The 72,089-nt window shown below is 45.0% G+C and overlaps 1 protein-coding gene and 1 long non-coding RNA gene across 3 annotated transcripts in view; both read left to right on the forward strand.

Annotated features, from left to right (window-relative positions):
• Nucleotides 1–4,002: 4,002 nt before the first annotated feature.
• Nucleotides 4,003–6,512, forward strand: LOC142880440 (uncharacterized). 2 transcript variants are annotated; one of them, XR_012925439.1, is made up of 3 exons: nt 4,003–5,043; nt 5,139–5,300; nt 5,848–6,512. It is a non-coding gene; the product is annotated as an uncharacterized LOC142880440 (long non-coding RNA). The 2 variants fall into 2 exon arrangements; XR_012925440.1 differs by having other exon boundaries at nt 5,853–6,512.
• Nucleotides 6,513–50,415: 43,903 nt separating this feature from the next.
• suclg2 (succinate-CoA ligase GDP-forming subunit beta) overlaps nt 50,416–72,089 on the forward strand; it is a 74,057-nt gene continuing 52,383 nt past the window's right edge. Inside the window, exons 1-2 of the mRNA XM_076014229.1 lie at nt 50,416–50,553; nt 65,483–65,624. Coding sequence (XP_075870344.1) covers nt 50,470–50,553; nt 65,483–65,624 — 226 coding nt within the window. The 5' untranslated portion in view covers nt 50,416–50,469. The remainder of the gene's footprint in view (nt 50,554–65,482; nt 65,625–72,089) is intronic.

Below are 72,089 nucleotides of genomic sequence, written 5' to 3' on the forward strand. Positions count from 1 at the left end.
AATGAAATTATAAAAACGTGAGTGCCACGTATGAGGCATGCAAATGGCTTCCTTTGCAGAGATGGAGGAGGTTCACTGGGCGGGGCTTATTTGCAACATAAGAGTCTCACTGTGAACAACTGGCTCCATCGGTGGGGAAGAGATCTGATTGGCTGAGAGCGATTGTGACGTTTCTCCAACCACCTTCAAGGTGTAGATGTGGAATAAGTGGCATGGTTGATGATGCGAAATGTTCCTTTCCGATCTTCATTGAGATCGACTCTCCCGAAAGAGCAACAATTCTCCGGCTTGATGCTTTTGTACGATAATTTGATGATACGACTGTAGAGGATCCCAAATCTCTCTCTGCATCTTGTGAAGCAGCGGCCAGGCCACGGTGGGATCGGCCCATTAATCAGTGGAGAAGCCGACACACCTTCCTCTTCGTAATTGTGCCTGCGAATCAATGGCCGACTTACATTAAGGCGCAACTTCGCTATCTGGCTCCGTCCTGCCCCCTTCCTGTTCGGCCGCCTCTCTCCCTCTTCCTGTTAGCGCTGCTGCTATCGCCGCCATAGATAAAAACATCTCTCCGTCTCTTCCTATCTCCCACCCTCTTTTTTCACCCTCCCCTCCCTATCTCCGCTGTGCACGCACGAGCAGGCGCTGACGCCCCGCGCCAAGAAAACAAACGGTTTGTGTAAGCGGCACGCTGCTCTTTCCTCCGCCCCTCCACCTCCACCCCTCCCGCTGCAGGCGGGGTCACGAAGAGGCTGCGGGCAGATAGCGCGCGCCCAATGGATCGCTGCTCGGGAGTCAATTAACGGGGGCCTGTGCAAATGAACAGACCAGGGGCGCAATCAGCTCCAATCTCCCACTAAGTCCTGCCTCCTGACTCATTCATTAAGGCCCGCTGGTAAATTGACTGCCACCGGACCTGACTGGATGAATCCTAAGTGGCCGAGGTCAGGAGGCGTCGTCAAAAACACGGAAGCGGGGAGGGGAGGGGAGGGGAGAGGGGGGGGATTGCACAGGGGAATCATTTCCATGGCTTACATCTTCCTGGAAAAGCATCCCGACCCGAGAGCAGCACCAATGGATTAATTTCCACTGAGGTCACAAATACCTTCCGCCCGCCAATACAAGCTTTCCAGAAAAACCTGTGTCGGTTTTTTTTCTCTCTCTCTTATCAGTGGTCACTTCCTGTGCTCATTTTAAAATGTCTCTTGTGACATTTTGGATTCTAGATAATCCAAGGTGTAATTTTGGCCTCCTCAGCACACCTAAAGCTATGGAATGAGAAGCTAAAACTGTTCTACCGCCACTCAATCGACACCCTCCAGTCTGTATACTTTCACACAGTTAGCAACAATCAAAATGCGTGTATTTACCATGTGTGAGTTCTTCCAGCAACAGCCTGGCAACTTTTCAAAAAACTGTAGTGACGAACCAATCAGCACTGGGATAAAGTCAGTCACTCCACCAGTGCGCCATTGAGAAGCGGCAGACTTCTACCAGCTGACTTGATGGTTTGTGATGAAATCTGATCGGCCAATCACCTTTACATTCTTCCCCTTTCCTGGACCTTTTCCTGCCAGCTTCTTCTCCCGTGAAATAAAAATCTGTCTTACGTAAAGGCCGTGGATGCCTTCCGTCTAAATCAAGGCAACCCCGCTGGGGCCCCCATCGCAGAGCAGCTAATATATCTTAACAGCCGCAGTTAGAGTGAGTCTGAAACAATGAAAGTCTGACCCTTCACCGTGTACCACTTGGCACTTTCAAATAAAATACGTCTGCTGCTCCTGTATTTCATTCCGCCGAAGCCGCCGCTGCCGCTGCTGCTCAGTGAGCAGTGTGATAAAAGCTTGGATCATTTTTATAAGGGCCGTAAATTGAATCTGTGGTTTGGACACGATGTGCAGTGGGGGGTGATGGGGTGGAGGCGGCTGAGGGGAGTTGCAAAGTCGTCTGCGGGCAGCCAAAATGTAGGAGACTTTCCCTTTTCAAGACAGAAAGTCTCAATTCACGTCTGTTCAGCTCGTGATCGCAGTCCGCTGTGCAGTTGTTGTTGTGTGTTTGATGTGCAAATAGAAGAAAATGTATGTGTTATATTTCAGATGCCTGTTCTTCCATTCTCTCTCCCGTAAAGATCCCATGTTGTACAAAATTCACTTTACCTGTATTGTCACAAAGGGCCCTGGTTCGGTTCCTTTGGTTAAAGGACACACCAGGTTAACTGTAGTGGTAAAGTGCAGACACCAGTAGAACATCCAAACAAGCCCCAAGGGCTGAGGATCGAACCCGTGACTTTCTTGCTGTGGGGCGACGCTGCAAGAAGGCCTCCACTAAATTTCTACCTGTTCCTAAAAAACCTGACGCCTCACTTTGGCATTTTGAGACGAGCGCAAAAAAATAAAGCCATGTTTTCCTGCCGTCCTCCCACAGCAGACCGAGCCTGTTTTGTTTGTCTCTCTCCACCAGATCTGAGAGAGAAGGAGAGACGGAAAAGAAATCCCCAAAAAATGTCCAGAGCTCAGCTCCTTCTCCCGGTCATTTCCTTGCTGCAAAGTAAAAGTATCACCTCAGGAGCACGCGGTGCTGCTCAGCGTTTCCGTGTCGGACTCGTGTTCACGGTTCCCGCAGGATCCATCCGTCTGGTTCCCCCGACGTCTCCCTGGCGAGCCGTGCATCTCTGACCCGATGGAAAAAATAATAATAAAATAAGAAGTAGAGCAAAGCTGCGCTGACAGCTCTGCGCCGCTGAGATGGGGGGGGGGGGGGAAAGAAGAGGTACAGCCGCTCTATTGGCCACATTTCATTGCATTATATTTCACAGCGTAAACGCGGCATCAAGCTGTCGAGCCCCGCTGAAATTTAGGACGCGGCGCGGACGGCTTCCCCTCTTCTCAACTCGAGCATTTCCATGGAATCAAGAGCGGAGAGAGAAAAAAAAACGAGTGGAGGTGATAGATTCGCTCAGCTTGCATTGGCGGATGTTACATGTTAGTTCATTATAAACACAATGAAAGGGATATAAAACACATCAGATCGGGCCTGTTGTTTACAATGGCGAGGGCATGTCATCAGTCCGGGGGAGGGGGGGGGGGGGGGGGGGGGGGGGGGAGGTGGTGGTGGGGGGGGTGTTGTCTTTGCGAGCACTTTTCACCAGCTGCTTGTTTTTTTTTTCCTTTTTATTCCCAGGAAAAGGAATTTTGGGCAGCGATTCATCTCTCACTCAGCACACGTCACATCATCCTTTCCTGCAGTCGCTGGTTTAACAGCAGCTCCTCTTTCAGAAACTCTTCTTTCAGTGTTGCCTTTTTCTGCATTGTCAGTTTGCATCCAGTCGCAATAGCAGATATCAAACGCACACGGCGTCATATTCCCACTTGGAGCAACAAATACAAAAGTGTTGAATTGACTCCGTGGGTTTCGCTCAGAAGGAAAACCAGCCAGAGCTCCAGCAGCTGTGCGATGTCAGACTCCATCATTTATGGATGGGGATGTTGGAAACTATGGACCTACTACCTACCCTTCCACCAGATTTTGAGTCGCAAAAAAAAAAAACACAGGAAGGACACTTTTCCAGGCAACGATTAAAGATAAAACATTGTTGTTTCTTTCGGGTAATTTGGGAGGCCAGTTGGAAGGCAAAACAGCTTCCCACGGTAATTGAGAAAGCTTACAGGGAGAATCTAATGGCTTCTAAATTGTTGCTCCTCTTTAATGGAAACTGTTAAAAAAAAAAAAAAAACCTTTCTCGCGGCTGCAGTCGCTCTGTCAGGTGGGCCGCACCTGGAAGTCTGCAAGTGGCTTTAATGCTTTCTTCTTTTTGTCTTTTTTCATTGGCCCACAGATGCAAACAAGGCCGTGACTTACGAGACAGGCGGAGCGATCGGGCGGAAACGCCTCATCGATTTAGCCATCGCTCGGCTAATCACAACGTCTGTGTTGGACTAAAAGGAAACACGCAGAGTGGTGGAGAAAAAAAAAACTCTAAAAATGGAAATTTATTTATTTATTTTATTATTGTTGTTGTCCTCATGGCTGTTCGGTGCGCAGCGAGTTAAGGAGCCAAAGTCATTTCATCTCCCGCCGACTGGATGTGACAGGTGGAGGGAAAATGCCACGATGAGACCTCCTGCGGGGATTCCCAGCCACCGCCGCCGCCACGCTGCCTGCACCATTAATGGAAGGCGGCCTCTTCTGGTTTCCATATCAATGGAGCTGAAATGTCAGGGGAGTAATATGGACATCGACTCTTGACACGGCCGACTTAATTAAAGATCGCCGACAGTAATTTGGGCGGTTTCAGTCGAGGAAAATTCAACCGTGGCATCAGATGTTCCAGTGTACCAGTGTTGACTTGGACTTTGCATCAAACACACGTTCATTTTCAAATATATTTTTTTTAACATCTTTGCAAGAATGTGCAAGGTTTGCATTGATCAAAAAACACGTTATTATAATGAATTTTACCAAAATTTTGTTTTTGTTTTTTGTTTTTAACCAGAATTGGAATTGAAGGAATGCCATTGGACGACACCGGGTTCACACCCTGGACAAGTGAAGCAACATTGAAAAAAAATAGGTCAGATTTCTTTTTTTTTATGCCAGGAAGATTATTTCCAGAGATAAAGAGGCAACATTTAGAGGTGCCGCCTTCAACTTTTAAGTGAATGTGTGCGTTGCAAAGCTTAAGGGCAGAGAAGGTGGAACTGATTTAAGTTAATGTCACATTTATACATTAAAAACAAAACTCCCTGTTGAACTTTGTAAAGCTGAAATAGTTTTTAAAGATTGTAGTCCCCCCCCCACCCCCCCAAAGCCTTCCCACTTGATCTCCAAATCTTGGAATAAGCTCCCAATCATCCGGAACCTTGTAGTTAAATATCAACTTTGAAGAAGTCTGCAGCCGCTGTGCAATGTATGTCTCTCTCTCTCTCTCTCTCTCTCTCTCTCTCTCTCTCTCTCTCTCTCTCTGCTCTCGGTTGGAGGCGGGCCCAGGATTAGCCGGAGCTAACACGAGCTGAACAGTCAGTGCACTGTAGTAAACACCCACAGGTTAGTGGTGTGTTATTTATTTATTGATTTATTTACTTATTTATTTTACATAGTGCCAGCTGATGAATGCAGCTTATTTTATTATGCAGCAGCAGCATTGATATTCCTCCACTACACTGGAGCGGCGTTTAGCATATGGTGAAGGACCAGGAAGAGTTTCTGACCTACATGGAGCTTCTTTGCTTCCCCGGCAAACTTCAGTCTCTTCTCAAGATTCTGGAGCAGGATTGTAGGATGGCACGATTGAACATTTTAACGTATGACTTTGTATCGCTGTCTTCTTTAAAATCTAGTTTTCCCCTCTGCCCAGCCAATGTGTATGAAGAGTGTTTGGAGAATATTGGTTCTTTTACTCAAACAGTATCGACAGCGACAGCAGTTAACATTGTCGCCTCACACAGTTGTTATTGCGTGTTCTCCCTGTGTCTGCAAGGACACCCTCAAATTAACCCTCAGTTTTTCAATTGTATTCATCCCTCTTCCTAATCAGCACAGTGTTTCAGCTCCAGTAGTAGTAGTCTCGGCCCAGCCAGCCAGCCAGCCAGCCAGCCAGCCACCCTGTTGTTCTTCTGGTTCTCACTTCTGCGCCCTCCCTGGACTGAAACCACTCTCACCTTCCCCACTGATTTCCTTTTCAAAGATCTGAGTCTGCACTGTGAGCTCCTCAGTCAGGAGTGGAGCAAAAACGTCTTTACCAACAAGCAAAGCCGTCAGTGCTGCTCTTTGTTCTCCTCTGCAGCTAATCTCTTTAGCAGCAGCAACTCACAATTGCTTCCTGTGTGTCTTCTTCTGGGGCTATTTCAGGACAGCAGTGGCCGCAGCAGTTCGCTGCCTGGTTTTATCTCCTCCTCTGAAGGGAAGACGATTGACAAATTCATCCAGAGGCAAATTTTTTTCAGGTTGCTGAGATGAATGAATGAGATTCCCTGTTTGTATGTGTATTGCAAGGCTAAAGATGAAAGTTATTATTATCATTATTATTTAAAAACTAAAACTATTTTAACTTTATTGCTGTTGAATTATTGACAAACATTGGTTGATTCCAGGGCTAAAAATGTACATTTTTGTCATTTAGATTTATTCACTCTATAAAAACAATAAATTGGAGGAGTTCTGGTATAAATTTACAGAAAAACTGAGCAGTTTTCCTCTTTCACTGCTCACTGTAGCTGAGGGTAATACACCGAATTCTGTTTCTTTCTTTTTTTAACTTTTTTTTTATGACTTTGTGATTCGGATCGAAAGACGTCCAGCAGTTCTGCTTATTGATTGACAAGCCCAGGGTTCTAAGAGCTTTGACAAACAGATATAAGTGGAAATAATCCATGCCAGCTACATTTGGAGCAGGGTCCATTAATATACAGGAAGGTCAGTCGATCAATAGTCAGTATTAAAGCGAGAAACACAAGGTAATGCTTTGTCTGATCAATTGACCAGCAACCTCTGGGTTTCATTTTTGATTTTTGACTTTTTTTTCAGTAAATAATTTAAATAAAGCCATTCCTAATTAAGTTCCAAATCTACTTGTGTCAGTCAGTTATTGCCATCTCTTCTTGAGCACATTATGAAGAGTGTATATGGGATATTTTACTGAAACAGCATCATTCAAAACAACCTCCTCTCATCTGCAAAAAGGTTTGTTAGCTTGTTTCAGATTCTTTTTGTATAATTAGATGGGCCAAATGTGCAAAATGTTTCAATGTTTTCTTTGTGATGGAAAAGGACAAGATAGGATAGGATGGGATAGGATATGATAGGATAGGGTGGGGTGGAATGGGATGAGATAGGATTTGGTAGGATAAAGACTTAACTTATCATTCATACCATGGCTTGCAAGTGAAGTTACTCAGAGTCTCAGTACTAATTAATGGACAACCTGCAGCAAGTTAGCCACACCTCAGTGTCAGTTTCAAATTCAAATCATCTTTATGTATGTGCCATGTGTGGTCGTGTCCGTGCACCGTGGCCATGCTACGGCGGAGCGCTCAGCCCACTCCCGCCTGCTTGGTTTCAGCACCAAGGACAGCTCCACACTTTAACCGTTGGAGCCGCGACGTCGAAATCCGACGACCTTCTCCATCACACCAAACACCGTCTGCAACACTGACCTCGTAGAGGAGGAGCCCCTCGGAGGGTACGTGAAGAACTGCGGCCTTGCAGCTGCAAGTCTTTGAGTTCCAGCTGTTTGACGCTCTGCAGCTGAACCCCGTCTGAGGAACCATGTCGACCGAGCGTCGGCGTTTCATGGGCGAATAAAACAGTTGGCCAACAATAAGAAGGTGGAAACGCTTTCATCTACTGTAGAAAAGGTCATTTTCTTTTCAACCCCCTGGCAAAAGACCTCGGCATCACAATGATGCACTAATTGGTGAACCCACTTGCTATAAATTTCTGTCAAGAACAACGTATCACATTGTGTTTTAAATTTCTCTCTACACAGGAAACCTTTCCCTCCTCTTTGCATTTATATATACATACAAATATTCCATGAGTTTGTGTATGTAGGTGTGTGTTTGTTTCCCTTTGGCTTGTTATTGTTTCAACTAGGCTGTAATCAGTTTCCCCGAAGTGTCATTGATGGAATTTGACAAACCTGATTTTCTACCTGTTGAGTTGCTGCTGGGAGTTGGTGGTAAAAATATCAGAAATTTCACAGTTGGGAGGTTTGTAACTACGGCAACCTAGAGCTGACGGTAAATGCTGCAGTTTTCACAGTCATTCCAATACCTTGTCCTATAATCCAGCACTCTCAGATCCTACATTTATGAAAGATTTTATTTTCTCCAACAGTCCTGAGAAAATATACCTGAGGACATTTTGTAAAAGAAGAAAAAAAAAAAAAGAAAAGAAAATAAACCAGCAAGAACATTATGCTTATCCCTGCGTGGCCCCTTCACTCACCTTCACAGCTCTCTCAGCAGCCTTGTCTGACTCTGATTTACCGTCTTCTCAGACTGAATCTCTTCCCTCTATCAGCCAAAGTGGTAGATCTCACAATAGGCGCATTTCCATCCAGCTGTGAAACTGCACAAATTGAAATCGCGAGAAAGAAAGTAGAAAATAGACCTTCTTGTGTGAAACATGTGAATTTCAAAAAATAAATAAAAATAAATAAGCTTAATGAGGTTGCATGTTCACAGGAAGTGGAAAATCCCAACAGGAACACTCATAGACACATGACATGCCATTAAATGGTTCAATGACTGCATGGAAGCGTGTCTGGATTTTATTTCAATGCCATGAAACGGTTTCCAGACAGACCTTATTCATTGGCCCTTCATTGGCCCTTTATTCCAGGGGGCGCCACTGTATGAATACTGAAATGATTTTGGGTTTCACTTCCTGTGAGACCCCAGAAGTAGCCGCAGTTTGCTTCCTGTTTGGCTGTATGTTGTTTCCTGCAGCATTTACTAAAAATGTCCTCGCAGAACTCAGACCACTTGTCACGTCGGTGTGTTGAACTTGCACCCACAACAAAAAGAGAGCGTTCCTGTGACAAGCAGAACAGTTTTTCACGGCCCACCCACACACGCGGAAACTAGGAGGAAGAAATCAGAAGTTGTCGAGACCACCCACCCAGTCAGAATGCTGGGATTTGGATGACAAAGCAGGAAAAGAAGATCTTCGGGTGTCATGAGAAAAGCAGGTAGGACTGATGAGGGCTGGGCAGCGTTTGTACAATGTCGTTTTATTCTATTATCAGTTTGTCTACTTCCACTGTACCTGCATGTTTATCAGGAGGGTGTTCGGGGGTTTTCTGCAAAGCTGCGGGTCAACTTGTGTGACGTCTGAAGCCACAAGGTCGATAAATGTGCCAGCAGAAATCCATTTTTTATATATATTCATAAATCTGAGGCTGTTCTTTCTGATCGTCTTCCAATCCCTCGATGGTGACAGGCAGAGGTGGAACGATAATGTACTGTTTTATGGCCCCCGGGGCTCAGAGGAAAAAAGGATTAGCACGCATACTCTTCAGAAACAGCCACGCCCGCAGTTCAGACGAGGCCTCGCGTGTGACTTGCAGGAGCAAACGGAGGGGAGAGGCTCTCTGAGTGAGCAGGAGAGGGTTAACTCAGGTCCTGAGGTCGATGTAAACTCCTGCCTGCCGCAGCGATAACACCCTGTTTGTTGCTGCTGTTGTCGTCTGTGTTTTTTTTTCTCCTCCCCTCCGTCTTCCTCTCCTCCCCTCGCTGCCGCTGCAGCAGCGGACTTAAAAATTGACTGGCACTATCTGAGCCTCTGGCGATTATCTGACATGCCAGAGGGTTCATGCCGCAAAGACTAATTAGTTTCATTAACTCGCACTCAAGATAAAAAACAATTGCTTTCATGTAATTGAAATGCTGATTTGCCAATCCCTCAGCACCCCACCCCCCCAACCCCACCTCACCCCTCCCAGCCCGCGGCTCCCTGGCCTCCTTCTCCAGGGCTGTAATGTGTTCCGGGTCCTCCTCACCTCCTCCAGCCTCTGCACTCCAAGGTTCCTCGATCCGTCGCCCCTCTCCTCGCTGTGTTTTTGTTAATTAATTTTGTTGCGTGCCGAAGCCTCTTCAGTGCGGCCGCAGCTGCCGCTCCTTTGTCTGAATGGATGTTCATGGTTGTGCTCAGTAGCTCTAGAGGAAAAAATTGCCTGTTTGGGAAAAGGAAAGCTCCTACAACCCCAAAACATCTAAGGTTGCCACGTTATGTTTTAATTGTCAATACCTTTAACCATGTTAACAATATAGGCAATATAGGTTCATTTTCAACTAAAATTACAAACACAAAATAAACACTAAAATCTCGCTGCAGTTTTTTCAAATTCTCTTTATTTCTATAAATGTTTTATGTCATTAGCTCTGCAAAAAGCTACCGGGATCCGATCCAAGACACAAAATCTTCATGTGGCTTCATGAAATCCTCTAATTATCGACCCTCTTTAATTATGGTGCAAAAATGGGAGAGAGAGAAAAAATCTTTTTCCCAGAATGTCTATGGCGAGTTTGAGGCTCAGGCTCGAGTCTCTTCCACAAGTCATTGTTGTCCAGCGCAGTGTTGAAACTCAAAGACTGCCGCTTATTTAGCATAATAAAGCAGTTATCAGACTTTAGCTGAGGCAGACTCACAATCTAATAAGCTGTGCGGGAGCAGTGTGTAGTAGTGAAAATGACACCCTGTCACCCCTGTTCTCTTTTTCCAGCTGGATACATTTCTCATCAACTTTTCACTTTGTTTTTCTAAAAGTTCCACTTCCCTCTGAAATTTCTACTGTGAATGTTCCCCTCCTGTGGTCTCTAATCTTTTTTTCAAATTAGTCCAGCTATTACCAGACTGCAGCACTGGTTACTGCCTGATTCTTGGTCCATTGCAGCACAACTGGCAGAGCTGTAGCTGTTTAACAGGACTGACTCTTCAAATGAAAAATGTCCTGTTTTGTATGGATGGCGAAGTATCACCTGTCAGACGGGTTGTCAGATCATGTCGAGTCTTTGGGACGAGAGTGAAGTTGAGAATGTTTTTCTCCAGGATTATGTTTAAGAGACATTTTTTTTTTTTTGCAGTTTAGACGGATGAAAACAATCTGATTCTTATTAATGACACTCAAGACAGTGTGGTTAGATTATATATTCATTCATTCATCCATTCATTTTCCATACCCGCTTAGTCCCGAGCTCAGGGTCACGGGGCTCTGCTGGAGCCTATGCCAGCTGTCACAGGGCGAAGGCAGGGTGACACCCTGGACAAGTCGCCAGTTCATCGCAGTAGATTATATATTTGAATCTATATTTTCTTGTATTGCATTTCTGTTGTATTTGATTATATTTGATTTTACTGTATTTATTGTCTTCTGTGTATATCACTTAAAAGCAGTTTTGCAGTGTGGTCTTACATATATTATCGATTAAATGCATTTGTAGTTTTGCTTGCCAAATCGGTCAAATGATCTTTAAAGCAACAAACACTCTGCAGCTTTTCACAAAAATATGTGTTAAAAGGAAAATCATGGTTAGGATCCATTGGCTTGGCACAGCGCCTCCAGCTGGCCTGCCATACAAATACATGATTTTGGTTACAAACTAAACCTGACGGCCAAACTTCCCACATCAACATCTTTGCCTCTAGTTTGAAAGACCAGGCAGGCAACTTGTCCTACCACCAGGGTGCCTGGCAGGCAACCAATGGGATGTAGTCTGATTTCAGGCCAGCAGGAGGAGCAGTGTCGGTGGTTGAGAGGTGCCAGCGGCTCATTATTTGAATTGTTGATTCTGAAATTCTAACTTTAAAGTTGAAAAAATAAACCTCAACTTTTAGACCGGCAGATTGAAGCCCCTCCATCGTACAAAACTCTCGTCCACGGCTCCGAGAATCGTGTTTTGCCTATAAATGAATAAAAAAGGAGGCTCTCAGCGGCAAACTTTCTCTTTTATCCACTGAACTGACGTCAACTTTGGTTCCCTCAGTTGATGTCCTCCTTCCCTCCGCCTCACTTCAGAATAATTCCCGCCCCTCCCCCTCCCCCTCCTCTTTGGTCGCTGCTCCTTTGTACAGTGAGAACACATGAAGGATGACGCGCCCCGACTTTGTTTGCTATTGTTTGCGAAGCGACACTTGGCAGGACTCCACAGCAGGCGGCGCCTCCGACCTGCTCGCCCCATGAGGAGATATCGGCATTTTGGACCAGAGGGGTCCTCCACCATCATTAATGACCTTTTCAGGCTCAGAAGCTCTACAGTCTATCGAGGACCCACCGAGCCGGGCCTCTCACCGCTTTGTTCAGGGACATTCGTAATCAAAGGTTTATGGATTTTCATATCTCGCCTTTTTAGCTCACACCAAGTGACAGAGGTTGCATGGATGGATGGATGGATGGATGGATGGATGGATGGAGTGAAACAAGCGAGTGGGGAGGAGACTCTGGCTTTGCCGGCCACTTCATTCAACTCTGGATATTTACAAGTTTATAGCCTTTCATAAACAACCTAAGTGTGCGTTGTAAACATTTATAGGCCCTCTAAGTGGCCTCCTTGACTTGTTATACTGGCAGCGGCTGGATCAACAGCAACTCTGGCCATTAAAAGGACGCAGACTCGTTTAATTATCGCACAGTCATGATGCCGATTTAAGTGTTTTCTATTTTTTTTTAGGAGGGAAGTTGCAAAGTTCCTCCCAGCAGAACCTTTCTTTTTATTTTAACAAAAGCATCTCTGCAAAATTTTTCTGCATGCGGAATCCTTGCAGCCAAAACATGCCGAAAGTGATTATCTGCCACGAGTGATTACGGCTTAATGCGAGCAGGAAGTGACAGCGGTACGGCGGTAGGCAGCAGGCAGACAGACTGGCAGGGTCGGGGCCAGACGTTTTCCTTTCCCCCTTCTGAAGCGTTGCTTCCTCAAATTTCCATTTCAATCAAGCCGAGGCTCCTCCCGGGAGACACCCGGTCCCGGGGCCTGGGTGGGAGGAGCCGGGGCTCGTCGCTGCCACCGGTGGTTAGCGTCAAGCGGCGCGTCGTGATGCCGCCGCGTTGCCTCCCTTCTGCCGCTCTCGACTCGCCGCACCTGCGAGGAGCCGCCAGGGGATTTTTGCAGGCAGCTCGACAGTTTTTCCAGCCCTGGTTGTCCTGCACGTGCACGTGATGGTGCCACTGTCTCTTCGCCACACCCAAAAATGCAATTGATCTACACGCAAAAAAAACATACAAAGGTCTCGCGCTTCAAGTAGACGCATCTCTGAAGCATCCAAGAAGCCACGCCGCACTTCAGATAGGCTGCAGGTCCATGTTGCCCCGCCCACATTACGCCACTGCACAAATCAGATCACTCCAAACAGGAAATCAAACGCACACGGTGTCCGGTGAATTCCAACACTTTCGGCGGAAAATGAAAGTAGTTTCAAAGTAGGACGATGCTAGCGACGAAGCTATCGCTTTTCTACTTGCCCAAGTATTTGCAATGAAAGAAGGTTATTATCACTAAGCACACTTCTTTCCTTCTTACTGAACAGATATTTTCAGCATCTATTACACAAGTGAAAAAAAAAAAGAAATTGAACCAAACAGCCAAGCCACCCTGAAACTGAGCTGTTCTTTGCTTCACTTCAGTCACTTGATTTGCGCCTGTTGTTGAATAATAAGGTTCCGTTGGGAGCTTGTAGTTCTCCTGTGATCATGTGATCTCTCGCCACTCTGGCTGCCCGCCGCTTCTGAAACTCGGCCAGTGTGAGTTGGCTGTTGCAGCGGAAACGTTCCGCTGGCGTTCGGCTCGCGAGCAGAATTGTTTGGCTCGAGGTTTCCTGAGATTTAATGGGAAAGAGACCTACAGACTCGTGTTTACACTCATAAAAAGGATGCATTTTCCAAGACGGAATTTACTGTTAAGTATGTTTAGAGAGTGAAATTGTAGTCAGCCAGGAGTGGTAGCCATGTAGCTGGTAATTCATTTTCAAATAATCCATCAACTAAACGATCAATCAATCAACAAATCAAACATTTATTTTCTAGTGAGTTGAAGTGTCATTGTAAAAGTACAACAAAATGAAAAGTGCAGCTCCAAAGAAGTGCCAAATAAAATAAAATACCAGAATATATTGTAAATTGTAACAATATCATAACAATACCACATAACAAATCCAACCAGTCACACCTGAAACAAACAACCTCCCATTAGTCTCCCAACTGTTGCTCTCATCACCACAATACAACGACCAAAAGTGCCTTATAATAAAAAGCAGAAAACAACAAAAGGTGGTCAGTACTAGAGTCCAACTGCATAAAGTTTAAACACACAAGGCATCACAGTCAGGGCCGTCGATGTTGTGGTCGTAACTGGCTGACAATGCACTTTCATTCCACTAGACGGCGCTAAACGTCTCACGCCGGGCCTTTAACACCGGACCGACTGCGAGCTAATGCAGCGGGTCCAACTTGAGGGCGGCTCTGCACAAGTGTCCTCTGGCCTTAGGCTGGAAAATTAATTCATAAATAATTATAAATCACGAATCCGCCGGCGCAAGTCAAGTCAAAAGGTTGCCGCCGCCGCAACAATATGGCTGGCTCGGTGCATGTGATGTGCGACTGCGCCTGCAAATGGGCTGCGCTGACGCTCACTGACACAAATACGTCCTGCATGTTTGGTAACATGTCGGCTGGTTATATTTGAATGCAATAAAAACCTGAGGATTTATTTTCTTAATCCTTCCCGTCTCCTTTCTCCTCTCAGTGCTTCTGTTTTATGGCTGCACACCAATGAATGATGCTTTAACAAGCACTTGATACTCCAGCTGTTGAATGCATTTAGATGGCAGCTTAAAGGGACAATTCAACAGAAATAAAACTTCACCTTTGTTTCTGAAATCACCATGTTTTATCTGCATATGTTTCCATGGAAGGTCCACAAAAGCCATCAGTTCAGCAGGGTGGTGGTAAACGTACCAGCTAACATAAGCTAAGCTAAGGTAAGCTAACATACATTAATTTATATTGAGAGGATGTTCCGTTTTAGTTCAGGATGTTCAGGATGTGATATTTATTTTTCTAAGTTGACTCATGAATCATACGTGTATTTTCAGAAATACATAACGTTTTTTTCACTTCTCACCAAATTATATTTATTGCTTGCAAATGACATTTGTTGTGTGGACTGGCAAAGTAACATTTAATTTTATTTTTTTTTCATTGAACATTCTAGACTCTTTCATGAGTCTGTGAGCATCAGAGGCTCGGTTGACCGCTTTCTTTCTGTTCAACTTCTGTTACGGGGATTGAAAACCAGATGGGCTTTGCAAGCTAAGCCAGAGCTGAAGGGGCTGAAGTTTCAAAATATCCCTTTTAGTCTAAGCCTCCAGTTATTCAATTTGAACTACTGTTTCCCTGACATAGTGGCCAAAACCTTGTACATTGTGCGCACAGACATATCTGAGCAGCTGTGGCCCAGTTGGTAGGTTGCAAATTTGTGTATGAGTGTGTGAGTGAATGGGTGAATGAGAGGCCAAAAGCAAAGCGCTGTGGGATACCGTGAAGGTGCTGGAAAGCACTATAAGTGCAGTCCATTTAGCATCTCCTCCGACAAGAAAATATCTACACAGAACGTCTGCACCAGAGCCTCCATCAATATATCGGCAGTGGCGGTGGCAAAGAAAAATTGTCTGCGATTTCCATATTGGCTGAACTGTACCTTCGATAGTGCGGCCAAAGTGATGGAGTCGAAGAGAGAGGGGGAAGAATGTTTCGCAGAGAGCAGCTCCCTGTTCCACTCTTTCTGCGTCTCATTATGTGCTGTCAATTGTGTAAGTAAGATGAAAAGGCTGTTTGGGTGAAAAATACAATCAAGACGTTTGTGTGTGTGTGTGTGTGTGTGTGTGTGTGTGTGTGTGTGTGTGTGTGTGTGTGTGTGTGTGTGTGAAGCCGCAGGCTGGAGATCGACCAACTAGCTCACGTGAATACCATCAGTAGGCGGATCCGGGCCGAGTCGGGGGGAATTTTCTCTGAACGCAGTGACTACAGACGGCCATGCACGATGCCGTCTCCATCCTTGGACCAGGTCTCGCTGCTCTCTTGTCCTCGGCAACGACATGGTTTTCATTTGGGGCGGCGGCGCTCCGTCGATGCCGCCATCGATCGAGCCCTCGCCACTAAATCAGTTAGACGCAGTGCTTCTCTTCTTTCAACTTTTTCTTTCGGCACTGTCGTGTGTTGTTGTTGTTGCGTTTTTTTTTTTTTTTTTGTTATCAATACTTTTCAGCTCTGCTTTTAAATTGGTTTCTGGTTAAAAGAAAAAGAAGAGAAAGGAAAAACACCAAGGTCCAATGTTACAAAACAAGCTTTTCACACTTCCTTTTGCTCCGGACCGCAGCTGAAAAATGCCGTGCCAAAACAATTTTTTTGTTTTTGCCCGAGGAGGGAAATCGATATCAGCGCAGCGAGAGGAGACACATGTCTTAAAGATGAACACAGCGCCGACCTTTTTATTTTTATTTCTTAAATGTGGTTTTTCAAAATACTCTCTGCAAACAGAGGGCTAAATTTACTGCTTTCTTCAACTTCTAAAACAAAGGGTTTGTTCTGCGAGGAGCTGTGTTAATTATTCACATGACATGTGTTCCGCTGGAGACGAGGGCGACAACTTACAGACAAAATCCAAAACATGTAAAAGACTCATTTTGTATTATTATTATTTTTATTTCCAGGCTGCTTATCTTTAAACTTGAGTGACATTTTTCCCCAAGTGTTCGCTGCATCATTTTTATTGTAACCATGACAACAACTCTTTCTATTAATAATATTTTATTTGAACTGAAAACCGCGTGAGTTTTCTGCTTTTTGTTTTTTTGATTTTCCTGTCAAAGTGGATTTTTTTTTTTTACGTTGCTTTAACAAACGCTGTCAAATGAAATGAGTCAAACATTGGAATCTTTTTTTTTTTTTTCCTCCTTTTGTTGCAGAACCGAAACCACAGCGTCGGTCCACTGGCTTTAACGTCGATTCAAATGACTTTTGCTCCACGGCAACCAATGAGCACATTTGCATTTCACATGTTTGTCACGTGTTTTAACTCTTGCGATGAGGCTGTAAACATGCGAGTCGAGACGCCTCTTTAAAATGACCAGCGGCTGTTTTTGATGCGCAAACTTGTTTTTCCAAGACTCAGAAATGAAAGAACAGCCATCATCGTCTCACCGCCCGTCAGTCGGCAGAACTGCCTCGTCACTGCCTTCTTTTTCCCTCGTCCTCTCGTACGTGCGGCTCCTTTCCCGCGCCGCCAAGCGAGTGTAGCCGCAGGCAGAGCGAGTGAGCCTTTGTTGCAAAGGTTACACCATGGCGCTCGTGCTGATCGCGTGCTTTAAAGCGGTCGCTGGAAAACCGTTTCATCGGGAACAAAGTGCCGACCCGGAATTCACAAGAAAAAAAAAAAAAAAAAAAAAAAAGAATCTGACTTTCTCGATGGCGCTCCCTGGTGTTTCACCTTTTTACGTTGCCCGTCGATCGAAGCTGGTTTTTGGTAGCAAAGAATTCTTTGTGCCGACCGTAAAACTTTAGCATCGACTCTTGGGTAGGAATTTGTGCAACTTGCAGCAGTATTAAACGCACATTTCTTTAAAAGAAAATGAAAAAAATAGTCAGATTTCATTATGAAAACCACAAAATCTACATTTATAGAGCAGCAGGAGTTTGGAGGAAGAGTGAGCGCTGTGTTCTGCTGGCGACGGGGACAAATGATTTGTTTTTTGTAGCTGTTTGCTTTTACGCATTAAACAACATCAATAAACCCCACAGAAAGCACAAGCAATCTGCCTCTGTAGCACCACCACCTGACAGCAGCCCAGATCCTCATGCTTTTCCCTCGCACGAAAGTCACTTTTCTTTTCAGAAACAACAACAAATGGATGCAAAAAGCCGCGTCGTTAGCCGCTAAAGCGAGACGCTCGCAGCGAAAAACGCTCTCGGCAGCTCTAAATTTGCTCCGTTGCCTGAAAACTGCCGGCTTCAAAAAAACAAAAAGAAAAGGTTTTCTGAGGCTTTCTTCTTCTTGTTTTCTTGAAGAAGAGAGAGTAGAAGTGCGTCAAACTGGAAAACTCTGAGCGGCGCAGTGGGGGAACTTTATTTATTTTTGTTTTTTAAATGCCACTTTAAATATTTCACAGGTTTTGGATGGGAGACTAAGAGGTTTGTTGAGGTTCACGTCATGTTAAGAAAAAAACATTCAAATGAAGCTGCAACTGGGATTTTTTTTTTTCTAAATGTCACCATTCATTTATGGCGGCGGTAACATCTAGTCAAGAAAATTAGAAAGAAAAATAAGAATTAAATTACCTACAATTTTCCTCAACAGGCCAGTTTTTTATTGTAAAGATGGCCATATGTTACTTCATGTTTTTAGAGAACTTGGATTTATTTGTACACACACACGCACTCTCTCTCTCTCTCTCTCCTTCTCAAACACACACACACACACACACACACACACATACAATCATACACTTATGTTGACATTTAAAAAAAACATGAAGGCAAGAAGATTGTTGTTTTGTCCGATCCAGCAGTTCTCATTATTCACTGGCGCCGCTCGGCACACAAACAAGCCTCCAGCGTGGGGAACTGGCCGCCTCTTTGTGCAGCCACAATGTGCTCCCTCGCCCCTGTCGCTCCTCTGAATGCCTCTTAATAGTTCAAACAGTATTTACGGCAGGAACAGGCGGAATGTCACTTCGATTCTCCTCAGACCGGCTGCGAGTCTGCGGCCAGATTAAAAACACATGCACGCGCTGCGACTCCTGTGCTTTTATTTTTTCTTTTCGTAAACACGTTTCACTCTTCAAAAAAAAAAAATAATAATAATAAAACAAAGCAGCTTTTGGAAATAACAATGCGCTAGCGGGAGCCCTGCTGGGGGGATATGAAAGGCATCTTAAAGGTCACACAGCTGGTAAAAAAAACCCTCCTCCACCTCTTCCTCCTCCTTCTCCTCCTTCCCCTCATCTTCCCTCCGCTCCTCCTCTACGTCTTCCTCCTCCTCACCCTCCCCCTTCCTCCTCCTCTTCCTCGCCCTCTCTCACCTCCTTACTCTCCTCCTCCTCATCATCCTCCACCACTGTTTACTTCATAAACCAAAAACATTTGTTCATTTCATTTGTGGCTTTTAGAGGAACTAAATATCCCAGAGATGTTTGGGCCTTCTCACTGTCTGATCTTACCATGAGCTCATTAAAAATGCATGATGTGGATTCCAGCTCGGGCTGTTGGATCGCTGCTGTTCTCCCTCCTCCGCCTCCCCCTCCTCCTCTTCCTCCCCTCCATCTGATGGAATTGAAAATGGAGAAAGGAAAAATTTGCTAAATCCACCCTGGAGGAGATTTGCATGCAAACATGTTGGTGGCAACTTGTCAGAAGGCAGAATGTACCAACCTAGTGATGTCGTTAAAAATGTGGCAAACATTGCGGGTGCAAAGTGGCTGCAGGTTTTATAAATGCTGAATGTGTGGGTGGGAAAAAGCAGCAAGTTAATAAATGAATGAATCCACTTTGGCTGATGAAGTCAAATGAATGGAAAAAGACCTTCACTGAGTTCATTAATCTACCAAGAGATTATTTACCGCAGCATTGCTTTCAACAGGAAGCCTCAAATAAGAACAGCAAAGAGCAGTGGCTAAAGGTGTCTCTCTGCTCTTGACAGACTGTGGATGGTTTAGTGGAACACAGGGCCAGATTGGAACGCTCCCCACGGGGCGGTGACACGTTCAGCGTCACTCTTTGCACTGAACTGTCACTAACTTGCTCAAGTGACAGTGAAGGAATCCGACTGGCTTGCTGGATGTGATGTAGCAGACTGAAGATCTGGCATTTATTAAGGGCATCCCCCTTTCAATTTTTTTTTGTCCAGTGTGCACAAATCCAATGCATTGTGGGAAGGGCCTGGTTATGATCCAGCCACAGCAGGGTTGTCTCAATACAGCCAGTGTAATATTGTGGTGATGAGTGTGCTGGAAAAAGTAAAATGAAATAAAAATAGACTTGGGCCCCTTCTCTCACTAAACATAACTACACACACACACAAATACACACACACACACACAAATACACACACACACAGATACACACACACACACACACACACACACAAATCAACACACTTAAGTGGAGTACGTGAAGCAGCAGCTGCCTATAGCTCCCCGTCTCTTCAACCAGCCTTTGATCAGCACCACGGACAGCGACCAACGTAAAAAGCCGCTTCACCCACTTCAGACCACATTTCTTGGGGAAAGTATGACGTATCAAGGCCAAGAGAGGCTACTGTAAACAGTATGCAATAAATCAAACACAATGAAGTATATATATACGTTTCAGAAAAACATATTTGCTTTGCTTTGACTCCATGTTCTGATCACGCAGGCTGAACACCGGTAGGTGGACTCTCCCTCATGGTTGCCGCCAGCCAGCCGTCTCTCTGCAGACGTCGGGGACACTTGGAGGATGAGTCCCCCGGGAGGTGCTGGTGCACGCGCCGTGTGTTGGGCTTAACCACCTCCGACAAGTACCGCGGTGCAATCAGGACAGTTTTTTTTTTTTTTTTTTTTTCATACGTTTGAGAACCGGCTCATTAAAGTCTGCGCTCGGCTTCTGCCGTAAACCAGCGGAGCGAGGCCGGCCATGTGGAGTATAATGTGTTCGTGTTTGGCCATGCAGCTCTTGTCAAAGAAAAAAAAAAAAACGCACCAGCTGACACAAAAATGAATCTCTTTGAATGAATAATACAAATGTTAACAGCAGAGCGTGATTGGCTGTTTGGCCAACGACAGCTTCAATTTGTCCTCCGCGCTGTAACTTAATCTGTTAAATAGCACCGACGACCCACCGAAGACGGTCACATCAAAGCCCCCGAAAGACTGAAAGCCCTCTGTGACCTCTGGGAGTCTGAGCCGTTACCTTCAAACAGATGGATGATGGAGCTGTTTGCCAGATAAGCACGCCAATTAAAAGTCGAGGTACCAAACCATCGTCTGTCTGTCTGTCTGTCTGTCTGTGTGCGGGACGGAGACAGACAGGGAGCCATAAAACAGGAGCACGGCAGCAGCGGGAGAGGCAGAGACCTCCAGCTCAGTATTGATGTCACTGATCCCACCCAGCCGGCACCAGGCTGTCTGAGCACTTTAAAAGAGGTCCCGTCGCAGCAATAAAGCGTTTGTCTTCTGCCGGCAGAGACTCATATGTGTCCAATTAATGATCTATCCATCTAATCTAATTGTTTTAGAGGGCTTTCGCTGTTCAGCCGGCCCAGGGCACAGCTGCAACCTTGGCTTCTCTTCTAGAAAGTCCAGACTGGAACAGGAGAAATAGAATTTTTCTCTTTTACTCCTGTTGTACATTTTTTTTTTTTTTTTTTTTTAAGAAAACACTATATTCATAAAGAGACCAACAACTATCTGTTAGAACTGGTGCACATGTGTGCAGCATATACAATTTTCTATGCTGTTTTTGCGAGGAGGTGTGTCATTTCACTACAGTCTCGACGTAACCTAGAGTGACGCAGAGACTTTTGCAGAGGATCTTTTTTAATGTTGTCCGTCACTTTCACATTCCAAATTCATCCTGCTTCCCTTTGATGATGGCAAACAGCAGGACGCCGTCTTTTGCCAGCTGCACCTGTTTTTATCAGAGCCATGTGGCATTTTTCACGCCAAAAGAATAAAACAGTAAAAGAGCAACCTTTCACTGTTGATGAAAAAAAACAAAAACATCAGATTGGGTTCCTTTGAATGACCTTGAATTGACTTGAAATTTTCCTTTCCTCGTTGTTTTCCAGAGGCTCTTTACTAGAGGAAAGTGTGGAACAAATCAGAACTCTAATGAAAAAAACACTTGAGAAAAATGAGGACATCGCTCCAAATGACCTCTTCAGAAAATGGTCATTTCACCCCGAAGCGCTCCAGGACGTCCACAACTTGCATCGGGCGTTGGGGGGGAATGTGCGCCTTTAATCCATCGCATCTCATGAGCTGTTGATTCGGCCCCTCAGAACCAATCTCACAGAGAGGGTCCCGGGTCAGAGGTGCGAGATCACATGTTGAAGGATTAATAAAACAGTACGGGCCACAGAGACCCTTCCACATCCGTGTCTTACAGCCACATCCATAATGCATGACCTGCTAGTGAGGAGCATCGCAGCTGAGAAGGGCGGACTCGCTCCAGCACGCCGGTCATTCCAGGTCACCGGTCCGGCAATCAGCGTTTCAGCCGTCGGGTCGCGGAGCCGCGGCCCTCTCTGTTGTCTGTGAGCAGTTATAAAAGATTCCCATAAAAGCAGCGTGTATTGTTCTTAGTTTTTAATCCAGGTTTTAAGTACCTCATCAATCTTTCATGTAATCAGTCCTTCTACCTTTTCTGTGGATGGCTTTGATGTCTGACCGCACTTCCCCAACCTGGATCCCGTCTGTGATGGAAAGCTATGCATTCGCACCGCACAGCCCTGCGAGTGCACTGTTGCTCTGCCAGCGTCCGTGTTGGTGATGATGAATCGTGAGGAAGGCGGGAAACGTCCCCAGGGATTAACGTGGAATCAACAAAAGGAGAGAAGAGTCAAAAAGCTACCTTGCTTTTTGCATTTTGCAAATAACATTTTTTTGTCTGTTACAATTTTGTCTGTCTGCTACTTGCAGTCATTTAATCAAAAAAGAGTGAATGAAGTTGTTGTTTTTCAGTGAGATGCAGTAATGCTGCCCAGTCAAAGCTCAGTTTCTGCAGGTCTTGGTTCCTGCTGGTTCTTATTTAGAAAGGTGTTCAAGGTAAATGAGTGGAGAGCACGCTGGCGTTTGTTCACCGCTTCACCGCCACTGAGTTTTGATTACATTTTAATTGTATTGATTCACATTGTTCTTTTTAGTTTGTTTTTATCTGTCGCACTTTCAGATTTTATAAAGAAAAATGATTTATAAATAAGATTTATTATTTTTTATTTATTATTATTGGTCTCTGCTCTGGTTGGTGGCTTTTTCTGTGTCTTTGTGTTTGTTTCCCTGTGATGTTGTCAGGATGTGAGAGCCGCTACTCGGCCACTCTGCACGGCCCCGGCTTGTCCCTGGCACACCTGCTGTCCCATGTGATCTCAGCCTGCCACCTGATTGGTCAAATAGCCACCAATGGCCCTTTAGCAGCTGGAGGCGGCCTCTCTTTGAAAGCAGGAAGTAGACTCTGGTGCATTGTGCATTTAGCGGAATGCTGCCTGGATCTTTGTGTTGCCGTCGTTGTGAACAACTCGACAACAGGTACCAGTCCCTTGTTCTACACTTGTTTCTCTATTTATCCCCACTTCTTGCTTCCCCCACTGGTATTCACACAGATGAGCTTTTTTATTCAAATAACAAACTGTGCAGCTCCCTCAAGCGTAAAAGCTCTTGCGATTGCTCGTCTTTACGTTTTCATAGATTTCATCAAGCTGCATAAATCAAATAAGCAGCAAAAACAAACTAGTTTGTGAGGGGAAACCCTGATTTCAGCGCCTCAATCGTGCAAAAATACAAATCCTTCCAAGCATGCGATGGCTAATAAACTCTAATATTGTTATCATAGCTTAAAGTGAGACGGAATGGAATATACGCCGGCCGTAAATTGTGCTTCATTTGTTTAGTGCAGGGACGGATGCGTTGTGTCGACGCTGTTCGCCATCGGCTGGATGCGCGGAGAGAAGGCGGCGCAGGGTCGGTGGTGGCTGCCATTAATTACCGGCATGTGCTGGGCGGAGGAGCCTCTCTGCAAGGCAATAAAACAAGTTTATAGGGCTCCGCTGCCCACTTCCCTTTCCTCCACTTCTCATCTGTGTGACAAAATGCCCTCTGGCTGGTCAGAGCATCACTCTGGGCCGGCTGACAGCTCCGGGATTACGACTCCGGGTGACGGGAGTGAGGTGATGGGGAATGGGAGGGAACTGGGCTCTTCAAAGTCATCATGGCAGCTGTAGATTACAGACTATCCTCTCGCTCTTCTCGGCGGGTGGTGGTGGCGGCGGCGGGCGGGCGGCAGCGCGCATACTGATCAGCCGACGGGGGAGACAAGGCGTGACAAAAAAAAAGAACGGCAGGACAGACTGGGATCCCTGGGAAGGCTGCGGGAAATCGGATCCCGCCGCTGCTGATGCAGCCCGGGCCCCTCCCACTCTGACACTTGATGGGCGGAGACAGGAAGGGCTGAAGATGGGGACGCGTCCAATAGCAAGCCATTGTTTTAAATTCTTCTACGACTTTTTTGTCCCTCCAACAGAAAATGCAGCACATGTTGTCCTGTGCAGTTTGAAGGATGGTGGAACGGGCCAATCAGATGCCAGGGAGCTTAATTTAGGCTTATTGTGGTGTCACTGGAGTCAAGCAGGCATATACTGAGTTTTTAAGCGCTACATCTCTCAAAAGATCCACTTTGAAAAACTCCTATCTGATTTGTTTGTATGTGGTCAGGTTGTGACCCAGGCCAGAGTCTGGCTTAGTGACTCTGTCTGTCTGTGACTCCAGATATAAATCAAAATAAAATATGTGGAGCCTAATATAGCATTACTTCCATTTCTGCCACATTTAGAGGTGGCACAAAAAACAAAAAAAAACACCAATCACGTTAGAGTGTATCTCAAAGTGCCGCCCCTTTTCCAATTGCCATCTATAAGCTCGGTCCCAGTGGTTGTGAAATGTATCTCAGTTTCATCGTATAGCAAAAGGGCATGTGTGTGTGCGCGCGTGTGTGTGTGTGTGTGTGTGTTTCATGCGATTGCCTCATTTACAGAAAACAAGACGTGTGCACTCAGAGAAGAGAGAGAGAGAGAGAGAGAGAGAGAGATAAAGGTGGTGGGCAGATGAACTTCGACGGCCTGAGTGAGTTCCTCTGCACAGCTCAACAGCCCAGTGGTTTCGACACTCAAGAGAATTTTGAATTGCAGCTCTTGTTGACGTCTTAATGTGTTCGCATTCCAGCTCATCGCGGATTCACACATGCTCGTCAGTGCCGCGCACGAAAACGACACCCTTTGGCAAAGCAGCGTTCCGCAGCCCTTTGGGATTTGAAGCGAAAATCTTTCACTCGCTTTCTGAGTTCACATATTTAGATACAGTTTAGGGTGCGAGAAAAACATGAATTTTTTATACGCGCGTGTGTGTGTGTGTGTGTGTGTGTGTGTGTGTGTGTGTGTGTGTGTGTGTGTGTGTGTGTGTGTGTGTGTGTGTGTGTGTGTGTGTGTGTGTGTGTTAACAGTGTCTTCTGATTCATAATTAGTCCTCTGTTTGCAGCCTCCTACAACAAAAAAAAAGCTAGGTTTTAGCGCGGTGCTAAATCTGATTGTCTCTGAGGGCGGAGCCAACAGCTGCCTGGAGGGAGAGGGATCCATGCCCCACGTGACATCACTGAGGGCTGTTTTCAAGACCTGAGTGTTTCAGCATAGGCATCTTGAAAAGCGGAGCAGGAAAAGAAAGTAATTTACAGTTACCTATCATCTCTGGTTGCGGTTCACTTAGTTGTGCTGTGTGAGTTTTACATCTAGATGCAAATGTTTGAATAAGAAAGATATTCTGCTGAATGATGAATGATCTGCAGGCAGCTGCTGCTGCTGCTGCTGCTGCTGCTGCTGCTGCTGCACTAAAACTGCTCCAGTAATTAAAGAGGAAGACTCTAAAGCTCTCCGATCCTGTCTTCATAAAAGGTGCATTCCGTGCATTCAATGGGACCTGGGCTGTGTGTTCTGCTGCCGTCTCGGCTGTCGCCACATGCTTCACTTCTGTCACGTCGTCCTCAGCGCTCAGACAGATGTGGGGCTTCCCGCGGTCGACCTGTCAGAAAAAGATGTCAGGCTGCTCTCTGGATCACACTGACTCGCTGGGAAAATCAAAAAAAAAAGAAAAAGAATGAGGAAAAAAATCAAAAACCGCACAGGGCCATGTGACAAAGAAACGTGGAGGGCTGCTGGGCTGCTGGGCTACAGTGTGTCGCTCCTCCCATCCGTCTCTCCCGCCTGTCGCTTTAAATTCTGTCACCTCGAACCCGGTCTGCTCCCCGGCCTTCCTCCGCTCTCCTCCACCATCTGCTTTCAACCTATTTTCCTTTTCATTCCTCCTCCTCCTCCTCCTCACTCCTTCTCCTTTTTTACCCCTTAGCGCCATCTTTCCGTCCTTTTTCTTTCCCTTCCCCTGGAAGCCTGGTTCTCCGCTCCACAATCCCGGACGGATTAACATACATTACATATTTCACAGTGACTCTATAATAAAAGACTGTATTCAGCCCGCTTCCTCTGGTTGCGCGAAACGCTCTGGCGTGCCTCCTCCCCAAGGTCACCGCGGACCTGAATAGCCCACCTTTAATTCATTTTGGGGGTGTGCCCGTGCTTTGGCACGCCGCCTCCGCATTGCCCGGCAGCCCAGGTGTTGCTTTCAGATTGCGCCGCGCGCTCGCTCAGGCGGGGAGAAGGTCTGTAATCAGGTTAGGTGAATAAAAGGGGACGTGGCTCCTCGCCCTCTTCATAAAATTACAGCCATTGTCAAACCCTTGCTGCCGTTTATCCTTGAGGAGTCTGCTGCGATGGCGCCGCAGGCCTCGGCGAAGGGTGAGCAGGGTTTCGGAAGGTGCCCGTGACACGCAGACCCCCCCTCCTAAACGTCATCCCATCCCAGACCGGGTTCTCGGCGGAGACGGTTGGCAGACAGAGGAGCATCTGTCATCGTGGTGGAATTTAGTTAGTCTTCCCTCGTTTCCCCCTGGTGCTGCTCCGTCTGTGTTGCGGCCCCAAACACACGCGGAAATCACGCTTCGTGTCTGCGTGCGTGCGTGCGTGCGTGCGTGCATGCGTGTGAGAAGTCGCTCAAAAACACCAGAGCGCTGTCACGACATGACCTCACCGCCCGCCATTTAAAACCAATTAAACGGGATGTAGAGGGACAGAGAGAGAGCACGGAGACCTCGTTAACGCTAATTCATCTCAGGTAAACAACAAATGGAATTGAACTCGGTTCTGAGGACAAACAAGATACAATTAGCGAGTTTCCGCGGAGGCTTTATCGTGAAGCGCATCGGACTAGAAAATCTGGAGAGAAAAAGAACTTCCTCGAATTCAAAAGACATTTTTATGCGTGTAAACATCAGCAGTCACCAGCTGAGGAGAGCGATGGGCTGCATCAGATTAATGACAGGTTGTCTCTTGGTGTAAGAGTAGAGTTCCCATTGGCCAATGTTTTAATTTGTAAATAAGAATCTGTTTTTAATTGCTTGTCTAGGTAAATCAAGTATTAAAAAAGTATTAAATTAAAATGACATCTTTGTCTTCACTTCTTCCGGGTGCGTAGCGCCATCGTATGACATAAATACACTTTAAGTATTGGCACCACTGAATAACTTCATTGGAACCTGACATTTGAGCTTTTTTTTTGTTTTTCATTTTCAAGCAAACTTTAAAATGTCCATGTGGATCTTCGGTGCAGCTGCATCTGTCTAATTGCATTCAGAACTAATTTCTTCATTAAATCTACTTCAATTTGTTTTGTTTTTGTAATTTAAATCCCCCCTCACCCCTCCCAAAATCTGCACTGTATCATTATAAAACTATTTCATTAGAAAGTAGCAGAAATGAAAGATCTTTATTATAGTCACCAGAAATTGCTTCAGAATGACAGTTCAGACAGGGTCACTTTGTCAAAAATAACAATTTATTACACATCAACACGTTAGGTTAATCAACACGTTCTGCTTGGCAAGCATGCGAGGAAGCCCGAGGCGGGAAGCCCTTCCCGCCCTTCACGAGCCATCGTGAAAGGCATAAGGCAGGGAGGGCAGCTCAGGTTCAGTTTGGGGACTCCCTCTCCCACGCGCTTGCGTGAGAGGCCTGGGCAGGAAGCTCTTCCTGCCCAGGCCCAGAAAGGCGATGCAGGGAGCCCAGCGGCAGCAACTACGAACCAACCCTGCAGAACCACTATTCTGCAGAATACTAATAAGGCGACGTCATGCGCTGTCAGAACTAACGCTTCGCTCAATTTTGCATGTTTGAGCCACATTCTAGATTCTAGAGCCAGTTTTGGCCAATTTCTAGTAGCTGTCGCCAAAATGAAACTCACCCTAGAAGTTATCCTGCATCTTTTCTTGGGAAAAATAAAAACTCAGACTCATTGTTCTCGCACATTTTTAGTGATTTAAAAGGCAGAAAATCTCAGCTGATTTCGTTTCATTATTCTTCCTATGTGCATGTTTTAAAACACATTCTTTTTCCAACTGCATTTGAGACTTTGCTCCCCCCCGGTTTTACGTGACTTAAAAAAAAGAAAGAAAAGTGGCGGGTCTGCTGAAGCGAAGCCCCTCCCTCCCTCCGTCGCAGACGCACATCTGCATTATGAAGCTTCATTAAACCTCAGGATGTTCACTCACCGCCACAGATGTCTCGCGGCTCTTAACTTCTCCCGCCGCCGCCGCTGCACCTTGTGCTTAGTGGAGCGGACAGCGGGGAGCTCATGCAGATCCGTTTGGCTCCTGGATATGAAGACGTCGGCTGAAATCTGCTTTTCATCCCGGCGTTAATTGTCATCCGCTCGACCGTAATGATAAAATTGTTTAAGTGTGAAGGGGCGCTAAACACATTAGGGTTATTGCTATAAATAAGGGCTCTGTGAGGCCTTTGTGTGTGTGTGTGTGTGTGTGTGTGTGGTGCGTGCGTGAGCGTGCATCGTCATCTGTATGCAAGCAGCGCGCAGCCAAAGAAGCTTAGTAATCCTCTCCACCTCCTCTGTTCCAAGCAAAATATTTCTTCTCCTTGTACGTTTCAGTGACCCAAAGTTATCAAGCGGCAGCCAGGCTGGATCAGGAATTTCACATGAATAGCACAAATCAGCTTACACTCAATAACATAAAGGGGCCTGGCCAGGGAAAAAAAAAAAAAAAGCGCAGACGGCGTCAGCACTCTGCAAGAGGAGGAGGCGTCGTAGAAACAAGTGCAACAGATCAGTCCAGTAACAAAGCGCCACTGGCTGGGTTTACACGGGGGTCAGACCACTGGCGAGAGCCTGCAGGGTCCCCACTTTTCTACCATAAGCTAGTGGAACTATTAACGAAGCAAATTTGCAACCCAAACAACGACGCTGGTGTTTTCACCCTCCATTGACTTTCCCTAAAATGTTCTGAGTTTTATAAAGCAAACTGGTGAGCGCTCGTTCTAATCAGTAAATGAGTGAAGGAATAAGTTTGAGTGATTGAGTTTCCATGAAGTGACTTGGTGCCACATTAAGAGTAGGTACGTCAGAGGACGGCGCTACGTTAGCTCCAGAAAGAGGCGGAGGTGAACAGAAGCAAAAGAAGATGGAGAGAAGATATCAGGAATTACTGACTTCTGGCCAAGGATCTCATTGGCCAATAGGAACGCTGCTTTCAGACTGTGACAAGCTGTCATCTTAATCTGATGCAGCTCATGCTCAGTAAACCTGTTTTGGCTCTATCTTTTTTTACATTTCCAAAAGACTAAAGGAAAATCACCAAATTACATTCCATTTTTTACTCCCAGTTCCAAAAAAAGAAAAGAAAAGAAAACTCTATTCACTGAATAGTCTGATAACACTTAAAAGAAAAAACCTAAATCTGCAGCAGTTTCAAAAATCTGTGAGACTTTGAGAACCCCCCCTGGCCCCCCATTCCCTTTTACCACCACCACCACCCTCACAGCTTCGCCCCGCAGCCAGAAAACCTGAGCACCTGTGTAGTCATCACTTTAGTCCCACATGTATTCACATTCATTCGCTCTTTATTTTTATATTATTTTATTTTATTCTAACTGTTAAATTTGCACTTGGGACTATGCCAATTTTTTCTGTCAGCTACTTGATTTTCTATTGTTTTTATTATTTTTACTTAGTTAATTGCATGCTTCTTTCTATATTTTATGTACATTTCTCAAGTTGACTGGAACCCTGTTATGAAAAGAATTTCCCTCGGGATAAATAAAAGTATTTCTGATTCTGATTCTGATTCTGATCAACAGGTGGCCCATATAAAGTGAGCGGGTGCAACGTGACAGACTGGCAGCCCTTCTTCTCGCCTCCAGCGAGCTGATAAAGGGCACTAATTATCCTACGTAAGTGAACAAAGGAGAGTCATTTCATTGCCACCAATCACAATGCGCAGCTCCAAAAAGAACCATTGGTGAGTGGTTGGCAAAGTGTGCAGGGCCTGCAAGGCAAGTGGGCTTAAGTGGACCCGTGAACTGTCACTTCGGATTTTTCTAATTTTAATTTTTCTATGCCACAGCTTTACAAACCAAAAATATAATAATGATAATTGATTTGGACCCCATGGAATTAAGTGATGAAAATTAGAATAATATTCTGTGCTCATCAATAATTTAGAAGTTTTAATTGTGATTTTTGTTCTTGTTTGTCCGTTGCCAAAATATTGTTGTTTGGCCCCAACTTATTAGTAGTAGAAGAGCTTCCTTTACTAGTTTTTAAGTGTTTTTTCGGGAAAAAGTGAAACGTTTCGGAGAGTTGCAGAGTTTTATAACTGGGCCACGCAATCCCTGCCTTCCCCACTGCATGGACCAGCTGACAGCAGGTATAAAGGACAGTTGCAGCAGAGAGTCAGTCAGTGCCGTACCACCACAACCCAGTTGTACTAATAATTCACTTCCTGTTTCGTCCCACAGCGTGCTGCACCAGGTGAACATCACTAATGGTGTTCACCTGCACATGTGGGTCAAAACTGTATTTTTAGATGGAAAAAATGTAGGTGGTATAAACGTAAAATCTTGATATTTTTTAGATAAATAAATCTTAGAATATTTGGGTCATTCCTGAGCCGCTGCTGCTCCTGCTGCTGCCTTCAAAAACATTATTCGCAGTAAACTTGTGGCGCTCAGAGCTTCACTTTTTTTTTTTAAAACAACTATCTACGATATAATGATGGTGGACAAAAGGACGATCACATGTGTTGGAACTGCGGGGTTCTTCCGTCCAGCCTCTCTGCAGGCACACCATCGTCTCCACCATCCAGTAATGGCCGTCCGGCTGTGCGGGGAGCAGCAGTTAGCTCACGGGCTATTTCCTCTTCCCCCTCCGAGGCGGCGGCAGCGGTGGCAGCAACAACCTGTCTGCCTGCCGCCTGCTGAGAGCAACTCAGTCCACGCAAGGTCGTGGAAAGGTGAGACGCGCAAAGTCTCTCTTTGTCCCCGGCGAGCGCTTTACTGCTGTGCAGGGAGTGAATTCTGTGCTCGGCGGCTTGCACTCCACCAGACCGGAGCAGAGTGAATGTCGCACCCCGGGGGAGGAGCTGTCAGGGGCAGGCAGGGAAACAGGGTTGGAACCAATGTATTATAAGAACTGGATACCGGACTGGCAATATGGTGGCTGGCCGATTTTTTTCCCAGTGGCCACTTGAGGTACTGCAGCAAAAAAAAATCACATGGGCCCCAAAAAGCATTTTCCCGTATAGACAGCAATACAAAAATAAACGCCTTTAAAACGACTGTGACCTGAAATACGATTCATAGCAAATCCTTCTATTGTAGATTTTTCAGTTATGGTCATTTAGTCATATACAAAAATTGATAAAGGCCAGAAAATCATCAGAAAAGAGTTTATTCCCAGCATGATGTCACAATGTCGTACGTGCTGCTGTGTCTCAGCTTGTTCTGATTGGCTGCATCCTGACGTGTCTGTAAGTGACGTTCTGCAGAATCGTACTGACTGGCCAAATACATCATGTGAGTTACAGAGGCATGATGGGAGGTGACACTACTGCGCATGCTCTATGGGCATATTAGTGCAGAAGTCAAAAACATTTTCTGTGTAGGTGCTAGGTGAGCAACTCCATTAAAAAAATGGGCCACCATCTTGGATTCTGGGGGCCTGGTTGGAACCAGTGCCAGAGCCGGGAAAGTTGGGAGGGGGCGACGTTTCTTAATTTGAAAGGGGATTTCAGCCAAGGAGGCTGTTATCAAATCACGAGGCGGGCGGTTATTAAACATGGGAGGGATTGCGTTTGAGCGCTTAGCCTCCTTCAGGACCTGCAGGAGCCACAAAATGACAATTACACAGCCGGTGAATTCTGCATCACAAGTCAGTAAACATAATTTGAAAACATTAAAGATCAGGAGGCCTCCCGTGGATCTTAATTATGGAAACGCTACAGCGGTGGCAACAAAAAAAAAAAAAATCTATTTTGGGGGCTTTTAGTCGCATCTAAAAAATTTTAAATTATGATCATCATTTTTGATTTGATTTGCGTGGCTTCACATATTAGCCTCTGTTCCGCAGTTTAGCCAACTTCTCAACCAGTAAACCCACTGTATTTGCATGCACATAAAGGACCCTCTTAACCTCACATGGCAGCTGGGTTTCTGGAATGTCGCTCATCATTTTGAAATACTCTGCTGCCATTTGCCTTGTTTTATGGATAAAGATGCACCAGGAGCAAGATGATGTTGTGTCCAGTCACCAGTGGGTGGTAACACGGCCAGGTGGCTTTTAGTTGCGATAGGAAAAGGAAGCTACCACTAGCTTGTAAACAGCCACAGCCATGGTAATATCTTTGTACTGATGCATTTTTAGCCTGTGGGTGCACAAACCTCACTTTCCCCCACCAGCAGGAGATTTTGCTGTTTGTAGTAAATCAGTCTGACTGGCATCTGTTTATTGAGTAATGCAAAATATTTGACTCCACTCAATTTCAATGAGCTCTTGCCACTATGTGTGTGTAAAATAAACCTCATGAATATATAAACCTCTGAACCTGGGGTGCAAGGTCATTCCTGCTGCGCGGTTCACTTGTGTAGAAATCTTATTTGCATGTGGCAGGAGCCCCTCCCTCCGCCACTCTTGTGCACCAGTATTTTTTTTTGCCATTTTTTTCTGTCATTAAGTCAGCACCCCCGCTGCCACTACACTGGCTGCTGAGACACGGTTGCCAGCTAACAAGGTGAGACTCTTCGCTCACGCTGGTGCCGGGCAATAACAAAGAGTCACAGGGAAGGTGTTTGGTTGTCTGCCGTGGACTGGAGGCGGCGTGCGCCACCTCTCTGTGTCATCTGTAAGGAAGTTGTGTTCAATTTGGGCCGTCAGGTTGTCCGTGCCAGCACGCAACCCGCTGTTTGGGGAGGGGAGAAAAAAAGAGTTTTGGGTTGTTTGTTTTTTTCTCCACCCCTCCCATCAGGCACACCAGCAGAAAATGCTGCACGACGACAAAGAGACATTTTGTTCTGGCTTCAGTTTTAAGGGAATTCATACACATTTGATTTTGTTTCTTTTCTCTCTCTCACTGTTTTGCTGTGATTGACACTTCTTGCCTTGTCTTGATCCTGCCAATGTTGTGAGTCCCACACAGTTTTCATAGGTAACGCCGCAACATGTTGTCTGATTTGCTGTTTTGAGCTTCTGCCTCCGTGTCACACTTGTATGTTTGCAACGTTGTTTACATAAGCTCATTTCTTTTGACGTGAACTATCCAGTGTCACTGAGGAGATGGAGCTGCAAAGAAAGTTGTCAAACAGGAGAGAGTGGAGTGGAGTTTTCTGAAACTTCTTTTTTATTGACCAAAACTGTGATTTCGACTTTTTTTTTTTTTTTTTGATTTTTCACAAAATCTGTCTAAAAACACAGATTTTTAATCAATGACTAAATGATAGAAAATAAGGTTTTTATTTCCATCTTGCACTGCCAAGAAATCTGTCACGTTTGTAACAAAATCTAACTTTTTAATGCACTTTCAAATCAAACTTTTTTTTGGAGCCAATTTTAGCAATGTAATAACCAACTGTCTGGCCCAAAGGTTGGAAGAGTCAAACCAAATTTTGGGCACGCTTTTAACAGAACATGCACTGACTCGTGTCATGTCATTGATATTACAAAGCACCATGAACTCAATCCATAATTCATCACAAACACCAAACTCTTCTGCCACGGAGCCTAAGACCCATTAAAATGCAACATGTACTGAGTTTCATTAGTAAGTTAGTAAGTTTGAATGTTTCTTAAGGGTGTGTTCAGAACCGTGTGCTTTACAGACGTGTTAATGGGCACGTGCGTTTATTTGCCTCCTCTGCGGAGCAAAAGCAGTATATTCAAAACGCGGCCGAGTATACGCGCAAGCTCTGCCGGAGCCGGGGAAACGTGCACTGGAAGCAGATTGGCGGAGGCGGGGGCAACATGACAGCAGGCTCGGCTTGTTCAACTGGTGACCTCGTTCGTCACCTGCCTCCAGGCGCTCGCCGCTCGAAAAAACAATAGAATCTTTTACTTTGCCTCTACGAGCTGTGGGATGTGGATTGGCAGCTGCCCAAAAGAATCCCGGTGTAGTGTAGTGTGCTGTGTGTGTGTGTGTGTGTGTGTGTGTGTGTGTGTGTGTGTGTGTGTGTGTGTGTGTGTGTGTGTGTGTGTGTGTGTGGAGCCCTGGCATATGTGGCCAAAAGAGAGAGAGCCTCATCAAATGCTTGGAAACAATCAGATTTGTGTAAGCTTTGTGTTGCTGGAGGAGTGCATGCATAATGTGCTACTTACATTGTAGTGTGTCAACACTGGGATTTTTGCCACATCAATATGAATTAATTGACTTGAAAAAATGCAAACCCTCCCTGACGACGTGGAACGAGCGGACGTCTATTTAGTAATTGAAATGTGCCTCAGACTGAACCGCCGCACTCTTTAATGTTAACAAACAGGTTTCCTTTAAGTCAGTGAGTTGGCACTGGGAAACAGGCGGCCCTCAGAACAGCTGTAGCCCATGTGCTGCTTTTAATTTAACATTGCCTTAAAGGCTCCAAAATCCGCCTCCCTAAAACTTATTTGGCCTCTATTTTTATTTTATTTTTTTTGGAGTTTACATCCCAGGCTTATTCATAAGACGGCTGTCTAAGAAAGACCTCATTTGTGCGAAGGCGCTCAGTCGTAGCCTCTTGTTTGTGTGTGTGCGCTTTACCTTTTTCACAAATTAATGGCACCTTCCACCGTTTGCCGTCGGCTAAGACGCCCACGGCAGGGACAAGTCTCTTCATCAGAGTGCAGCGGTTATTGTGGTGAATGATTTTTTTTTTTTTTAAAGCAACAGCGAGGGTCAAGGCTTTTTGTTAAGTGCAGAGACAGGGGTTTTTTTTTATGACTTTTGGCAGGAAAATCCATTTTGTGGCGTCGTAGAGAACTGTCATGTTTCCTTAGTCTCAAATAAATTACAAGAGTTTGGAGTTTAGAGCAGATTGTTGGAGTTTAGTTTTGCGAGAAAAAAAATTTAAAACGTATTTGGCTTAAAGCAAAATAGCTGACTGTCGTATTAGAATTCAGAAGAATGGTAAAATCTGATAAATGAGGACAGCCTTTGTCGATAGAGGCGAATAAAGAAATGTGATAAACAGAGGAATGCAGACCAGAGGCGATTCAATTATTGCTGTAGAGCTTGATAAATTATTAGACAGCAACATGATGCAAACTCAGTTGCCATGATACCATATCTTAGAGAAAGCAGTGTACGGTACTGAAAGAAGGTGTTTCTAGAAGTTAAAAAGTCAACATCACCTAACAAAAGGTACAGAACAATATGTCTTTTGTCGCAGCCACTGAACTGCATATTGCAAAAGCAATAGAGGTCTGCTAAAATGTCAGCCTTGCAGGGGAGAGCTGAGTCGGCACAAATAGGAGAAGCCTGTTAAAACAAGGAGATGGAGCCTGTATGTGAAGGTGAAGGTGCAGCAATAAAAAAGTAAATAAATAAATAAATAAATAAGAGAAACGAAAACACCAAATTCATTAAAAAGCCCTGAAATCCAATTCAAAGGCCCTAATAACGCCTCATGCTAAATGAGGTAGGCGAGCAGAGCAGCAGAGGTGAAGCAGTGAGTTGGATTCGATTTCTGGAAACACACGTGGGCATCTGCTCCCTTCGCCAACATTTTGTAGGAAAGAAATAGAATTGAAGGACTGACCATGAGGAAAAATAGCAGAAAATATGGCACAGTTATGTTTAAAGTGAAGTTATGGATAATGATACAATTCAACATCTTTGACATTCCTTGTGTCCAGGACCTGGCAGTCGCTACTACAGAAGCACAGTCACCTTTCCCTTTAGGCTGAGGCTCGACAGTGTGTACAGTTAAAAAGGTCACATAGACAGTAAAGATCGTGAAGACTGATTTGCAAACAAAACCAGGACCCAGCCCGTGTGACCACGGCCCTAATTAAGCTGAGATGAGGGTGCTGGGATCAGCGGGCCTTTTCACACAGAGCGCCACCCTGGAGGCGTGTCAAAGGTCAGTCAGTCGTCCCCTCTTCTGATACGTCTTCGTTACCCACGCAGAAACCCAACGGATTGCACTTTTTACACAAAGAGCCGTATTCACGGTCTGCACAGCTTCACAGCCTCCGCAGTCCAATGCCATTTCTCAACTTCTGTAAGTCACTAACGGTTCACAAGCGTGAAAAAACAGGGTAGAAATACCCAATAAAATATTTACATCTTGTTGGTTGCATTTGAAGAAGGGGTCACCAAACCAGCCTGCCTGCTTCTTTAAAATCCCCTCCGGACTGTTATGTCTGAGGCCAAAACAAGACCTGGATCGAAGAGGTCGAGATCAAGACCACGAAAAAAAGTGATCTTCAGTACTAAAACAGTACGTCCAGCCAAGTGAGGTGGAGGAACTTCTTCTACTGGCTCTGCAGGCAGCTCAATGCTGTATCAACTCAAACCCTCCAGGACGCCTCAGTCGCATTCACACAGATTGCACAGCGAGGCGGCTCAGTGAGGTTCGACCCGCCTCTCTGTGATGCAAGATTGTGAGTACGGAGGTTTATGACATGGAATCACCGATTGATCATGGCAGGTACTTGCTTTGTTCCTGTTTCCCCTAATCAACGTGCTGTCTACTGGATGATGGCAAATGCACATTGATGAGTTTGTACTGAAATGATGGAGATCTGAGCTTTGAACTATATGAAAGCTTCTTTTTTTGTCCTTAAGAGGGTACATGTCCTGGTCACAGTGTGTTCTTTTATTAGGTTCTTTACTATGGCCTGTTTCAGATTTTGTAAATTCATTTTGATGGTTTACCTCCAACAGTAAACACGGTGTGTTTGGAACTCCCAGTTTAAGCTGCACGGGCCTCATAATGCGAGCATGTCTCCCACTCAGCATGAAGAGGTTGTCCCACCTCAGCCCCTCCCACCCTGCCCCCCCACTCCCTACCTCCACCTGCTCCATCCATGTCTCCACCTTAGAACAGTTCCCTCCATAGCGAGCTAGCGGGAAGGTGGCTCACACCAAAAAAAAAAGTCTGCAGATGTGTTGATGTGATAATCAACTTGACTTGGGATGTAGAGGGGAACCTGAACGACTGGCTTCAGCGCCACAACACTGAAAAAGCCAGTCTAGAACTGCGCACGTTGTCATTTTCTGTACTTGGTGTGGTAGTTTTAAATAGAATATACATGGTGTGAGCAGAGAGGACACTGACCAACGCCAGAAAGTCTGTCCATTGATGGACATCTGCGGCCGGCAAGTGATCACTGGATAAGAATATGACAGCGCAGGCCAGAGGTTGCAAGGCCAGAGGTTGCAAGGCCAGCTATTGATCTGTTTAAAGAACCACTCCTTGTAGGAAAATCAGTGATAGGTTATCTGTTTTGTTTTTGTAATTCTGGATGACCCCAGGTTGCTGTACAATTTTTCATCTGTCAGTAAACCTGCAAGAAATGCCTCTGATCCTGAGCCTACTTTGCCTTATTTCAACTTTTGAACAGATTAATCAACAACTGAACATCAGTTGACCAGGAGGACCCGGAAATATTTTCTTTTGGTGCAACATTGGCATGCCAGCAAGGCAAAAAGACATGTTAAGCACCTGAAAAAGTTTTTCTTCATAAGACCCCTTCAGGCACTTCAGGATGAGCACGTTTGTGTTGCTCCACTGAGCTTCTAGTAAAAAATCCCATCAGTACCCAGTAATTTATTCGTTTCCAAGCACATCCTCGGCCCATCAATCAAACAATCGATATCCTGAACACTCCAGGAGCAAATAATTAAGCTTGTTCTGCGTGCCTCGTGCGTCACTTGTCACACAAGTCGAAAATCACATGGTGAAAATCAACACGTCATTGTTTTTTTTTTGTTTTTTTTCCCCTTCCACAATCCTAAATGCTATTGGATATCCTTCTCTTTCTTTCCACGGGGTCAAACGGGAACGAGTCTGAAATAGCCTCGTCATCCTGCAACCAGCTTTCAACTCTCTCTCTCTTTCTCTCTCTCTCTCCCTCTCCATTGAGCCGGATCGCGTTTCATGTTTTCATTGAAAAGAGCGCATGTTTGCGTTGGTAATCGCCTCGGCGTAACACCGTTCCTCTCCTTGTGCTTCTCCTCTCTTCTCCCCTCTGCTGATTTATGTTTGACAATCCCCAGCTCGTGGTGTTGTGTGGAGTGTAAGAGTGTAAATGTAGCTGTTGGCTGACCTGGATATCAGAGGGCATTGTAAAGCACTACAGGGAGTCCAGGGGCTTTGAGAAATGGGGTGGAAGGCGCCACGCTGTAAGTATACATCCTGCCGTAATGTGTCCTCTGCCATGAGGGTCCTGGCCGGCCAGGTGGGCCGCAGCTATCTGTTATCTCCGACTTGATGTCAGAGAAAGAGCAAAAAAAAAAGAACATTTAATTTTTTGCTGTCTGGAATCGCGGCCTTCAGTTGGAATCGTGTCCGGCCGGCCACAGTGTTGCTTTGGAAAGCAAAGCGTGTAACACACAAGTTGTTGATTTTTGTTTTTCCTTTCTTTGTTTCTCTCAGTTCTCCGGCTTCTTCTCTGCGTCCATCTTTGGGGTGGAGGGTCTAGTTTTTTGCGCGACGCAACCTGCCCGAGTGTTATTACCCGGCGTGTAATTTGCACATCAGGAAGAGCGATCCAGCTGCGATGAAAGGGAAGTGATTCATAATTCATGAGCTTGTAAATGTGGGTGCAATGGGCTAATGGGGCTCTGTGCTACGTTACGTAATGAAACACGGCACGGCTGAATAATCTCGCGTGACCACTGTCGGGGAAATCAAGATTTTCCTCAAATGAATCCGTAGAGCTGTGGCTTTACAAGTCAGCTCCATTTGGTTATTATGCCAGACAGCCGCCTTTATGTCGGTGCCTGCTCGGTGCGTATTCATCCCACAGCCAAAGTCAGTTGTGCTCACAAGCGTCACTATCCAGCATCCACTCCTGAGAAAGAAAAATATTTGACTAGAATCGCTTCTCTTTCCAAGTCACGCTGAAAAATCAGCAAGAGCTCAGGTCAGACAATCATGAAAAAAACAAACATTTATCATTAAAATCACAGAAACATTAAAGTGTGGTAAAAAGGGAGCAAGTGGAGAGAGAGAGGTAAACAGAGTTGGGAAAAAAGAGACTCTTCTTCTTCATCATCTCCTTTTTCTGCTTCTGTTCTGGAGCCACACGCAGGAAAAGGCCACTTCAAGTGTTTCCGGCGAGGGAGTGGGGGATGGAGGGACGGAGGGAGAGGGGAGCGCGGATGAGCCGTTTGAGATTCTGAATGGGGCCTCGGTGCTCCCTGTCACTCGTCCATCTTTCCCCAGGAAACACAAAGAGCATTATGCATGAAGCCCAGAGGGTCTGCGGGCGAGCGAGGGAGCGAGCGAGGGAGTGCAAGTGGCGCTGTCGCTTTGGCTCTGTGGCGGGAAAAAAACAGTCGCTCCGACAGCGTTCCTGCAGGGATCCACGCAATTAATTACATGCAAATCAAGGGGGCGCCTTTGGCCCTGACCACCTCAAGATTGACAGCAGTCAGTCAACATCCAGGTGAGACGTCTCTCTCCCTGGTTGGTGGTTGAAGAAAGAAAATGCTACGATGCAACTATATAATGTATTTATTTAAGGACTGTGCCTTTCTTTCTTTCCCCTCCGAAGCCTAAAAGTGCTGCTTTGGACTTGGTGGTGTGATTTTTTTTTTTTGGTGTTTTTTTTTTTTTTGTGGATATTCTAGTAAGCACAAGTCCAAACCTTTCCCTATTCAGCTGGAAGGTTTTACAAAGGGATCCATGATAATGATTTGCAGGTGTGTGTGTGTGTGTGTGTGTGTTTTTTTTTACCGATAAAGTTAGAGTAAAATCTTATAGGTATGGAAAATGAAGAAGCAAAGAGGGAAGCGTGAAAGAAAAATCATATCACATTGAGGACGAGGAAGTTTTCTTCAATGGCGTCTTCCAGATTGGAGCTTTTCCAGATGAACCTGTGAGATTTTAGACTTGAGATCCTGGCTGATTGACAAGGCCACAAAGCGAGTTCTTTATACACCCTTAGATGTTTAATTACACACTAAACTGTCCCATTAAAGGAGCTGCAGGGGGACATCTTGATGCCTTTGACTTTGCGGGAGGCTGAAACACGCATGTGTCACTTAGAATTCCGCCGTGTTGCAGGCCCGGCCCGAGCTGGCGCAGGCAAATATTGGTTTTGTGTCAAAAAGCTACTTGAAAGTTGGATGTGTTAATCTTGCTGCTAATGGCCTGGCAGAGGCCTCCTTATTATTCCGGACCTGGCCTCCCTCTGCTGAGGCTGTCTCCACAAGGTTAATTAGTGGAGGGTCTCCTGAGGTTCGCCGTGCGATACGGGCTTAGGATAGTGGAGGTGCCTTTACACAAACAAGGTTAATGGAGCCTCAGATAACTCCCTCCATCTCTCCCGCTTATCCACACGCAGCTGCATGAGTCTTACTGTGCCTCGGCTATTCATCAGCCCTTAAGGCGGCTGGGGCTTGGCTGCCAGCGGGAGTTCAAACTGTAGGTACGGGCTCTCCAGATGACATTCACGTCTGCTTACAGTTTTTGCATTATTTAAGTAATGCACCGCACCGGGAAATGGCAGAATGGTAAACAACTGGCTGGCTATTTTCCCGGGATATTATATAATGGAAAGTGAAAGAGGTTTAATCATCAGGTGTCAGCGGGCGGGAAACAGCAATAGCAGAAAACATTTTCTCTATTAAAAAATGCATTTGGATATCATTCCGGCTGGAAAATCATTCCGGGAGCCATCATCCATCAATGATCTTGCAGCGCAGCTGGTTTTTATTTTATTTTTTTTGGTGTGTGTGTGTGTGTGTGTGTGTAAGCAATAATGTCCTATTGAGCTAATCTGGAGGCCAGGGGTGTATCTGTCATCATTCCCCCACGAGAGGGGGAGAAAAGGCAGTAATGCGAGGCTTAAATCAAGGGAATAACCGAGGGGGGAACAGGGGCGCCGCGAAAAGGTCCCGGCTGGAAAATGACTTTGCATCCAGAGTCGCACTCTGAATCACAACCTTGAACAAAGTCTGTCCGCCAGCCGCTGCCCGAGGCGCAAGCTCAAGCAAACCTTCACCTTGCAGCGCACACATCCGGCTGGGCTGGACTCGCCCCCCCGCCCTCCCTCACTCCCCGCCACCTGCAACCACCACCGACGCCGCTATAACCTCTTGTCAGGAGCCGCATGATTTATCACACCGACATCCCCCTTCAGCAGCAACCTGATTGCTTTGATTTCTCTATTGACATTTCCGACCGTCTCCACCTGCATGCATTTTTCATGCTTGACCTGGGATGGCAAGTGTGCGTCCAAAGAATAATAGCCGCGCACTGCAAGGTGAGTGGGGGCGGGGAGACAGTGCCGTGTCTCTCACTCACGCACTGCGCCAGGAGCTTCCTACGCAGCAGTCATGTTTGCTTTACGTTGCCGAGGTCGGCCAGTTCTTATATGTATTCTTACATGCGTAGTGGCTGATGAGTTTGCGAGGTCGGCCGGTAAAGCTCTCTGTGTGTCATCCACGTTGAGGTACTGCACTCAGAGAGAGACGGCCGTGGATGATGACCTGCTGTCCTACAGGCTTGTGATGGGAATGCCACGCAGCCAACTGCCGCAGGTGACCATTTCAGCATTTCAACACCCATTTTACGGATTCTTTTAATAATTAGAAAAACTAGCGCTGACTGTATATGTGAATGTGGAATGTGCTTATCCCAGAATTAACAGTAGGAGACGTTTTCAGCTCAAACTTGTGGCATACACGAGGCAGTTGGAACAAATGTGTACGTCTGGTCATGTGCACATAGTGCACGCACTCCACTGGAGTTCGACTGCAGCCAAAGAAGCCTGAGGTGACTGTTGTGTTCACACCAAGCCAGACACACTGCACTCAGGCCAAAAAGTTGAACTGTGCTGACATACAACTCTAGCCATGTGAAAAAAATGGATTATTCTTATTTCCTCATTCTGTCTTTTGCGTTCATTACTATACTTACCTATTGTGCACAAAGTGTGCGAAGGTTCTAAGTTGTGCAGGTCGACATACTAACCTAAATTTGAAGACTCTTTTGCACAAGCACTGCTATATAGGCGACTAGGTTATGACATGAACTCTTTGGTTTCTCGGATGGGAAAAGAACAAAATGTGTGAACAGTGCCTGCAGAGGCCTGGATGTTGGCTCACACGTCCACCACCCAAGCACAGTCATCCACCTCACTCTATGTCATAGATTTGGCTTCAAAATTTCCAAATACAATGACAACAATGATCCCATAATTCGCTGTGGTGTAAATGTTAGCGTACTTTCATGGAAATCTACTGTATCTCCAGAATAATTTATTCATCGGGACTTAAAAGGAGACAAAACTCCTTTTTAAGTCCTGTGGCCCGGCCCCATCCTCTGTTGAGGGAGGTGCAGACCCAGCTTGTGCTGAGAGGCTTGTAAAGGAATCTTAGGAGGAGGTGCGGTGTTGGCTTTTTGTCTGAGGTGAATGTCCCCTCCTCTCTGCAGTGAGCCGTGCCACCGCTGAAGCCTGAAAACAACAAGAAAAAACAGGGGGGAAAAAAGAAAGAGAGAAATCTCATCTCGGAACCAGATTTTTATATGCCACCTCCCTCTCAAGTGCTGAAGTGGAGAATTTGTCAGTGTTAGCTCTTTCATTTGGGACCATGAGGATGGGTTCATTTCACTCTTCAGTCACTGTAATGCGTCTGAGCTCCTCGCTGATCGCAGCCTGCGCGTCGAGCCCACGAGCCCACCAACGGCGCGTCGTTATCAGATCAATCAACCTCCATCAGCGCTTCTTGTCATGTGACATCGCATTATTATGTTTCTCCTGCCGGTGATCAAGGCCCGCTCATCTCCACCCAGGGAACTGCTGCAAAAACCTGCGGCGCTGGAACATCACAAGCACGGCGAGTCCTCGTCTGATCGTCGCCACTTCGAAAAACACACGCGTGCAGGCTGCGTTATTTCAAAGCAAATGAACGGACGGCCTCCAGCTGGAATGTGACAGACAGACGGATGGATGGACGGACGTCTGGGGCGGAGAGATAGCCGAGATGCGAGGGCTGCACATCGATTGACACTTCAGCCTTGTCTGACGTTCCCGGCGCACGCAAGCGCGGCTTTGACTCACCTTCTCCAAGTAGCTTTTTGATTTCACCGCAAAAAAGAAAAGTTGAGATTGTGAGAAAGTCGTCTTGCTCTTCTCTTTCCAGAAGAGACAAAATATTTACTGGGCCATAATCTGTCCAGAGTCTTTGAAAGCAAACGGGAGGAATAAATGAAGGGCTCGGCCTCATGCATATGCATGGCCGTAACATTGTGAACTCCGAGGGGCTGGCTGGAGAAAAACGATGACTAATTATATTTGCCGTCTGTCACATCAAAAAGATGTGCTGAGCACAGGGTGGCAGTGACCGTCCCCACTTCTGCTCCTCTCTCTGTCCACCCGCTGTCAGGCAGGGCTTTGCTTGCAGGCCTCCTGCTTTTAATTTTCCCGTCAGGCAGTCTGTTCCTTCCCTGCGCGACTAAGCTGCTCAAATCCGTGTTTGTTGATTCAGCAGTTAAGTGCATTAATTTCCCGTCCCTCTCTCTTTCTCATTCGGTATTCAGGGAGACGGAAAAAAAAAAAGAAAGTGTTCTCTGGCTTGCCGCTGCATATGTAAACAGATCAGAAAGCAGAATCTAAACATGGAACCCTCTGCAAAATTCTTCAGCAGCGTCGCCGAGTCCTAGAGCTACATTGGCACTTTCACACAGGCGCTCTGCACCGCCGCTCCCTTACACTCGGTCTGCACTTTTTGGTCTCGGTGCATCACATACATTTATTCGCTGAGGTCAAACCTTGCAAGGCGGCGCTTGGCCTTGTCTGAATCTCGGAGTGGAAGCGCCAGTGGAATGAAATGAAAACAGTCCTATCTGCATTCAACCGGAGGAAAGGGTCATTAAAGTGTCCGGGCTCTGATGTGAGACTCGTGTGAGACTGACAGATGGAAGATCTTACGGATTCTTTGTGGCAATCCTGTATGCTGACCACCCAGTCAGTAATGAGAAACCTTGCTCTCACTGTAGCATGAATTTGGCCTTGCAGTGAATGAAGCGGGTGGGGGAGAATCTCCTTTTGGGGAATTAAGTATAGGTAATATAGAAACATCAGCAATGGAGCTGTTTCCATCACACCATGTTGAGATATTCAGTCACAATTGGACAACCTTGCGGTCTTGTGAAAAACCACCAAAGATTCACTGAGGGCGTATTTGGAAATTGAATAGTTATGACCACATTTAGAGGTGATGTGACTCCCACACGGCCAGCATTTCTTAGATGAGGGCACAGCGAACCCTGACTCCCTGGTGTGCATGTCCATAAAGCCTTTCAATGCCCACTTTGAGGAGTTGAATACTGTATTAGACGATGTGGAAATTGAAAAACCTGAAGAAAAAAAAACGTCACTTCACAAAAATGTTTGCACACTCACTTGAGGCGGTTGGGCAAAATGTTGGACAGAAACTGGTTTGCAGAAAGAACACTGAACATTCAGCTGAATTGAATATGACTGTTTGCCTTCCTATTGTGAATTCCTGAAATCTGCTCTCCTTTCTGCTGCGGCTTTTGGTCAACTCTAACACTTCTTCTATCTCTTTGTCCTTCTTCCACATAGTGTCTTCTGACTATACTTTGCCTCATTTGTTGATACTAAATCCCTTAACATGGCACTCGCATCTTATAAAATCTTATAAAATCTTTGCACACTACAGGGGTCTTTTTTTATGAGACACTCCTCCTCCCCAATACTCATGTTTATATTTAATAAGATCGACTACACTCAAGTGCATTTTTGATCACGGTATTTATTGATCAACAGAACACAAACTCGTGATTGTAATGAAAGGACAGCCAAGGCCAATAATTGCTGGCATTTCATCTCCCGGTTCCGTTTATTATTCTATTGGGAAAATTACAGTGGCAAACTAATAAGCTTGTGCTGGACTGGACTCCGCATCATATAAATGAGGGTGAAAAAAAAAAGCTCTCTTGGGTCTCACGCTTGTTAGTGCAGAAATAGAAGCTGCAGCTCCTCTTGGTCCTCCTTTGTCCCACTGCCAGCTGCTTCTCAAAGCTGTGAGCTGCTTCTGTCCACAGTGTGAGAGTTACTGTAAACAGCAGAATCTCCACCGAGATTGAATTTCCACATCAAGTTCATTTGGTTTTTATCTCTGGCCAACAGGATGAATATTCTGCTTCTTTGGTTTTCTGGTTGTCTCGCTGCAACTTAGTGCATTGTTGCCAATCACATTTTTACAAATGTGCCATATATATTACTGGAACTAAAAATGGGTTTAATTATAACCCATTAATTTCAACAGAGTTGCTCACCTAGCTCATATGATAAATAAAATCTGCCACCTTAAATTGGCCACTATAGGTTAGGCCAACATTGTGCAGCTCATAGAGCATGAGCAGCAGTTTTACTTCCTATTGTGCCCCTATAATTCCCATGATGCATCAGAAAACATAAGCCAATCAGAACGAGGTGAGACACAGCAAGTGACATGATTTCACGCTTGGAATGAAGTCTTTTCCAGGGTTTTTCTGGCCTTTAGAATTTTTTTTGAAAGATCAAAAGTCCATAATTAAAAAATACACAATATAAAGATATATGAACCATGTTTCTGTTCACAGGTGTCCTGTCAACCGGTTCACAGGCATTGATGTCTGCATTGCAATCTCAGGGAAAAATGCTTTTTGGGCCACGCAGGATTTTTAACTGCAGTACCTTGAGTGGCCACTCCCCACCCCCCAAAAAAAAAAAAAAATCCTGCACTGCCATATTGGGAGTCTACTATCCAGTTCTTATAATACATCCATGGTTAGTGATCACAAGTGGCGAGAGGACAGCACATGTTAAACAGCGGGTGGGAAGGGTGTCCGCGGTCGGACGTCGTAGCCAGGTGAGAGTTGGACGCCTCCTGTCGCTGTCATTGTCGGCTCCCAGCTGCGAGCCCCATTGCTTGCTTGATTGCTGTCTAAGTGTGTGGTGACCGCTTGGGCCTTGCGGCTCTCCGCCCCTCACATTCTGATGGTTTGCAAACATGCCGAGCCACGAGAGTAATGATAGATTATTGAGGGGAACCGCACACTCGCCACTCTGCCTTCACTCCCCACCGGCAGGGGCGCTCAGGATGGGAGGACATGAGCCATCAAACAGCGTTATTACCTATGGGGCCACAGTGCACAGCCGGGAAGATATAATGAATACGCTCGCCCTCTGTGGTAAATAATCACGCTTTTCCACGCCTATGGCGAACATAAAGGGAACAGTGGCAACCTGTTAGTCTTACTGAGACCCTGAGATATATTATTGGGCCGATAGAAATGTGCATTCATCTATATATAAATATATGTATATATATATATACATACACACATATATATATATGATCACCTTTGTTGTTCAAATTTGATGCATTGGGTTGTTTTTTGTTATTGTTGCTGTAAATAAAATGCCTCATTTTCCAGTGTTAATGTTTTAGTCCTGCAGCGTTTCTTCCCATCTCTGCATCCTATAAGTGTAACAGTCTCTGATAGGAATGTATTTCAATGGTCTTTTTATGGGTGCGACACAAGAATATTAAATCTTGCATATATGATATGGGTAAGCCTTTGTAAAATGAAACGACCAAACATTTCTATTTAATGAATCTCAAAAGAGATAATCTGGCAAATTGTGACTGATTTTAAGTGCAGCCAGTTTGTTAGCGTCCTCAGCAGAAACCACTTGCTCTTCAAGCCAGACACACTTCAGTCAGGACAACCTAGAAAAATGACAAAGGGAGGACTAAATGCTAAGTGAAAGGCGGCGAAGCTCATTGAAAAAACAAAAAGCATCAGGACATCTTATGGAGAATGCTGCTGCTCTGTATTTTCTCTTTAAGATGTATTTTGTCAAAATGGGACTTTGTAAAGTCAAACAGTCCCTTTCTTTTGGCCGCTCTTTTCAAAAGGTCACAGCTTGCGAACTTTGGTTCATCAAAAAGCAAATCACACTTTTATAAAAGCAATTGTTGAGAGTTTGTATGTGGAATGATTAAGTAACGAAAACGTTGAACTGAGAATCCTCTCCTTTGGCTCAGCTTGTTCAGAAAGGAAAGGCGCCACTTGTTGCTTTGTATTCTGAGAGAATATTACCATGATTGCTTTTGGTGTGGGCCAAAGAAACAAAAAACAAACAAACATTGTTTTGTAAGAGTGGACAACTACCTAAAGGAGAAATGTGAAATTGCATCAGCAAAGGCCACTGATATTTCCTTCTGGATATATATCACCATCTAGAATATTAATTGACCACAGAGCAGAAAAGGCCTCAGGTGAAACAAAGTAAAAAAATATATGTATGTATTTTGATAAACATTTTCAGAGTGGAGAATGTCGAAGTGAATCGTCTCTCGTCACCCTGCTTGGCTTCGGCTCTCAGTGAATTCCACAACTCAAGCTGAGTTTGCTGCTCTTAGCCGACAAAAAGAGAGACTGGGCATGCGTTTAATGCATTCAGCAGGATTTGTTGACACACTGAAATATTATGCGGGTGCAGCACTATTCGCTTCATTTTTTATTTTTTTTTGCTTTTTCTTTGGTTAGGTCTACACATTTTTTTATTTTTAAACTGCAACTTACAGAGAATATTTTACGGTGCAAAATATGGATCACTGACTATCAAAAGCTCTCATCCAGAAGCGGGAGGCCAGGAGCGCAGAGACATCAAATAAACATGAGATAAAGTTTCTCCCAGTTGAGAATGAAGTGGTTTACATTTGCACATTTTAGGAATCTTTTACAATGTAGATGTGGTTATTTGACCAGAGCAGGGCTGAGACAGAGGTCTTTTAGCTGAGGCTGTTCCTTATAATCTCCTGCCTTCTGTCTCATCGTCCCCTGGCTTGCTGGCACTGATGCTTTCCGGGTGAGTATTTCATCCCTCTCTGTCTCCCTCCCTCTGTCATAATCACTGCTCTTTATGATCGGTTTGCCCTCTCTGCCCTTTCAAGATGCGGCATGTAATGAGGGCTCTGGAGGACTGCGTGAGTGGGCTATTTAGCCATTCAGACAAGATCAGCTCACACATCCCACGCTCTTTAGCTCCACTCCTCACCAACACCGCTCAGCTGAGCGTGGTGATTGTTTGTCTCGCTCGCAAGGTCACGCCGTTTCACACAGCCCAAGCAGCCCAGACATTCAAAATTCATGTCCCTTTCTTTCTTTCTTTCTTTCTTTCCTTTTTAAAAGTGTCTGCTCAGTACATGCGAGGCCGCCCGTATGACCCATCCGGCGCCAAAATGCATTAATCTGCAAAACATCTTAATTCTGAAATGCAGATCTACTTGCAACGACAGTGTATCATCACAACAAGGCAGTGGGGAAGAAAGCACATTATCTCGTATTGCCTCAAGCTCTTATCTTGCTTTGCAGCTGTACCGCCGATGTTTCAAGGCCAAAGTCTCACAGACACGTCTGGAAAACCTCGGCGCTGATTACTTTTTTTTCCAGCCAAGCTGAATGTGATCACAACAAGCAGGATCCATGAAAGGGGTTAAGATTTGAGGACAGGGAAAAGCTGCTGCGGGCTTGTAAACAACAATGGCTGTTAGTGCGCATGCTTAAATAGCAGCTTTTAATTTGAACTGGACAACAGTTAATAATGGATGGAAAATCAAAGGCTGGCTCTCAGCAGGGCCGACGTGGGACTCATTTTCAGCTCTGGAGTTTAATGAATCAGACCAGCCCACTGTGGTTCATCATCTGTTATCTTTCTATTATCCCATTTGTAGCTCACTCCAGAATCTTCCAGCAAGCAACTTTGACTTTAGTGAACAACTAGCCGATGGTCAGTTGACACAAAAGTGGAATTACATCATCAAATACCTTGGGGAATTATTTTGATGATATACAAGGTGAGATATTTTGAAGCGATCAATCTATCTGTCTAATTCTCAGTTTTCAAGATTCCAATCGACACAAAGTTTGTGTTTTGTTTTTGTTTTTGTTTTTAAATCATGAATTTACTCATGATTTCTGAAGGGAAATATTTTTGTTAATGTCACTTCATTTATCTTAAAAAGAAAGCAGGCCAGTTGATAATTGGCATGGCACATTATTATTATAATGTTGAAATAATGGTTCAATGGTTCAAACTCTGTCCCTCCGTCAGTGTCCTACTGCAACTTTACAGAACTACAAACTGCCACCAGTGATGAGAAGCTGGTTCATGATCGTGTGCTGTGTGTATCATTGTAAATGAGGCGGCACCTTCGATGGTTTTCCCTACAAACAGTGCATGAATGGATGGTTTAGAAGGAGCTCTGAGGAGTAGGTGAGCTTAAATGGTGCTATTTTAAGTAAGTCCATTCAGCATCATTGCTAAAACAGTCACAGTCAGCCGCTTCAAATAAAATCCTCCAAAAGCTCCTCAGCAATAAATAAACAGCATGGTTGCTGACATGCATCCAAACAAACCTAACCAAACATTATATGCAAAGCCTATATTTCCATTTATTCTCACTAAGCAGATTATGAACATAATTCATGTCACACATAAGTAATTCTCTAATCCACTTAATGTTTTAAGTCCTTTATTTTCTGTAAATCAACAAATCCTCTTGTTGTGGGCATTTTCTTAAAAGGATTTCACCACCTTTTGAAGTGGAACACATTTTCTTGCCCATGAGAAAAGTAATAGTGACATCAAGAGCAAGATTCCCATCAATCAGTCTCCTACACCATACAGTTTTATATTCAAGCTAAACTCTAAGTTATTGCAGTTACCAACAACACAGTTGCCCATACAAAGGTCTATGAAGCTGTCGCAGTCACTGGCTGCCTGAGCCAAAATCGGCAAAGGAACCATTTTTGTGGTTCCTGAATTTTTGTGAGGTGGATTCTACAGTCCTACAACTTCATGAAGAGACAAAGTGTTAGTTTTTGCAGTTTTGGGAATCTTTTCTATTCAAAATGCCAGACATAACGGAAAATTAATCTCCCAGGTGGTGATCACAATGAGATTTTCCACTGCTCCTGTTGAATCAGATCTGAAAAGTATAGACCTAATGATGTATCCTGATGATACAATTCAGCAGCAGTCAACATACGGGACAAAGGGGATCTAAGCCTGTACAGATAAGACACTCCTCGATGTTGGACTACCCAGTCCCAGCAGTACTTAGTGGTAAGTGGTAAGTAGTAAGATTTTTTTTTTACTTTTAACATTTCCTTCGTAACATTTGAAGTGTGATTTCTCTTATCTCCTCTCTCTTGAATTGCATCTGATTTATCCCCCCCCCCCCCAAAAAAAAAGAAAGAAAAAAAAAGTACCTACCCTATTTCTTCACGCACAGTCTTGCGACATTCTATGTTTCCTAGTGAACACGGCATTTCTCTCACAAACACATTTTACTCTGGGTCGGATGAAAGAAACAGAAACACCGCGAACTCCACTAAACCTAGTTATATAATCATGTGACAAGCAGCAGGCACCGAAAACGTTTAGAGGCGTGTGTGTATGACGAGAAGGAAACGAAATTCATGTTGCGGACGTGCGTGGCTCGCTTCCTGGCTAAGCACCGCCCATTGCCGCCGCTCGACCTATGGCGGCTCGTTGTTGGCGGCCACGCGCTCAGGACGTGGCCGCGCCCCCCTACTCGTGGACTTCCGTGTCAACATGGCGGCATCCATGGCATCACAAGCTGCTGCGAGAGGACTGAGGACAGCCACCTCAAAGAACTTGTTTCTGGACAAACTCAAGGTACTTTCGGGCGTCGTGTCACCGCGAAGACCATTCGCTTGACGTGACTGTTTCTGCCCGCCCGTGTGTGTCGTCGCTGCACCGTGGAGCCGTGAAATGGTTGCGACGTATCCAGCAGGTCAGCGTGTGTCCGTCCAGGGACCTTTTGCATAAAGTCGAGTGCGGATTTAACGGTGTCGTAAAAGCCAGTAATCGTGGCGCGTTTGAAGAAAACGGAAGCAAAAACTTGACATTGTACACGACCGTATCGGAATGGCGAACTTCCGTAATGCACGAGTTTAATACTTTAACCTTCACTGCATGTTTCTGTGTGTTTTTGCGTCAATCTTTCACGACGACACGCACAGCAGGGGACATATTCGAGGATACGTTTCTGAACATTGCCTGCAGGGCGACACGTGTCAGCTCAAAGTTCTTGACTCCATCCCCCCATTTCCCCATCCCCCCTTTCAGATAAGATCAGATGGAGAGGGTTCACCTTTGCACTTTGCTCCCCTGGCAGTGTCAGGATTCACGTGAAACACTGAACAAAATGTGCCTCATGGTGAAGTAAGCAAGTAGGGTGGCCGCGGGCGTATGTGCTATCACTCCTTTTGCAAACAGAAATTAGAATTGAGTGAAGTAGCACAGGACACAAGTTAAGAAAGTCAACCAGTCAACCCCATCCCTCATCTACACACCCCCTCCAAACACACACACACACACACACACACACACACACACACCGCTGTATTGATCAGCCCCTGCTTGCATGAAGATGTGAGAGAGAGCAGGATAACTTAGCTTGTGTAACTTAAAGGGACCTTGCTTTGGTTGGTCCCTATAATTAGTTTTACTGGTTGATGTAAAATGTATGTTTGTATACAATGTACAGGCCTTGCAAAACAAGTTTTTTTTTTTTTTTTTTCCCCTCACTCAGCCTGAAGAGGCTGTTTTGGCTCTCTTTCCTCCTACCTACCCTACTGAGCAAATGTTCTTGAATGATGGAGTTATACAGGCAAACACAAATCCACACTGCAGGCTCTGGAAATCCAGATGCATTGTTTTTCACTTATTTATTGGATGTTGTTACAAATATGTGTTTTTAGATTTAAACTTTTTTGTTACTATCAGTGCGTATCACTTTTGGGTTGTTTGAAATGTTAAATCCTGGATTGTTAGGTCCTGTCAGGAAAACGGGAGCCGAAGCCTGTTGATAGAATAAACATTGATACTATAAACAGCTGGACTGTTTTCGTTATGTTGCTTGGATGCATTTTGTCCTGCTGCATTTGAAAGGACATGGTTTAAACTCTGAAGGACAAATCTGTTTTTGTGTATTTGTTACATGAGCTCAGTGGTTTCCATCATAAATTGCTTTTCATAGAGTAGTTGCATGGACTTTTGAACAGAAATGAAGTGGTGGCTTCTCTTACGTGAAGTGGAAACTTTGAAAGCAAGTTGTGTTCTTTGCCAGAGAGTGCATGGCATTTTGCCCTAGAAAGACTTAGCTGCAGACTATCTTAAAATCCATAATGGTTGGAAAAAAATGTTCCATCAGTTGGTCAATTTCCTCTGCTGCACACTGAAACAGACCTCTTTAATGCAGCTTGCACACACCAAGTCTTTTGCACTGTGACGCTTTAATGCAGCATTAAAGTTTATTGCCCCTCTCTAATAGGTTGACAAATCAATCCACATTGTTTGGAGGACGTCCAGAGTCTTGTCACTATTGTCGTCTGCAAAAACTTAAGCACCTCTCGCAGGTGCTGCAGTTCAGCATTCCTGTCCCTCCACGCGGCTTCCCTCTTTTACTCCCTCCTCACCTCCCCAGGCCCAGTTTTAAGAGTAATGATGAGATATTTTCTCTGTTCTGATGCACAGTATCAGAGGCTGAGCTGATTGGCAGCCCAGTATCTCCACAATAGACTCACATCTGCACCGACGACGTGTCAGCTGAGGTGGAGAATTCAATTTGTGATGATTTGTCAGCCACAACGCAGGGGACATCACAATATCCAGGTGGTTAGAGTCCAGGATGCTCTTAAAGACGGAGTCGGATGTCGAGGTTTTTTTTCCCCTCCCCTCCATCTCTTGCCCCTCACTTTCTCTCGCTCTCTCTCATAAATCACATCTACCGAATTCTTGTCTGCGCAGCGAGATAATCCTCAGGCTGTTTTTCACTGTCGCTGCACAGCGGTGAATCTGTAAACGTTTTTTTTTTTTGTGTGTGTGTGCGCGCGCCTGTGTGTGTAAGGTGTGCCTGCTTAGTAATAAGCCGGCAGTGTCGGAGCGCAGCGTGGTTTGAAGGGAAATGCTTGGAGAAGAGGTGGCTCGTTGAGACTGGATTCTGAATATTTTACAGGGGGGGTGAGGGGGGGATTGGGCTGCGGGGGTGGGGGGCTCTGCCTGCACCGGCTTCTTCTGCTGGATCTTCAAACAACGGGCGGCTTCCCCATCTGTCTCAGCGAGAACACATTTACATTTCCTCCCCGCGAGGGACACTGCGGGATGAAGTTAGCTCTAACTGGATTTGAATATCACTTCACCAAGGTTAATAGCCATTTCTGTTGCCGGCGAGCTGCTTAGGCACTTTCAATAATTTAGAAGGGCTGCAGTCATTAGGGGACGTCGGTAGCCTGTGAAAACCGGGGAAGGCAGTGAGTCGGTGTTGCGCGTGTGTCAGCTGGCCGTTGTTTGGGTAATGGGGGGAGAACTGCGGGAGTGAGTCTGGAAATTAGTCGTGAAAATGGCGCGGGCGGAAGGCTGGGAGGCTGTAATTCGTTAGACCGGAGCGACGTGCTCGAAAATTATGATCCGCCGTCATGCAACCTTATTCATCATCTTTGAAACCGGAACTTGAAACACACAAGTTTGATGGGGAGTTCATAATTGAATTTGCCTGGGGCTGCCGCCGTGCACTTACTTTTTGGGGGGGGCAGGGCGGGTGGGGAGGTGGGTGAGGCGTGAACTTTAAGAGGGTCACAGTCACAACCTGATGATGATCAAGTTCTCTGCAAAGTTGTGCAGTCGTGCGCACGCCGTTGCCAGAGCGACACCCGACGCTTCTCACAAAATCTGAAGCTATCACTTAAGATAATAAAACTGTTGTTGTGTGCGCCTTCGCCAGTAAACTGCTGGAAAAAACATATGAAAAAGACGAGCCGCTTACAAGTTTTAAATTAGGAAAACATGCATGTTGCCATGGCGATGATCGTTGAAACACTTAATTTTATACAGCACCGATGCCGTTTGGCTCTAGGTTTGCCGCTAATGTGGACCCTGGAGAGTTCGAGTCGACGATGCAGATACTGAGGGGGAAAAAAGAGATAATCATTATTTCCTTTTTTTTTTTTTTTCCCTTGTCCGGTCCGGCCATAATGACAAGCAGAAGTGTCTCTGAATGTCTATGATGGCTGACAGATTTTATTCTCAGAGGTAGATCTTGAGAGTGTGAGCCACGTGGGTGGTTTCAGGAGCTACCTCTTTAGTGGTTTTATTATAATGTTCTTGGTGACATTCTGGCCATGACCGGACTGAGGGGGATAGATAGGGAGGTGAGTAGAGGGGAAATGAGTGTGTGGGGGGGGAGGGGGAGGGGGGATGATGAGATGATGAGGGGATAGAGAGAGAGGAGTAGAGGAGGCAACTGGCAACAATATACAATTGTGTTAAGAGAGAACAAAACAGATCGTAAATATGCATAGCTAATTGTCAGATAGTACATATATACCCATACAAACATACATGCGAGTTCATTCAGTGATGTTAATAATAATAGCGATGATAATAATAGCAACGTTAATAGTAATAATAATAATAATAATAGTAATAATAATAATAATAATAATAATGTTGATAGTAATAATAACGATGATAATAATCTACTCATGGATCAATAAGACAATAAGCTATGCAATAGTGTACAACAGTGTACCCGCGCTTGTGAATATTTGTGTGTGTGTGCGTGTGTGCGGGTGTATGTGTATATTTGCATGTGTGTATACTTGTGTGTATGTGCATGTTTGCATCTGTGTATACGTGTGTGTGTGTGTGTGTGTGTGTGTGTGTGTGTATGGATGTGGTGGTGTGTGTATGGATGTGGTGGTGTGTGTACCTGAATGTAGGGGTGGGTGTGTTTAAGTACGTCACTGGAAGTAGGCTGCCAATTAGTCAAATAATCATTATTTCCATTCTAGCGACGCGGCATTATGAAACAAAATCCACGTCACTGCAGCTCATAGACTGATGTTAACCTGACATAGCTGCCTTGAAAATATAGTTTGCCAATTATTTCAACAGAGCTCATTTTAATGCCCTCTAAAAACATTCAATTTTCCTTCCATTCCTTTTAACCGTCACAGTGACTTTCCATCCCTAAAGTGGCTGATTACTAACCTCGGCCACTGTCCTCTTCATGGGTGGTGGCCGTCTGGGTCCAAGGCCCCGAGCGTGGGCGGATGACACATTGAATATCAATAATTGCAGTTCGACTGGTTTCTGTGTGATAATTATATCCACATTTGGCATGTTTATATTCAGATTTGTCAATGTTTTGCAGCCCGAATGTATGAGAGTGTTTCGTTTTGAATTTGATGCTGTATAAGACTTTGCAAAGTCATTGCCGGTGAGACGACACAACAGATAACATCAAGGCTTTAATATTACTTTCTTCATCTCAGGTCATTTGCTTGTTGTCCATCATTAAAAAAAAGTATTTAGCTTAACAGATTTCCATCATACTGTGCAAGCCAAGTTAAATAATCGCACAGGGTCCAGGTTTAGCACAGTTGCAAATACTTTATTGCCTCCCCTTCCACTTTGTTGTCTAATCCTTAAGACTCCACAGCTTTGAACATGATTCCATACACCTTCTCTTAATAACTATGCTAATTACTGAAATCCCTATCTGCAGAGACACAACAGTCGTTTTTTCACCCTCTCCGAGGCCTGTCTGCAGGAGATTAGACGTGCCCTGTCTACCTGCCAATGATGCAAATCGTACTGATCTTAATCCTGGAGCCATGCTCTACCGCTCCCACGTCTGCATCTGTACTCCTCCTGTATTACTATCGCTCTCTCTTTTCGCTCCCGTATTCCCAGCTGATGGGTTCCATTCCCCATGCCATTCCTTAAACGTAAACACAAACACAGCGTTTGATGGGCCGAGGGCAAAACAGCTGCCTGCGAGTGTGGAAACGCTGAGGTTAGGAACGAACACGGGCAGGAGGCCTCGAGGGCGACCAAAGACGAGATTTGCGGATGTAATGAAGGAGGACTTGAAGTTAGTCGGTTTGATAGAAGAGGATGCGGTGGGTGGGGTTAGATGGAGGCATGTGATTGGCTGTGGCCAGTGGCCAGTGGCCACCCCTGTAGAGGACAGACAGAAGAAGAAGTAGAGCAGCAGTTTACATGTTAGTGTTTCATGCAACTTTAAAGCTCCAGCAAGTCAACCTCATGATATTGTGTTTCTTGCTTAAACAACAAAAATAAACCAGAGTTTCCTTTCATCGGCTGACTAGTGGGACAGATTCATAGAGTTGATCAACTGGAGACGATGCGAGAAAAAACACCTTTGCTTGATGTAATTGGTGGTTGGCAAATTTGTGAATATTAAATAAGATTATGTGGCTCCAGGCTACTAAGTCTTTAGCTACTTAGTAGCAAAACAAAACAAAAAAAACAGAAGGCTCCTTAGTTTACATCTGCTTTGGAAATACAACGGTTTCATGTAGAAGCTGCCATATTTGTGTTCAACCAAATGGCAAAATGCTTTGAAGCCTTTGTTTCTGCCATTACTTCCAGTACAAGTCTGTCAGGATGAAAAGATGAACTCTGGTCATGAGGTGCTGCGGACCTTTTTATTTTCAAATGAAAGGAGGAAACACTCCAGCGTTGGCCCACTAATGCTCCGTGAGGCGTTTTTGTGCCACACGGCCGCCTTTAAGTGAAAACTTGCCCCTGCTTCACGCTGGCCTGTTTATGCAGAAAATTCAAATCAACTCTGCTCCTCTGCGTCCCCATTTTTCACACTGTGTGTCACCTCTCTCGCTGCCTACCACACTGCATGTCTAATTGCAAGACAGCTCATATTTATGGTGCTCGGCTAAGTAGCTGCCACTTCATCTGCAGAAAAACATTTCTGTTGCAATCAGTGGAGCGATAATCTGGGAAGCTGCTCCGAGAGTTGCTCCCCTCTGATTCAATCTCGGCTGTCACGGAACTGGACACTATAACCCCCCCGCCCCCCCTTTGAATTCTTCCCGGGTGAATGGCTAAATGGATTGCAAAAAAAGGAAAAGAAAGATTGAGTTCATAACCTGAATGGGAACAAATCAATTACACAGAATTGGTGAACTGGCAATCTGTTAATTTCTTAAACATTTTATATTGCCCCTGAAGGAGCATTCTGGTTAATTAACTCTGCAGTCATTTGTCGCCACTAATAAGGGAGTGTCATTTCAAAGGGGTGAGGTTCTGGCCATGACGAGTAATGAGGATTTTAACCTCACCAGACATCTGGGGATACCGCTGCATAATGTTCAATGCCCCCGTTAGACTGCGTTTTAAGCCTATTGTTGTTAAAAAAAAAAAAAAAAAAGTACTAGTATTGCCGATAAATAAAAATATTTGTAATGTTATTTTAGATGCAGGCTCCTCAAGCAGGATAAAGGAGTTTTATTAGATTTTCATTTCAAACACAATCAAGTTCAATCACATTTACTTTTTCTGGAAATCTAATAACCGCAGCAAAACACCAAACTTTTTCTTTCTTCAACTATAAGATGTCAGAACGCCAGTGGGTTATAATAAAATATTTTAAATAAAATTGAGGCAAAATGGTATATTGCATCGTCATGAATAAACCGTCTTGGAGCTGCAGTTTGGTGGGAAAAAAACAAGCTGTCTCTTTTTAGCAACCAAAACAGTGATTGTCCTGATGTCAGTCTGGAATGAAATGATGCGTCGTCGTGCCAGACAATTATCTAATCTCCAACCAGTTTAATTAAAACACAGGAACAAGTAATAGTGCAATCTTTAAAAACTGTACTAGACAATCCACTCAGAACAGCAGTTCTAGATGCAGTGATTTCACTGAGCGTGGACACATCCTGCGCTGCTTCCTGACGCCACACACTTGAGGAGCAGTTGGGGGGAAAATAGTCGCCTGCCTTTAAAGCTTTGGATCAGGCGTCGCGTCCTTGATTGTTTTGGAGGACAGATCAGGCTCACAATTGAGCTTTATTCTCTTGTGTGTGTGGACACCTTGAGACAGATTAACCTTTTCATCCAAATCCACTCATCTTCCTTTGTGGACAGTAAAATGACTTTAATGTAAAAAGTGCTACTATTTAATGTAGAAAGTGTAGTTCACACTGTCTTTGTTCGTTCATGCGACAGAACCATCATCTTTTCTGGTGATGGTTATTTTTTCTTTGTATCCAAATCAAGGCAGTTCATTCACGGTTGGAAGTTTCAGTAAAACAAGAAAAAAAAAAGTCATCAAAACAATATCTAGCGGTCAATTGAAGGAGAGTCACAGTCGGGAGGATGTTGAGGTTCTCCAACAGGATTTCAGAGGCGTCTTTGAACGTCCGGGTGATTGGAGCTTCCCTTCCTCGACTTGAAGGAGTGTCATCCAGGCCACATCAATACAGATTTGCAAGTTCCTTTTGTTATAAATGTGCTTTGTTCTCTTTCGTTTAACAAAAAAAAACTAATGAACATTTAAAAAGTTACATAAGTTACATAAAATTAAAACTTAAGTTTTAATTTTATCAATAAATTAATTAGTTCATTCAGTTTTCTCTGGGTTACTCTGACCTGCGAGTTCATTGGCTGCTGCAGAAGACATTGGTATGGATTCTTGGTGGACACCGCTTTATCCTGACCGGCTTTAGTGCGAGGCAGTTTAACCACAGCAATGCATAATGATTTGCTGCTCATTAGATTCTAATATGGCTGCAAAAACAAAACCTCTCCGTAGTTTATAGCACAGTTCACAGCGTCCCAGACCACCAGGGTTGAATTTCACATCTTCAGCCCCTGCGTCCGTGCAAGGAGGTCCTTTTTCTTGACCTGCCGCGTCAGCACTCGGAGCTGGAGTGGCAGATTAACGAGCGGCAGCGCAGCATTGACATTGGCCGCTGTTTATGGCCGTGATCAAAGGTGATTGCCAGCTTTGTAACCTTCCCCTGTAAATTGAGGATTATGGCCCTAATAAATTTCCGAGCGAACCAGAGGCACTCTGTCAGACGGTGACATTTTGACATTGGTCCACTGTCTGGTGGTTATAAAGACAAGCGCTTCACGTTCGCCGCAGGACATTGGCTCCCTTAGTTTAGCGGGGGGGGGGGAAAACACATGACAAAGAGGTTGCATGTCATGAAGTGACTTTGGGAAGTATCAAGATCAAATGTCCCCCCCGACTGTAGTGACACTTCCCTCAACAAGTGCGCTTTGACATTGGGCACTGTGCACTCCACCACGCACACACGCACACACACACACACACACACACAAGACTTCCCAATCTTTCGCCTCCTTTCAGATCCTCGCCTAGCATGACACCAGTTGTGAATACTGTATGAACTTGCCAAACAAGTGTTTTTTGGATGTGGAATGACTTCACCAAGATTTTATCCTTCAATGCCACTCACTGGCTGCGACAAGGACTTTGCAGTCTGAGACAGCTGCTGCCAAAGCGCCGTCTGTCCTCACCGTGTCTTTGCAGAAGAGCACAGCGACTCTGCGTGCTCTGAAGGGATTGGCGACCTCCTGACGCAGTCCCAGGGCTTCTTAGGAACCGCCTCCTCCGCCTTCTCAGCAGCATTTCATCAACATCAAGCAAAATAACTTTCACAGTTCATGTTTAGAAGCCAGTTTTTTGTGGGCTGCTTCTCCAGGCTTTGATAAGCCGGGTCTTTCTTTCTTTATTGAGGTCTATCCAAATAGTGATTTGCAAATTGCAAACATACATTTGTTGATCGTTTGGGAATTTCCTCTGCTTTTCACTCTCTCAGGTTCTTGCCAGTACCAGGTACTTGGTAAAGAGTCCAGTGAGTGTTTACTGCTTCGAGGTTGGAGGTGTCGTGCATTCAGAGATGCTGTTCTGAAGACGCTGGTTCTAACCAGTGGTTACTTGACTTGCTACCACCTTTCTATGGTCTCATATTGAGTCGGCCCATTTTGACCTATTATACCACTGACATCAACCAAAGGATTTTCCTCCATGCAGCTGCCTCTTGCTGGATAGTTACTCTTTTAAACCCCAGAGATGGTTGTTCAGTGCCTTCATTTTTTCCTCCTTAAAAAGAAATCCATAGTTAATGTAAAAAAACAAAAAACAAAATACATTTCTGGATGTCTATATGTATGTGTATGTATGCATTAGTGAAGGTATTTTTGTTTTGATTGGCCTCAGCCGTTTGTTGCCAAATTGGAAATGAATAGGAAAGAAAACTAAATTGACTAATTTGAATGTCTGTATCTCTTTATTTAGTAATAATACACTTAATATAGGTCAGGAAAAAGCTCCCTCAATCCCTAAATATTTCATCACTTTCTTTATTAACCTGGAGGTGAATATATACTGATATGCATATTGCCATTAACCGCACTCATTGCGTTTTTCACAGGCTGTGTAGGAGTGAGTGATGTACTCTAAACAAAACAATAATGGAGCCCTTCCAGGAATTTTCTAATATAGCAAAACCCCCAAGCTGATAGCGTGGCTCTGTGTTGTAAATTTGCATCCATCGAAGTTGATTGAGCAAACAGATGCCGACTGATGGATCCATTTGTATCCACGCGCCGCGTCTCCGCGAAGGCCGGCGTACTTGGATTCGTTTTCTGTGGTTCTATGGCAAACAAATGGAGAGTAAATGAGCACTATCCCATAAACGTCTACTCTATTTACCCTGATTTTATCTCATCCGCCCTGTGTATTAATAGAGTGTATAGCTGTTTACCATTGTCACTCGTCTCTTTTGTCACCGTGCCCTACTTCTCATCGCTCGGATGCATTCGCGTGAGAAATCTTGAGTGCTTTTGTGTGTATGGAAGTTTTCTGTGAATATTGATGTCATCTTGGTCTTAATGTCAGAGCATTACGACTTTGTTTGGATTTGTTTAAGTGTGTCTTCTCCAGTGTGCTCAACATGCATGTGTGTGTGTGCGTGCGCCAGAGTTGTGGTAGATAGGTAGGAGCACTGGGTAGACTTCTCTCTCTCTGGAGTGCTGTTGATGATAATTAGTGTGGAGAGTGTGTCCCGGGAGACGGCCGTCCAAGCCTCCTGCTTGTCCGCCTGCCCGCGGCCGTTCAGGCATCTGCCTCACTGTGCTCGCTGCCGCTCGGAGTGGATGTGGAACACGCACGTTATATATCCTTTAAGTATATATTTTGGTCAGAAAAGGTTCTGTATAGCTGGGAGTGGCCGAGCGTTGAGCTCTGCTCACGAGTAGGTTGAAGGGGATACAAGTATCACACTTTACAGGAGTGACTTGCACGATGCTATTGTAACTGTGCACGTTGTTGCAGATTGATCGACGGTATTATTCTGTAGGGAGAGTGGTGAGCCAGTGGAGGGTAGAATTGAGGGTCATAAATGTATTGTGTAGCAATGGTAAATTATAGTTGTTATCCTCTATTAATGGTCGTCATTGCTGAAATGGAATTTCACTCGTAACGTCACATTTTTTCAGTCTGAGCTGTCGAGAGTAAATAAAACACGAGTTCTGCGTCGTCAAGAATTTCTTTTAAGGAACGCACTGCTTATATGAATCATGCAAACTCTTATCTAACAGTATTTTGTCATAATTAATAACTCCGTTATTGCTGCGTCAAACCTTTGGCTATACACAGCTCATAAACTTTTAATGCGTTTTTTTTTTTTTTTTTGGTTGCAAAACTAGTTTCCCCATTTTTAATACAAACTGTTTATGAGTTGGAACGTTGCAGAAAGTGCCGTTGTTACTTCTCCATTCTCTTCTGCCCAAGGAGACTGTCAGTGCCTGGGGGAACACCTGCAGCCCCACAAGACTTTCCCGGTTATCAGCACCTCTTTTGGGGAAGTTTGCATAGTTGCTTTTTTTCGCGCTGATCCACGCTGCTCGGCGCTATGGGTTAGGAAGGAAGTTTGGTTCAAATACAAAGGGTTTGTAAATGGTAACCTGTTAACCTTTGATGTGACGTCTGCATTCTCGTAAATTAATTGCACCTCTTCAGTGGAAAACAAATATGAATCCTGGTGAATCGGGGAGTTAAACTAATGTGCGCTCGATTACAGTCACGCGCTTTACACTTTGTTAAAGGCTCATTGACACTGGTGGAAAAAAACAGCAAATTTAGAAGTCGTATGAGCCAAAATTCAACCCCGTGTATCTGACTTGTCAAGGCCTGGTGTGATATGATGAGACCGGCCGTTGAAAAGCCGTTTAACCCGGATCTGTAACAGGATCCGCTCACCGTTTTCTCCCGTAAACCGTAGACTCAAAAGATTGACGGGCGGAGACACGCGCCCAGGCAGCACCACTGATTCTCCCACGGCAAACGGTTAGAATCGCCGGGGAGTTGGATGTTTTGGAAGAGGAAGCCCTGCAGGCACCTGACAGCAGCCAAATGAGCCCGCAAAACAGAGAGGAAAACTTACTCTGCAGCTTGTTAGCTTGTTAAGGTCATGGGATACGCTCCGGCTACAGCAGACAGGTCCATTTAGTCTTTTCCTCCCCAGATAGTTTTTGTTCTTTCTTCTCCTTTATTTTGAAGTTTCAGTCCTGTATGTATTGAAATTTTTTCAAGTCATCCTGCTGGCTTTGTCACGATAAGACATTTTGCTGAACGATATATTGTCCCAGAAATTATTGTGATTTCAACAATACAATTGTCAATGTCGTTTTTAGATCGATTTCCCATTGATATAATAATATAGCATAATCATGCATGTACACTAACTCAGTGCTAATTCAACTGTCAAATTAAAATCTATTGAAGAAAATGTATGCATCCTAACTAAATAAAAACATAAAACAAGAAAAAGCATTAAAAAAAAAATGTGCTGTCTGCAAATAGAAATTACAGGGGCCGTCAGAACTAACAAGTTCCTTCTTATATGTTGTACAAAATTGATTTATTGACTATTGTGACAGGCCTTCTTCCTGCCCTGCCTCCAGACTCCTGCAGCCTCAGTGGGTTACAATTGGAAGCGCAGTATGTTCAGCGGCTGAAGCCCATAAAAAGGCATGGCGCTGTGGACGAGGCTGCAGTCCTGACCCGTGTCTGGCCCTCATTACAGTTTTCCAGTTCTGCGAGAGAAGAGGCCGGCGTGGAGCGATGTCTATTGTTCTGCTGCAAAACAACCTATTTTATCCTTAATGAAGTCTCGCAGCAGCTTCTCGGGAGAGCCGTGGCGCTGAAAGCATGCTAATACACTGTGCTGTGGCACGGGGAGAGTTTGCTTTGGCATGAATTGTGATTTACCAGTCAAGTGGGTTTTTTTTTTTTTTTTTTTTTTTTTTTTGTTCTCAGTCGAGGCCCACTGATGATTGGCTTAGTTTTTAAGAGGGTGGAAAACAGGGCTTTGGCTCAGCGGCTCCCTATTAGAGTGGCCATGTCAGGCTAATTAGCCTCCAATCAGTCCCGACAATGAAGGGTTAGTTGGGGTTGCATTTGGCTGCCTCATCAAGAGATGTTAAACCAAAACACTCCTTTACAAGCCCACCCCCCACTCCCTGCCTCCTGTGTTTCTATTCTTTTCCACTCATGAATGATGGAGTGATCCACAGAGAGAAGGATGGGAAAAAAAAAGATTTGCGTGGCACACCATCCTGAAGCTCTTGAATACAAACAAGGCCTAAAAAACGCAAACACAGCGTGCATGCGTGAAGTGTTCGCCGCCTTGTCACATGTTTCATGTTCCAGTTGCAACCGTGGGTGTCATCGTTCAGTTCTTGGCCTATCTGTGTTTGTGAAATATTATCAGATATTAATGGTAGACTGGAAAATAGCAGGAAATGGTGTTGCTAATTAATGCCAATACTGAGCTTTTTGGTTACGTAGGTCACACTAAACAGCAGTGTCCAAGTAAAGATGTGGACACTGCATCCGCTGTCGCTATTCCTTGACATTGGAAGCATTGGACAGAATACACAAACAACACCGAAAGAACCGAAAAACAAAAAGAGTAGAACCCTTGTAGAAACATTATTCTTCTTACTTCTGGTTGTAGTGTCATAAAATAATATTTGTCTTATCATTTCCTCTCAAATATGCTCCAATCACACCCAATATTTCTCTTCTCTCTTCTCTCTGATGCCCGTGTACTTGACATTTTAATCCTGTTCCTGATAACAATAAAGAGAGAGGCAGAGTCTGGACTGGTGTTGCAGATGGAAGAGATTGGACAAGAACAGAGTAGCGCCTTGGCTCTGTTGTCGCTTCAAACCAAATGATTTAGCCATTAATATTTTTTCGTATCCCCCTGTGTCATGTTCCATTCTTTTAGGTTTGAACCCTGAGAGGCGCTCGGTGGAAAAAACAACCTGCGCGTTAAAACGTTGTTAAAACTGACTGACATGTCATTAACATGCGCGTATGGGAGTTGTTTCCTTTTGACGATCCAGCTATCCTCATTTCTAAATGCGTGTCGGATGCACGCACACACAAGGTACAAGGTAGTTGCAGCATCGTGCACTGGTGCAGAGACTCAAATCTGGGACATATCCTTGTCACCTATTCATTTACAAAAAAGAAAAAAAAAAGAAAAACACAAAACAATATGTTTTTAATAGCACCAACAGCTGGAGCTGACAGCCTGTGTCTGACAGCTCCACCCTGTCTGCAGCCTGGATTTAAAAAGAGGGAAAGAGAGTTGAGAGGTAATTCAAGAAAGGTGGAGTTGGAAATCCTTCGCTTGCACTCCAGGTCCAGGGTTTGGAGCCTATCCCAACATTGCCTGGAGAGGAAGGCACCCTGGACGAGTCACAAGTTTATTTCTAGGCCACATAGATTCACATCAAAATTAAAATTTAGTGTTTTCATCAACTAATCTGCATGAGGGAGGTAGCTTCAGTACCTGCAGAGAACCAACAGACACAGGGGAAACCACACAGAAAGGCCCCCGACCTTCTCATTGAAAGTGTCGGCCCACAAATGAACATGTAAGCAGGACAAAAAAAAGAATCAAATGTATGAATCTACCAGTACATCAGTAGTCTGAACAGGAATGCCGGATATTCGCAGGCATTGTGGATCGTGTGTCAATGAAATTTCGAGTTGCCGCTGCGAACCCCCAGGGTTAGTGAAGGGTTTGCTCTTTCTCCTCGCTTTGAACATGCATATTGTCTGCTTCTGTCCCTCAAGCCCTGCAGAATGTATGATGAACGCACTCGCTGCTCTCTCATATCACCACCAGCCTGTTCTGGAATGCAACAGTTAGCCGGCTTTATCTGGATCGCACTATATCTTTCACTTAAAAATCCCTGCCCAGAACAGTCCAACCTAAAAATGTCAGTTACTCTCAAATAATATTATGTTCGACCTTAGGTATGCTTTGGGAAGCCAGAGCTTTTAATTGTGACTTTGTTTTCTTTATGTCAGTCGATACTACCCTGCTGCTGCTACTGCTACTGCTGCTGCTGCTGCTGCTGCTGCTGCTGTGGCTGGTCTCTACTCGCGTCCTTGTTGTGTATGCAGCCACTGAATCTGAATTGGGCATTAGGATCTGTTGCCAAATCCGTCCGAAGTGGTGCGGATGTTTGATATACATTGCACGAGTCCAGTGCACTGGCAGCAAGCACACAGCCTTTGAGGGACAATAAGGTCTATAAGGCTCTCTATACGACACTGCGCAACCATATGAGCGGACAGCCTCTCCTGCGACACTGCGTTCACCGCCTCGCAAGCCCTCCGCACTCAATTCCCCGTGTCCCTCTGCTCCCTCTTTCCCTCCAGTGCACCTGGTTGAGTCCCAGGAGATGGCTGAATCTGCAAGAGTACCAAAGCAAGAAGCTGATGCAGGAGAGCGGCGTGGCCGTCCAGCGTTTCTACGTGGCTGACACAGCTTCCGAGGCCCTGGAGGCTGCCAAGAGGCTCAGTGAGTAAAGGCCTTGCGCGCATGTACACACACACACACACACACACACACACACACACACACACACACACACACACACACACACACACACACACACGCGCACACACACCGAAAAAGGTCATGCACTTCATCATTATCCAGTCTGCTTTATGGCACCTTGAAATTGTAGGAATTTACCAATGACCCAAGAAACATCCAATGAATGACGATGGCACCTGTTAGTTTTACCGGCACTTGTTTTTTGCTACCCAATTTTCAACTCTTTACGCAACAATTTCCTTTAATCTTCAGAGTAATAAAGTCCATTTGGCCTCTCGGCAGGCTGACCTTTTTGCATTAACAGGTTTGGAATGCAACACGATGTTCCCAGACTTCTGACAGTAGCTGTGTAACTCTGTATTCATTCTTGTTCTTGTTGTTTTTATATTTTGCGTGTTGTCCTTTTTGGCTGGAACATGATGGCGTCTTGATGGGAGGGAGACTAAATATTATTCTGAAAAAAAAAAAAAGTCTATTTATTATTTATTTGTTTTTCTTTCCACATCGACTCTTTGCTAACAAGGTGGCTGCAGGCGTCCTGCAAGCTGTCACGTCACTGCTGCTGCTGCTGTTTAATTGCACTCTTGTAATCGTACTGCTGTTGCCTAACACTCAATTTGTGCCGCCTGATTCTATGGTTTTGCTACATGATGTGCAAATGGCTGTGGCTAATCAGGGTTGAAGTTTTATCAAGTTTAATCTTGTCTTGATGCCGTATGATTATGTGCTGCAGCCCGCGCCTCACCGACTCTACGGCTGTGCCTGTTTGGTTTTTCATCATTAAGTCATCCGTGCTAATTTGTTGCACAACCTCTTGTGTTGAGCTTCGTGATTTGCGTGCATAATCTTTCTCTTTTTTTTGTGCTTTATTTAATTTTAATTATCGGAAAGAAGTGAGACTGTCGCCTCCCTGCCGGCTTCCTTATAAATTCTTGCGTGCAGTCGAAATAAAAGAATTTTATTTCATCGCGGATCTTCACAAAATAGACCGTCTTCGCATGAACAAAGACGTTTTTACGCAAATTAGTATGCACCCACACATAACTTACTCTGACACCCGCTACCTTCTCTGCTCCACTTTCTTCCCACACACAAAATTGGCGAAGACACACAGTGTAGATTTCCACCCTCGGCTTTATATTTTATTCAGTGTCCGCTGCCAATGACTGCAGTAGCTTTCTGATGGCGCATTCATGTTGGCTGTCAAGCGGCAAGGTGCCACTCTACGTGTGAGTCTGCGCTGGCGCACCCCATGAGCCTCGCTACCGGGCCTGGTTACCATTCAAAGAAAGATAAACTGAATAGGAGAAAACAAAAAAAGAGCAATCTGGTCTGTATTTTTACACTAGTATGTGTCTTAACAAGCACATATTTGCAGGGCCCATATAGCAAATGAGAGCGAAGCCAGAGGATTTTATACCAAAGAGTCGGAGCCTTCAAATTGGATGGATCAAAACGAAGCAATGGGATGTCACCCGTTTGTTTAGAAATTAAAGCCGACTGGAAGAAAAATTATGAAAAACGGTTGCTTGAAAGCATGCTGCAGGTTTTTGACACCACCCACAGCTGGGTTGTGGCTCCACCCTCTGAGACTGCCTTTGTTTTTTTTCCTCTTGCAAACATGTGTGATGTCCAACAAAGCATCGGTGCGAACCTAAATATGCTGTTTTTCTGGCAACCTCAAGAGTGTTTGGCTAGTTCCTGGGCTGTGAGGCTACTTACTGGAAAAAAGGGAACATTGGTATAGTAAAAACTTTCACAGCAGCAATTTGGGTTGTTGTTGTTGTTGTTGTTGTTATTATTACTTAGTTGAATTGGACTGTGACTATTTCAATAATGAAAGCCCTTTCAAGTAAAGCTACTTCCGCTGAAAGAGGTGCCAAAGCAAAATTTTGCTTCTGCAGCAGTAACTTGCGGGTGACTTAGTGAAACAACCTCTTTATTCCCGCAGCGTGCTTAAGAACTGCTTTATACTCTCATCTCTGTGCACTAAGCTTTCACAACCGTCTACTTTGTGAGAGAGAGTGTGCGTGCGCTTGTGTGTAAGTTTCTTTTGTACCCCGACTAGCGCTGGCATACTTTTTTAGCACATGCAAGGCAGCATCTGATGCTTTTTTTTTCTTTTTCTTCAACTACATACTTTTCATGTTTTTACGCGATCGTGCCGCGGCCCACACACGGGCCAAGCCCGGTCAACCATGAAAAGGGTTGGAGGGCTCGAGGAAGGAGATCAGCAACCCTTCCAGTTTGAATCTGCCAGGCTGAAATACAAACCGAAGCCACGTTCGCACTTCACATTCTCAGCCAGGCAAAGACATTTCACCACAGATTCACAGACGTCTTTCTTTTGCTTCATACCTCACAAAAAAAAGATCCGCTGGCAGATTTGGGCTGCAGATGGCAAAGACGTTTTGCAGTTGGAGGAATCGGCATCACCGTCTGTGTTTGACACCTCGCATTATGCTGCAAGTGATATGTAAGAAACAACCATGGTGGGAATAAAACAAAACAGTATGTTTGCTCACTCATGCAGGTGGGAATTTGCCTCCGGCTCCTCTGATGCTTTTAGTAGACCACCATTAAAACATTTGGCAGTCAATAAATAGACTGATAAACACAAAGTGCCTGTGTGTTAACGTGAGCTTGTTTTCACCAATACACAAACATTTAAAACTCTTAAGCCCCCCCACTTAACCCTAAAGTGGATAAACAGTTGACGGTTCAATTGCAGCTACGCCATGTAGAACGTCCTGTCACTCATTTCCTGTGCAGTGGAGTGCTGTAACTTGACTAAAGTGGGCTGCAGCGGAGATTAATTTGCCCAATTATGACCAAGTAGTAGTGCAGTGCTCAGCACTGTTGTCTCACCACAAGAGGGTTCTGGGTTTGATTCCCGGGGCCTGGGGCCTTTTTTTGTGGAGTTTGCATGTTTTTTGATCTTTATTTATGTTCTCAGTTGTCCTAATGTTGTTAGTGAGCTGCTGCTTCTTTAAACACAGAGTGCTTCAGGTGTTCTCCTTCTTCTTCCGCCTTCGGGGAGTAAACTTGCGACGCCACACCAGGCCTGGCATCGTTTCCAGTGTCTATGTGTAAACAGAAATTTTTCTGACGGCTTCGGGTAAACTTTTCTTTTCAAGAGCGTTTTTGAAAATGTGCACTTTCAAAAAAATCTGTTCCTGTGTAAACGGCCCCTACAATAAAAAAAAAAAGAAAAAGAAATGGCCATTTACTACTGATTCCCTTTAAGTCCAGTGACATCTCCCAGTGTGAGTTTGCTCTTTGGCAGATGGATGACTCAATACTCGCTAATGGCTAATGGAAAGCCGGCCTCGGAATTTTTGTGGCTCCATGCCGGTGGCGCCGTGTGGCGAGTTACCAGAGAAATCCAAGGATTTGTACCGTCGGTCCCAGTGGGACGCGGCGAATGGCACGGCAGCTCCTGCTGTTTGTCCGAAAAACCACCGACCCAGATCTGGACGCTCAACCCCGAGCTTTTAATCTTCCCGTTGTGTGTGTGCATCTGTGTTGGTGACAGCCGAAGCATCGTGCTGCACTTTTGGAAAAAATGAACTTTTGGCCCTGAAGTTGCGTTGCGTAACTTTTCTCAGTCATCAAGTATTTTCTTTTTTTTGCTTTCGGAAAAAATTGGTGTTTATATTATGTTCAAGTGTAAATGGTCTGCATGAGGCCTCTTGTTTCCTCCCTCCTCATTATCTCTCTGTCTTCTTTTATGCAAATAGGAGAAATATATTTTTATTCCGGAACACTGTTTTCAGGTTTCTGCAGTGTCTCTATTTCCACACAATCCACGACGTGCCTCTGGGTGGGGGGGTGGTGGTGGTGGAAGCCCTCAAAGCTACAGTCAGAGCCGCATCCCAAAACACTCAACCCATTAAAAACATATATTGTCAACTGTGTTACGAGCCATTTCGCTCGGTGCCTCATTAGGCTCAACAAACAAGCAAAGTAAAGAATGAGAGAGAGACGGAGAGAGTGCTCTTAAGAGAGTACTTTTGCTCGCTCATTAATAAGAAATAGCAGCCATTGCTTAAAATAAGCATTTTGTCGACTGATGAAAGGCTTTGTAATAAAGGTAAGTGTTGAGCCAAGACGCCTCATCAATCCACTGCAACCAGGAAAAGACATTGTCCTCGAGTTTCACTGTGATGCACACACAATGTTAACAAATGCAAAACTACTTTGTGGCCATTGGGGCCTCATTCGTTCACATCAACGGAACATAAACAGGCTTTGTATAAAGCTTCATATGCACATCCGTCCACTTCCTATCTGCCTTTTCCCTGAACTCGGTGTTGAGGTGCCTGCTGGACGGTGTCAACGCCGGGCTACACAGGGAGACAAACAGCCGTGCACGCTCGCCACCGTGGTGTGACTGTGCCAATTAGCCAAGCAGGCATGACTCCAGGCTGTGGGAGGAAGCCGGAGCACCTGGAGAGAACCCACACACACACGGGGGAGAACATGCAAACCCCCGACAGAAAGACTCCCAACCTGGGAATCGAACCCCTGACCTCCTCACTGTGAGGTATCAGTGAGCAACGCTGCCGCCCACATATACACATACGTACATACAGCCATACATACATAAATACATACATATGTATGCACTGTATGCATGTAACTTTACCTCAAGACTGAATTGCTCTTTCTTCTGCATTCATGTAGGCAAATACATTACAGATGCCAGATTAGATATTCAGATGTATGCAGGCGCACCAGGTTTACACCATCTATTCACAGGGATATGCAGCGGACACGCACGACCGTGCATGGTTCCGTGCAAGATCAGATTGCTATCTACCAGTTTTAAAATTGTCCTATAATGAATACAGATTCCTCCTCAGTCTTCAGAGCACCATAGGCACCCAACTCCGGGTGTGCACGTGCGCCGAAACACCTGTGCCCCGCTCCGGCGAAAAGAGAATGCGATTACACAGTCCACTTTGTGTGTCGCCACCTGCCTGACAGATGCATCTGTTGAACAAATCTTGATGGATTTACAGTCTGAATTCTAAATCAAAAGCACATTCTCGCTCCCCGGCTCGCCTTCGCTAGCGAGGGGGGGCCCCCGCGTCGCGTCTGCCGTGTCTCGCACCTCAGCCGGCAATCACTCATTGACAAGGCTGCACTCGGAAGGAGGCATCGCTCCGGATTGTTATCCTCGCCGTGTGCGGAGCGGCGGTGATGAATGGGAACGAAATGCCCCCCGTGTTTATGAACATCTCATATCGGCGGTGCCGGAATGCCTCGTCCTTCCGTGCCATTGTGATCCCCCCCAACTTTTCTTCGAGGGGAAAAAAAAAAAAATTGTGCTGCAGTGCCACTTTTTCCGTGTCTCTGGGTATTTGCTCTATCCATCTCACCGTCCCGAGTTTTTGGAGTTAAATTTTTTTCTTTCACTTCCCACCTCAGTCTCATTACCTACCACTCTCTCTCTCTCTCTCTCTCTCTCTGTCGCTCTCTCTCTCAATCTGTTTGTTTTTTTTCACATCTTTGTTCTCGGCGATGCCTAGCTGCCAGAATGATAATTATCAGCAGTGGGAAGCGTTTTTAATTTATTTAACTGGGTGATGAATATTCAGCGTAAACAGCAGTTTTCATGCATGGCTGTCAAGTCTCACGTGTGCTTATTAAAGGGATTGGTTCATTTGATATGTGGGCTCACTGAATAATAGCAAGCCTCCTTGACATTAACTCACTGATGAGGCAGGTGTGTGTGTGTGGATGTATGTGTGTGTGTGTGTTTGCAGGCGCTGTTATGTCAGAGCGATTTGTGTGAGAGGACACGCTCGTCTTATAAGAATTCACTCCATCAATTTCAGCGCGCGGCCTGCTTCAGACTGTCAAGAACGTCGTTTGCTGAGGGGAAACATCTGTTACAGCCTTAAAAAAAAGTAAACATTTTCTTGCTATACGTGTGTTTGTTTGGTTTTTTTTTTAGGTAGCAGAGGCCTCTGGTTTAGTTACCTGGGGATATTCGGAATCTCTTAAAGGAGAAGTAAATGAGACTTGCACTGTGCGTCACATGATGTGTAAATAAAAATAGCTTGAGGCCAAACAGCACTGTTGTTTCACTGATCCTAACGTGATGTTTCTCTGTCTGCTCATCCAGTTGCTTGCTCGCTGCGGCGGCTCAGACCCCCTCTGTGCCCATGGCTTGTCATCTGTGCATATATTCACGCAACGCTAGCAGCACTTTCTAGTTTAATTTAAGATTCATTAAGTGAATACAACGGGGAGGGTGAAATAAAGCCCATTCATGTGGGTATGGAGATGAATGCTTTGCTCTTGTTTTTTTGCACCATATCCGAGTCTTGCCGGTTCCTTGTGTCCACTGTTGTTTGATCAGATTTTTGTGTTGTAACTTTAATCAGCAACTACACACAAATGATTTTGTCTAGTTTG

Source organism: Nelusetta ayraudi, unplaced genomic scaffold (genome assembly GCF_046127955.1).
Source record: "Nelusetta ayraudi isolate G7.1 ecotype Tasmania unplaced genomic scaffold, CSIRO-AGI_Nayr_v1 ptg000168l, whole genome shotgun sequence".
Taxonomy (NCBI): Eukaryota; Metazoa; Chordata; class Actinopteri; order Tetraodontiformes; family Monacanthidae; genus Nelusetta; species Nelusetta ayraudi.